At 45.6% G+C, this 72,089-nt stretch overlaps 2 protein-coding genes across 2 annotated transcripts; both read left to right on the forward strand.

Moving 5' to 3' along the window:
* Positions 1–218: 218 nt before the first annotated feature.
* On the forward strand, positions 219–3,275 carry LOC123161434 (adenine DNA glycosylase). Its single transcript, XM_044579268.1, has 7 exons — positions 219–747; positions 851–910; positions 1,351–1,467; positions 1,558–1,655; positions 2,056–2,600; positions 2,671–2,774; positions 2,858–3,275. Exons 1-7 carry the CDS (start codon positions 229–231, stop codon positions 2,948–2,950), a joined length of 1,536 nt encoding a protein of 511 aa, XP_044435203.1. The 5' UTR covers positions 219–228; the 3' UTR covers positions 2,951–3,275.
* A 22,768-nt stretch (positions 3,276–26,043) lies between these two features.
* On the forward strand, positions 26,044–35,605 carry LOC123156461 (aspartic proteinase 36). Its single transcript, XM_044574597.1, has 10 exons — positions 26,044–26,496; positions 26,617–26,746; positions 26,885–27,132; positions 27,204–27,428; positions 28,042–28,204; positions 28,291–28,361; positions 28,597–28,687; positions 34,886–34,958; positions 35,056–35,127; positions 35,268–35,605. The coding sequence occupies exons 1-10, from the start codon at positions 26,228–26,230 to the stop codon at positions 35,414–35,416; spliced, it is 1,491 nt and encodes a 496-aa protein (XP_044430532.1). The 5' UTR covers positions 26,044–26,227; the 3' UTR covers positions 35,417–35,605.
* The last annotated feature ends 36,484 nt before the right edge of the window (positions 35,606–72,089 follow it).

Raw genomic sequence — 72,089 nt, forward strand, 5'->3', positions numbered from 1 at the left:
TTCTGGAACCTCTTTTTCATCAAACACTACATCATCCAGATCCTCTTCCTTGAACCCCAGCTCTTGCAGGCAGGGAGGTTGATCGGCGGCAAGGACGACCAGAACTTGAAGAAGGCGGCTGATTGCCTCGGAGGAACAAAACCCTAACGTGAGGGAAACTCGCGTACTTTCAGTAAGTTTATTTGGTTAAAAGGGGGCTAGGGTGCCGGGCCGTGAAATTCGGCCCTGATGGCCAGATTTGCGCACAAGCGTCCTCTAAAAAAAGTTCAAAGATACTGGAGCGTACAAAGACTCTTCTTCTTCGCTCCCCACTCCTCTCCCAATCCCTACTGGCGCCAAGGCCCTCGACATTTCAAAATCGCGCTCCGCCGCGTCGAGTCCATGGCCAAGAGCCCCACGGCAACCACCAGCCGGCGGTCCACCAGAAAACCGCGGGCCCGCTCCGCTGCCGTGCCCCCCTCGGCGGACATCGAGGACCTGGCGCCGTCGGGTGTCCTGGCGGGGCCCACCTCGGCGGCGCCCGCGCTGAGCTCAGAGTTGCTTCGGTGGTATGACGCGCACCGGCGCGACCTTCCGTGGCGATTCTCCGCGGCGACGGGGCGCGAGGGCAGAGAGAAGAGGGCGTATGCGGTGTGGGTGTCGGAGGTGATGCTGCAGCAGACGAGGGTGCCCGTCGTCATCGATTACTACTCCCGGTGGATGGCGCGGTGGCCCACCGTGGAGACCCTCGCCGCCGCCACGCAGGAGGTAGAGAGAAACCTGCTCACCTCCTGTGTACGAAAGATTCGATCTTTGATGCATATTTTGCGGGTGGAGATCGAATGGTTGATTCGGGGTTTCCTTGTTGCAGGAGGTGAATGAGATGTGGGCCGGTCTTGGGTACTACCGGAGGGCACGGTTTCTTCTGGAGGTGAGATTTGGAGTCTGATACGCGTAGAACCCTAGGAAAGGGTGCCCAATGTAGCGCTGTTCGCTAGTTTCTGCAACCTTCACAGTGCCCATGACCTGTTTGACGTTTTGCTTGGGAGATCTTGGAAGTTGATTCGGTTTCTCGTTTTCCCTTCAAACGAGGGAGGTTCTAGTGCTAGCTCATGAGGGCTGTTGCATTAAGCTTATTGGCCAGTGCCAAGTTGTCAGCTCATTGGATAACGTTTTGGGTAGTTCAGGAGGAATATATTGTTGACATGGGTATTCAGTAATTGAGCCTTTTCCTTCTGATTTACTTTTCATCTTATAAATTATTCTTCAGTGGAATCATCAAAAAGGAAAAATCGTCAGTGCTTCTTGGTCATAGAACGTTGCAGCATAGTGGATTAAGGATATGACTAGTTTCTATTTATGGGAAAGTAGGGAGCAAAGCAGATTGCGGAAAAGGGGGAATTCCCTAGCACAGCATCAACACTTCGTCAGGTTCGCGGCATTGGGGATTACACAGCAGGCGCCATTGCCTCCATAGCCTTCAATGAGGTTGTGCAACCATATATCTCATCTTTAAATAAGCATCTTCGTGCTTTTTTTTGCATATTCAAATGATCTTGCTTCATTTCTGTACTATAGGTCACCCCGCTTGTGGATGGAAATGTTGTACGTGTTATCAGCAGACTCTTTGCAATTGCTGATAACCCAAAAGAATCGTCAACAATAAAGAGATTCTGGTAAGTAGCACGATCCTCTTTGATCCCTTGGAGAGCAATGGAAGTGTCAATCGTGGTAGTAATTTTTATGTTGTCTATTTGCAATGATGCTTAACATTTAGTGTGAAATAGCATCCGTATGGTAATTTATTTTCATTTTTATTTTTCGCACCAAACAAGTAGTCGGCATAGTACTGAGCTATACGCTCAATTAATATTACCAATTGCTGATGTATCAATTTATAAGCTTGTTTCATGGCTGCCAATCTCCACTGACTTAAGTGCAAGCTGTATCCTCTTTTGGTTCCATATTGATACTGATCCTGCTGCAACCATTTTCTCCCCCACCATATATCTAGTTTGGGGCTTGAATCCTTATACTGATACGGGAATACCTTTGGGCACTATTGCTGGATTATAGGGAGCTTGCTGGTCAACTGGTCGATCCATCAAGGCCAGGAGACTTCAACCAAGCAATGATGGAACTAGGAGCAACATTGTGCAGCAAGACCAAGCCTGATTGCTCCAAGTGCCCTGTCTCTAGCCACTGCCAAGCGCTTGCGCTTTCCCGTGAAAATCCATTGGTTGGAGTTACAGACTACCCACGGGTGGTCCCCAAAGCTAAACCGCGTCGTGATTTCGCTGCTGTTTGTGTTGTTCAAATTGCACAAGGCTTGAAGGAAGAGATGGCAGAAGGCAAATGTAATCTCTTTCTCTTGATAAAGAGGCCAGAAGAGGGGCTGCTTGCAGGGCTCTGGGAGTTCCCATCGGTTCTTGTAGACGAATGCAAGACCGATCCGCTAAACAGGAGAAAAGAGATGGATAGGTATTTGAAGCAGTTGGTTGACATAGATGTTGAACAGGAATCCAATCTGGTCCTCAGGGAGGATGTTGGTCAGCATGTTCACATTTTCTCCCACATTCGCTTGACGATGCATGTGGAGCTGATGGTTATCAAGATCAAAGGTGAGTCATGTGCTGCCCTCACTAGCAGTTGGCTTCTAATGTTGCAGCCTAATTAATTCTTCTATTGTAGGTGATGTGGGTCAAGTATGCAACAAGGGACAAGGTAGCACGAAACTGAAACTTGTCGATGAAAGTTCAATCGATTCCATGGGCTTGACATCGGGAATTCGGAAGGTAATTGCAGTTCAAATATCTGGAATGTCAAAAATTCCCGAGTTTGTTCAGAACTGTAAGTAACATGGATGCTTTTACTTCAGGTTTACAATATGGTGAAGGCTTTCAAGGAGAAAAAACTATTGGAGCAAAGCCAAATGCCCACGAAGAAAAGGAGCAGACGTCAAAAGCAGTAACATAACCGGTTAAATGACTTGTAAGATTATTTTGTATGTACTATCTGGGTTGCTGACTCAGCACATGAGCGAACTGTTGCTAGAAAGGCCGTTCAAATTTCCAGCATTCCTTCTGAAAACTTATTCCTTGAGTTTTTATGTTCTGCTGTTACCTCGAGGTAGATTCCTCTTCTGAAGAGTGTTTGTTTGGTCATGCAGCGGCCTTTTATACTACCCCTAATCATCAGATCCATTTGCAAGAAAAGTTCTAGGCATTATATTTTTCCAGGAGAATTGATGTATTTAGCATTGTTCCCAATTGTATCAGTTTATCACCACGGATAAATAGAGGAAGCTGGTACATGCAACCCTGTTTCTGTACTTTGTTGTCTGGCTTCGAAAAATGTGCTCCAACTGAAACACCACGAATCAACAGTTGACCTCTTTAGGATTGAGTCTCCAGACAGACAGTACCATTTCGGCAGCTCAGACCGTGCCGTGACCAGCACAACAAGGTTTGCACAGATCTTGATTCCGAATCGGCCTGTGTTAATGTTGACTGAGAGTTCTTTTTCTGAAAAGCACCCACTCTATTACATGTTCACCCGAAGTATAAAGCACTTCGAACATACACCAAATTACATCAAGCTTCATGGACCACCGAACGACCACTGATATCGTTAGAACGAGCCACCAACGCATTGTTGTCATCGCTCCCAGATCGGAACATGTATGGCCTTGTTGATGACAACAGGGAAGTCGTCGTGCGCATGCCCTTAAGAACCATCGCCCCGAAGCCGTAGGCATCACCGTTGAAACCTTGAATCGTTATGGAGAACTTGATATCAAATCTCGCCATCGTGCACACATAACAAGAAACCCTAACCTTGCCACTCATAGGAGCTGTCATGAATCTATGCGGGAGCTCCGTCTAATCCATCCCGATGGATGAACTCGAGGAGGATCGAAGCCCGGAAGACCAACTAGAAGATGAAGCGTCCCCATCCGCCCGGCCGCCGCTCCTGCATGGACTAAAACCCTAACCTATCTACTAACCGGAGCCAATGCACCACGATTCCCCTCTCTGCCACCTACCCTAGAGCAACAGGCAGAGAGAAGGCGACTCCATGGACTCGCTGGCGAAGATCGAGGGGAGGAAGGTTGCGCCCCAGTCGCCTTGCGAAAGGGGAAAGAAACAACTTCAAGCCTAACCAGAGTTGGTGGCAATGTTGACCGAGAGTTAATCCTTTCTCATCCGGGCGGGAATAATAAAACGGTTTGTCAAAACACTATGTTAATACTACAAATTAATACAATTTTGCCTAAATGGTATATGATCTAGTATAGACCCCACCCCCGAACAAGAGAAAAGCAACCACAAAACAAAAGAATCGCAGTCCCTGAACACAAATCTGTAAACTAAAAGAATATACCACCAAAAGGTAAATGGCAAATCAAGCATCTTCAATAGTTTTAAGACGGTTGTTGATAAATTTACAATGTAAACATTTTTTATGATGTGTCAAATAATGAACGAAGAGAAAGTGTAAGATTGTATGAACATGAACCAAGAACTTGTGCACAAGCTCCAATGTAAGAAGAAGAGCAAGCTTTAATTTTCTCTCACCCCGCTTCTTTTTACTCTGCGTGTAAGATTTGTTTGAATTCAAACATCATAAATTTTGACCAATTTTATAAAAAAAAATATCAAGATTCACAATACGAAATCAATATCATTAGATGCATCATAAAATTATTTTTCATTTTATATAACATAGTATTGTAGATGCTGATATTTTTTCATATAAATTTGGTCAAACTTTATCAAGTTTATTATGCGGAGTACAAAGAAACGGAGCGAGACTTAATTGATACATACAACTATTGAAGTAAATGTATGATACGCTCTTTCTTGATAATATCTCTATCTCAACTACTACAAATGCACCAGTTGCAATTCTTTTAAACCTATCAATATTAACGTACACAGGAGAGACACCACCCTCCGATCTAATCCACTTAACTAAATCTAACACTCCTATAACTCCGGTGGTTTCCACCAATCGAATGGCCAACATTCAATGTTCCGCCACAACCCCACATACGTCATGCCCCAATCACTTATGTTGCGCTTGGATGTACCCATTGAAGGCCTTGAATTGGATTTGACATTCCAAACTTTCATTTCAGCTGTTTGGATGGACACTATATTAGCAACACGTAATGGAAACAAATTTTCAGCCCGAATTGACCTGCACGCGAAGGCCTCGCCAACAATATGGAGGGCTCCCGCTTGGAATTGCCCTAAAATGGCCGGCTCCCGCAAAACATATTGATTCAACTTTCTTTCCCTCTCCCCGCAAATAGAAAAAGAAAGATAGAAAGGATGGTTGCGGCCACGAATCTGGACGGCCGCCATGCAGCTCGGCGACGGCTTGCAGGTGCACTCCCTCCCATTTGCTGCTCCTCCCACAGCATCTCCCTCATCGCCGGTCAGTCCTCCTCCCACTGACGCCACCCTACCTCGTCCCTAGTTGCTCCTCGCCCTCACATGTCGCCTCCTCTGGCAGCCTCCATGTATGCGCCAGCGATGATCGTCCCTTCCTCGTCCCTGGTCCATCTCCATCTGTCCTATCCCCTGAGCAACTCGTTTCTTCTCTGCTCGCATCCAGGAGACGCCATCCCCCCTTTTCCTTTCACTGCTCGATGCAGCAGACCACCAGCCACCAGCACCCCCTGAGGGAGTCCCGGATTAGGGGGTGTCCGGATAGCCGGACTACCATCATCGGCCGAACTATCATCGGACTATCATCATCATCGACCGGACTCCAAGACTATGAAGATACAAGATTGAAGACTTCGTCCCGTGTCCGGATGGGACTTTCCTTGGCATGGAAGGCAAGCTTGGCGATACAGATACGTAGATCTCCTACTATTGTAACCGACTCTATGTAACCCTAACCCTCTCCGGTGTCTATATAAACCGGATGGCTCTAGTCTGTAGGACCCAACGATAACAACAACCATTACAATCATACCATAGGCTAGCTTCTAGGGTTTAGCCTCCTTGATCTCGTGGTAGATCCACTCTTGTAAACATCCACAATATCAATATCAATCAAGCAGGACGTAGGGTTTTACCTCCATCAAGAGGGCCCGAACCTGGGTAAAACATCGTGTCCCTTGTCTCCTGTTACCATCCGCCTGGACGCACAGTCCGGGACCCCCTACCCGAGATCCGCCGGTTTTAACACCGACATTGGTGCTTTCATTGAGAGTTCCTCTGTGTCGTCACCGATAGGCTTGATGGCCTCTTCAATCGACAACGACGCAGTCCTGGGTGAGACTTTTCTCCCCGGACAGATCTTCGTATTCGGCGGCTTCGCACTGCGGGCCAACTCACTTGGCCATCTGGAGCAGATCGAAAGCTACGCCCCTAGCCGTCAGGTCGGGTTTGGAAGCCTAAACTTCACGGCCGATATCCGCGGGGACTTGATCTTCGATGGATCTGAGCCACAGCCGAGCGTGCCACGCTGTCACGATGGGCACGACCTAACTCTGCCGCCGGACAGCACCTTGGAGGCCGCACACGAATCCGCTCCGACAAATAGTCCGGAGCCGATCGCTCAGATCAAGGACGGATGGCTGGACACCGCCTCGGGAGCTGCAACTTCTACGGCGATGGAGCCGAACACTTACCTTGTCCCGCATAAAGCTCATGACTCCGAGGTGCCGGACTCTCTGCCGGACTCCGAACCTCCTGCGCCCCTGCCAGTCGAATCCGACTAGGCGCCGATCATGGAATTCACCGCTGCGGACATCTTTCAGCACTCACCCTTCGGCGATATCTTAAATTCGCTAAAGCATCTCTCGCTATCCGGAGAGCCCTGGCCGAACTACGGCCAGGATGGTTGGGACGCGGACGATGAAGAAATTCAGAGCCCACCCACCACCCACTTCGTAGCCACCGTCGACGATCTAACCGACGTACTCGACTACGACTCCGAAGACATCGACGGTATGGACGACGATGCCGGAGACTATAAAGAACCAGTGCCTACAGGACACTGGAAGACCACCTCGTCATACGACATATATATGGTGGACACCCCAAAAGATGGGGACGGCGAAGAAGCAACGGAGGCCGATTCCTTAAAGAAACAGCCCAAACGCCGACATCAGCGGCGCCGCTCTAAATCCCGCCACATCAAGAATAGAGATTCCGGCACAGGAGATAATAACACCCCAGAAAGTGCCGAAGACAACCCCCTCCAGCACGATCCAGCGCGGGAGGAGGCAGAAGCAAGCCCTCACGAGAGGGCGGCAGACGAAGAGGTCGAGGATGATAATTACTTACCTCCCTCCGGAGACGAGGCAAGCCTCGACGATGACGAATTCGTCGTGCCTGAGGATCCCGTCGAACAAGAGCGTTTCAGACGCAGGCTAATGGCCACAGCAAACAGCCTAAAGAAAAAGCAGCAACAGCTTCAAGCTGATCAAGACCTACTGGCCGACAGATGGACCGAGGTCCTCGCGGCTGAAGAGTATGAACTCGAACGCCCCTCCAGAAGTTACCCAAAACGCAAGTTGCTCCCCCGACTAGAGGAGGAAGCGTACAAACCTGCATCACTAGCGCACAATACGGCAGACCGACCACCTCGTGGCCGCGACAGAGAGGCGTGCAAGCCCTCCACCAAAACCGTACCCCGGCACCGCTCAAAAAGCATGAAGCCATGGGGGAATGCGCCGGACTTGCGGGATATATTGGAGGACAAGGCAAGACAATCCAGATCTATCTATGGATCACGTGGGCGCCCCAAGACCCACGACGAATACCGTCGCGCCGGATACTACTCCAGCCGGGCCGAACACAGCAGACAACGCTCTCTCGAGCTACGTCGCGATATTGCTCAATACAGAGGCGCCGCGCACCCACTATGCTTCACTGACGAAGTAATGGATCATCAAATCCCTGAAGGGTTTAAACCCGTTAATATCGAATCCTACGATGGCACAACAGACCCCGCGGTTTGGATTGAGGATTATCTCCTCCATATACATATGGCCCGCGGCCACGATCTTCACGCCATCAAATATCTCCCGCTCAAGCTTAAAGGACCAGCTCGGCATTGGCTTAACAGCCTGCCCGCAGAGTCAATTGGATGCTGGGAAGACTTGGAAGCCGCATTCCTCGACAACTTCCAGGGCACGTATGTGCGACCACCGGACGCAGATGACCTAAGCCACATAATCCAGCAGCCAGACAAATCGGCCAGGCAATTCTGGACACGGTTCTTAACAAAGAAAAATCAAATCGTCGACTGTCCGGATGCAGAGACCCTCGCTACCTTCAAACATAACATCCGCGACGAATGGCTGGCCCGGCACCTAGGACAGGAAAAGCCGAAATCCATGGCAGCCCTCACATCACTCATGACCCGCTTCTGTGCGGGAGAGGATAGCTGGCTAGCTCGCAACAACAACCTCAGCAAAAACGCTGGCAGTCCGGATACCAAGGACCGCAATGGCAGGTCGCGTCGAAACAAAAACAAACGCTGCATTAACAGCGACAGCAATGAGGATACGGCAGTCAACGCCGGATTCTGAGGCTCCAAGCCCGGTCAACGGAAGAAGCCATTCAAAAGAACCACTCCGGGCCCGCCCAATTTGGACCGAATACTCGACCGCTCCTGTCAAATACATGGAACCCCCGAAAAGCCAGCTAACCACACCAACAGAGGTTGTCGGGTATTCAAGCAGGCAGGCAAATTAATCGCCGAAAACAATGACAAGGGGCTACACAGCGATGACGAGGAAGAGACCCGGCCGCCGAACAATAGAGGACAAAAGGGATTCCCCCCTCAAGTTCAGACGGTAAACATGATATACGCAACACATATACCCAAGAGGGAGCGGAAGCGTGCACTAAAGGACGTATACGCGATGGAGCCAGTCGCCCCAAAATTCAACCCATGGTCCTCTTGCCCGATCACTTTCGATCGAAGAGACCATCCGACCAGTATCTGCCATGGCGGATTCGCCGCATTGGTTTTAGACCAAATCGTCGATGGATTTCACCTCACGAGAGTCCTGATGGACGGCGGCAGTAGCCTGAACCTGCTTTATCAGGATACAGTGCGAAAGATGGGCATAGACCCTTCAAGGATTAAACCTACAAAGACAACCTTCAAAGGCGTCATACCAGGTGTCGAGGCCAGTTGTACAGGCTCAGTTACACTGGAAGTGGTCTTCGGATCCCCGGATAATTTCCGAAGCGAGGAGTTAATCTTCGACATAGTCCCATTCCGCAGTGGCTATCACGCTCTGCTCGGACGAACCGCGTTCGCAAAATTCAACGCGATGCCGCATTATGCATACCTTAAGCTCAAGATGCCAGGCCCTCATGGAGTCATCACGGTCAATGGAAACACGGAACGCTCCCTCCGAACGGAGGAACATACAGCGACTCTCGCGGCAGAAGTATAGAGCAGCCTTTTAAGGCAGTTTTCGAGTCCGGCCGTTAAACGACCGGACACGGCCAAACGCGCCCGGAGCAACATCAACCAAGACCACCTGGCACATTTCGAGCACGCGTAGCAATGCGGCCTCAACCCCAGCCCTCGCACAATTGTAAGACAAACTCTCCGCGTACATAATTACGCCCTGGAGATACCATGGGCATAGGGGGAGAGGCACAGCCACAACAGACCCAGAGTGCGGTTCGACCACACCAGGGGCTCCCAAGTGTGTCGCTCTTTTTATCTTTTATTTCTCTCTTTTTTATACAGAACTCTGTCCGGCGGCGAACCTGCCGAACTCATGATGCAACAGCCAGGGAGGGACAAAGGCTGCGACGAACACTCAGGTGGTCTCCATTACGAGCATTAAATTTGTTAAATACACCATTCCGCGGCCTACCCCTGGAGGGAGACGCCTTTAATTCGTTCGATCCCTTGCTTTCCGCACTATTTGTATCATTCCGCACTCATAGCAAATCTTCTCGACTAAAATGCATCACTTTTTGCCCATAATTGCATTACCTTATATATATATATGTTCATTTACGACATGTTGCATCCGTACATTTTGGTACGGCCAAATACACCAGGGGCTTATGTTCCCTGCATTATGGTGTGATAGAGTCCGCACACTTTCACAAGTGCGGCACCACGAACTTATAGCATTATATGAATCGGCTCCGAATCATGTCTTGGGTCAATAGTTGGGTTTGCCCGGCTCCCATGTTTGGCACCTTACGTTCCGTTCTATCGGCTAAGGTAGCACTAGGAGAACCACTGTGATTGCGCCCCGGTTGAGCCGGGTTAACGCCTCAGTGGAGAAAGCTAAAACTGACTGTCATGATAAGGCGAGAGACTGGTCGCTGTTCGAGAGGTCTTTTCGGGTCCTTAAAGACCTACGCCGCTTCGAGCGAAGTACCGGATAATGTCCGACGAAGGCGTGGATAGCGCCCCGAATTCGGTCTTCCAAATACTAGGGGCTTCACCGAAATTTAAAATTATAGAATTCTATGGCTAAGTGAGAGTGTTCAAGCACTATAAGTCCGGTTGCCTTGTTCGTTGTGTTGAGCGCCTCCCTAGATGGACCCAAAAATGGGAACAAGAGTGCTCAAGTTTATCCCGAACACCCCAGCACTCGTGGCATGGGGGCTGAAGCCGACGACTTGCCATTTCTCAGATTTAATAAACGGCCGCACAGAAGGTAATATTTTAAATCAACAAGCGTTGCTTAGCGCATATGAACAAAGTTTTCAGCGCACAGGATAACACATTGCTAATTTACTCAATAATTACATCCCTGGGGCACTCATCCGCAATCTTGCGGGCACCCTTCAGGACAGTCTTATAGTACATCTCGGGCGTACGATATTCCTTGCCCGCTGGTGGCGCGTCGGTGATTAGCTTCTCCGCATCCAGCTTGCCCCAATGCACCTTTGCGCGGGCAAGGGCCCGACGAGCACCTTCAATACAGGCGGAGCGCTTGATAACCTCCACCCAGGGGCACGCATCCACCAACCGTCACACGAGGCCGAAGTAGCTCCCAGGCATGGCCTCTCCAGGCCACAGCCGGACTATGAGGCCCTTCATGGCCTACTCGGCCACCTTTGGGAGCTCGACCAGCTGCTTCAGCTGGTCGCTAGGGGGCACCGGATGGCCGGCCTCAGCATACTGGGACCAGAAGACCTTCTCCGTTGAGCTCCCCTCCTCGGCTCGGTAGAATGCGGCGATATCAAACACGCTGCAAGGCAGATCTGCAAATGCCCCTGGAGAGCTCCGAATTCGGGTAAGTAACACGTAATTTACATTCACATGCTTGCTTTGCATGGAAAATGCCTTACCCGCCGCTATCTTCCTCACCAACTCAATCTCCTGAAGGGACTTATGGGCATCGGCCTTGGCAGTTTTGGCACTTTCGAGAGCCGAGGCAAGCTCGGATTCTCGAGTCTTTGAGTCACGCTCCAAACTCTCATGCTTTTCCATGAGAGCCTGGAGCTCTTGCCGAACCACCGCCACCCGCGCCTCCTGCTTTTCTCGCTCTGCCCGTTCCGCGGCCGCATTGCGTTCGGCCGTGGACACGGCCTCCTTTAGGGTCGCCACCTCGTTCGTGGCCCCTGCAGTACCCATGTTATCCTTGTTATTTTTTGTTGCAGCCTAAATCCTTTTCTGTAAGGTACAAGTTCAAAGAGGTGTTACTCACCTTCTTTGTCCTGGAGCTGCTTCTTGGCGCGGCCGAGCTCTTGCTCGGACCGCTCGAGCTCCTGCTTCAAAGCACCGACCTCCGCAGTCAGTGCGGCAGAGGTCAGCAGCGCAGCCTGCAACCCATATTGACATAATTTTTTAGCAACCCTGCGTATATCTTCTTTTTTTCAGATCCTCAGTCCGGCTTTTCTTTCCGAACACCGAACCGAGCATCAGGGGCTACTGTCTATGCGGTATTACATTGCATATTTTTAACTTCTTACCTCAAAGCCTGATAGAAGGCTATTGCAGGCTTCGGTCAGCCCGCTCTTGGCAAGCTGTACCTTCTGAATCACCGCACTCATAATAGTGCGGTGTTCTTCCTCGATGGAAGCGCTCTGCAGCGCCTCCAACAAATTGTCCGGCGCCTCCGGTTGGACGGAAGCTGCTGGCGTCACGGTCTTGCCCTTCGTGCGAAGGGGCCGCCGGCCGGACTCCGGAACCACTGCGGGTTCTGATGTGGAGTCCGGGCAAAGTCCGGGAGGCCGCCTTGTGGCGCCTCCGGAGCCTCCCCCTGATGGGTCCCTTCTTGGGATCCCACCTCGGTGTCCTCGGTGTCGCGAGGGGTGGAGGCGGTCAGGATGGAGTCTACATCCGACGGAGCCAACGACCCGCTCGATGAAGCGGGGAGATCATCATTGGCCGGACTACAGGCAGCATGCGGCATCAGAATGACACTATGTGACGCAGAAAAAGAAATTATAAATCATTCAGGAATCCGGATACTTACGATCTCGCCGGAGGATTGGCCCTTGAAGGTCATTCTTCCTCGCCAACGTTGATGTTGGCAGAGCTGTCCGGGGGAATAGTCCTTCCCCTCTTGGACCCTTCGGCCTCCCCTATTGGGGAAGCCTTCCTCTTCCTCTCTCCCTCCTCTGGGAGAGAGTCCTCTTTCTCCTCCTCGTTTTCGGGGGAGGAGTCCGCCCCGGAGTCGTCGGACACCTGAAAACGGGAACTCTTTCGAGCACCCGTGGCATCCTTCTTGGCCTTCTTCTCCGGCACCACGTGCGGTGCCGGAACCAGCAGCCTCGCTAGATGGGCGTCTACTGGGTTTTCTGGCATAGGAGCCGGGCAGATAATCTGCTCCGCCTTCCTCATCCAGTCCTGTCAAAGGAAAAGGGGAAACTAAAACCCGCATAGAGTCAAACTATGAAAAGCAAGTGTCCCGTAAAGGGGTAGAATCACTTACCTCGTCGGCTTGACGCTGCGAGCGAAATCTGCGATCTTCAGTCGCGGATGCGGGGGCTTCGGCGCCCTTAAACAGCACCCTCCAGGCGCCTTCGTACGTCGTGTCGAAGAGCCCGCTCAGCGCCTGGTGCTGCTCCAGATTGAACTCCCACAGATTGAATGCCCGCTCCTGGCATGGGAGAATCCGGCGGACGAGCATGACTTGGACCATGTTAACCAGCCTGAGCTTCTTCACCAGCTTCTGGATACAGGCTTGGAGTCCCGTCAGCTCCTCCGAACTACCCCACAGCAAGCCCTTCTCTTTCCAGGAGGTGAGCAGCGTGGGGATACCAGATCTGAACTCGGGGGCCGCCGCCCACGTAGGGTCGCACGGCTCGGTGATATAGAACCACCCCGATTGCCACCCCTTGACGGATTCCACGAAGGCCCCTTCGAACCAAAGGACGTTGGGCATCTTGCCCAACACGGCGCCTCCGCACTCCGCTTGAGTGCCCTTCACTACCTTCGGCTTGACATTGAAGGTCTTGAGCCACAAGCCGAAGTGGGGCTGGATGCAGAGGAAGGCCTCGCACACGACGATAAACGCCGAGATGTTGAGGATGAAGTTCGGCGCCAGATCATGGAAATCCAGGACGTAGTAGAACATGAGCCCCCGGACAAAGGGGTGAAGTGGAAAGCCCAGTCCGCGGAGGAAGTGGGGAAGAAAAACGACCCTCTAATGGGGCCTGGGGGTGGGGATGAGCTGCCCCTCGTCGGGCAGCCAGTGCGCAATGTCGTCGGACAGGTAGTCGGCGCTGCGCAGTCTTTCGATGTGCTCCTCCGTAACGGAGGAGGTCATCCACTTGCCTCCCGCTCCAGACATGACTGGGGAAGGTTGAGACGAGATGTGCGGGCTTGGGCGCTGGAGCTCGAGTGCGCGGAGATGGATAAGCAAAGGAGGAAGAAGGCGTAGGTGAAAAGGTGAATCCTTATCCCTTATATGGGCGGGCGAAGTCTACGCGTCCCCCACCGGCCTGGTAAAACTTGCTTATCCCCCAAGCGTCACCATCAATGGCGCGGTTGGGTTACCCACGCCCGTATTGATGAGAATCCCGGATTAAGGGGGAACACGATCTCTGCTTCGACAAGACGTGCCAAGGAAACCGCTTCGCTAAATGCGCTGAGGTGGTAGAGTAAAAAAACGATTCAAGCAATGGCTTGGTAGTGGCGTGACGTCATGCCGCAAAAAAAACGTCAGCAGATTGAACTTGTGTATATATTATTCTCTCTACGGTGGAATGTGGAATTTATTTTGCAGAGCCGGACACTATCCTGGTGTTCACAATCTTCTATCATTCGGAGGAGGAACCCACCTTGCAATGCCAAGCAATATACGCGCCAGACTTATCGTCATTGAAGCCTGGTTCAGGGGCTACTGAGGGAGTCCCAGATTAGGGGGTGTCCAGATAGCCGGACTACCATCATCGGCCGAACTATCATCGGCCGGACTATCATCATCATCGACCGGACTCCAAGACTATGAAGATACAAGATTGAAGACTTCGTCCCGTGTCTGGATGAGACTTTCCTTGGCGTGGAAGGCAAGCTTGGAGATACGGATACGTAGATCTCCTACTATTGTAACCGACTCTATGTAACCCTAGCCCTCTCTGGTGTCTATATAAACCGGATGGCTCTAGTCCGTAGGACCCAACAACAACAACAACCATTACAATCATACCATAGGCTAGCTTCTAGGGTTTAGCCTCCTTGATCTCGTGGTAGATCCACTCTTGTAAACATCCACAATATCAATATCAATCAAGCAGGACGTAGGGTTTTACCTCCATCAAGAGGGCCCGAACCTGGGTAAAACATCGTGTCCCTTGTCTCCTGTTACCATCCGCCTAGACGCACAGTCCGGGACCCCCTACCCGAGATCTGCCGGTTTTGACACCGACACCCCCATTCCCTTTCCCTGCTCCCATAATGCAGGAGGACACAATCATATTGTTTGGAACTATCATATTTGAGTCCATGTATTGGTTGGAATGTCTATGAACTATCATAGATACATGTGTTAAGTCTATCATATTTGTTGTATCTATGAATATTTGACGCTGATATATTGTTTGGAACTATATATTTGAGTCTATGTACTATTTGTTTAGAAACAGTGTCATGTTATCGTAAGAGAATATTGTTGTTCTATGACCATTTTGTGTTTTTGTGATTTCTATACTATATATTCATTCAATTATAACCACATCTAAGAAAATTCCATTTTTGAGTCATGTAGAACAAGGTATAGTCTTCATGGTAATGTCCCTATGCAATTTCATAGTTTTTCATCCAAACACGATTTGGTATTGAAATCTCATAGGCATTTCAATTGCCAATTCAGTGAATAACCAAACATGTGAATTCTTATTCATGCCATTTCAATTTCTTCACTGAATTGGAGATTCAGTCCAATTTAATACGGAGCTATCCATGACCTTCCTCACACGATCCTCTCCTAATTAATAGCATACATAATATCATGCGAACGCTAGCAATTAACTACTTTTTCCGTTCCTAAATGTAAGTCTTTTTATCAAGTTTAATATGCGGGGTACAAAGAAACGGAGCGAGACTTCTAATTGATACATACAACTATTGAAGTAAATGTATGATACACTCTTTCTTGATAATATCTCTATCTCAACTACTAGAAATGCACCAGTTGAAATTCTTTTAAACATATCAATGTTAACGTACACAGGAGAGACACCGCCCTCGGATCTAGTCCACTTAACTAAATATAACACTCCTATTACTCCGGTGGTTTGCCACCAATCGAATGGCCAACATTCAACGTTTCGCCACACCCCCACGTACGTCATGCCCCAATCACTTACCTTGCGCTTGGATGTACCCATTGAAGGCCTTTAATTATATTTGGCATTCCAAACTTTCATTTCACCTCTTTGGATGGACACCGAATTAGCAGCACGTAATGGAAATAAATTTTCAGCCCGAATTGACCTACACGCGAAGGCCCCGCCAACAATACGGAGGACTCCCGCTTGGAATTTCCCTAAAATGGCCGGCTCCTGCAAAACATACTGATTCAACTTTCTCTCCCTCTCCCCGCAAACAGGAAAAGAAAGATAGAAAGGGCGGTTGCGACCATGAACCTGGACGGCCGCCACGAAGCTCAGCGGCGGCTTGCAGGTGCAATCCCTCCCATTTTCTGCCCCCTCCCCCAACATCTCCCTCATCGTCGGTCAATCCTCCTCCTAGTGACGCCATCTTACCTCATCCCAAGTTGCTCCTCGCCTCACATGTCGCCTCCTCTAGCTGCCTCCATGTATGTGCTAGCGATGATCGTCCCATCCTCATCCCTGGTCCATCTCCATCTATCCTATCCCCTAAGCATCTCATTTCTTCTCTGCTCGCATCCAGGAGACGCCATCCCCCTTTTCCTTTCACTGCTCGATGCAGCAGACCACCAGCCACCAGCGCCCACGTCCCCTTTCCCTGCACCCCCTAATGCAGTAGGACACCGTCATATTGTTTGGAACTATCATATTTGAGTCCATGTATTGGTTGGAATGTCTATGAACTGTCATAGATACATGTGTTAAGTCTATCATATTTGTTGTATCTATGAATATTTGAGGCTGAAATTTTGTTTGGGACTATATATTTGAGTCTATGTACTATTTGTTTAGAAACAGTGTCATGTTATCGTAAGAGAATATTGTTGTTGTGTGACCATTTTGTGTTGTTGCGATTTCTATTACTATATATTCATTCAATTATAACCACATCTAAGGAAATTTCATTTTTGAGTCATGTAGAACAAGGTATAGTCTTCATGGTAATGTTGTTATGCAATTTCATAGTTTGTCATCCAAACACGATTTGGTATTGAAATCTCATAGGCATTTCAATTGCTAATTCAGTGAATAACCAAACATGTGAATTCTTATTCATGCCATTTCAATTTTCACTCAATTGGAGATCCAGCCCAATTTAATACGGAGCTATCCATGACCTTCCTCACACGATCCTCTCCTAATTAATAGCATAATAATATCCATGTGAAAGCTAGCAATTAACTACTTCATCTGTTCCTAAATATAAGTCCTCTTATCAAGTTTAACATGCGGAGTACAAAGAAACAGAGCGAGACTTTTAATTGATACATTCAACTATTGAAGTAAATGTATGATACACTCTTCCTTGATAATATCTCTATCTCTACTACTACTACAAATGCACCAGTTGCAATTCTCTTAAACCTATTAATATTAATGTACACAGGAGAGACACCACCCTCCTATCTAATCCACTTAACTAAATCTAACACTCCTATTACTTCGGTGGTTTGCCACCAATCGAATGGCCAACATTCAATGTTCCGCCACAATCCCATGTACGTCATGCCCCAATCACTTACGTTGCGCTTGGATGTACCCATTGAAGGGCTTGAATTGGATTTGGCATTCCAAACTTTCATTTCACCTGTTTGGATGGACACTGAATTAGCAGCACGTAATGGAAACAAATTTTCAGCCCGAATTGACCTGCACGCGAAGGCCCCGCCAACAGTACGGAGGGCTCCCGCTTGGAATTGCCCTAAAATGGCCAGCTCCCGCAAAACATACTGTTTCGACTTTCTTTCCCTCTCCGCGCAAATAGGAAAAGAAATATAGAAAGGTCGGTTGCGGCCACGAATCTGGACGGCCGCCACGAAGCTCGGCGGCGGCTTGCAGGTGCACTCCCTCCCATTTGCTGCTCCTCCCACATCATCTCCCTCATCGCCGGTCAGTCCTCCTCCTAGTGACGCCACCCTACCTCATCCCAGTTGCTCCTCACCCTCACATGTTGCCTCCTCTGGTAGCCTCCATGTATGCGCCAGCGATGATCATCCCTTCCTCGTCCCTGGTCCATCTCCATCTGTCCTATCCCCTGAGTAGCTCGTTTCTTGTTTGCTCACATCCAGGAGACGTCATTCTCCTTTTCCTTTCACTGCTCGATGCAGTAGACCACCAGCCACCAGCACCCCCGTTCCCTTTCCCTGCTCCCCCCTAATGCAGCAGGACACCATCATATTGTTTGTAACTATCATATTTGAGTCCATGTATTGGTTGGAATGTCTATGAATTTTCATAGATACATGTGTAAAGTCTATCACATTTGTTTTATCTATGAATATTTGAGGCTGAAATATTTTTTGGAACTATATATTTGAGCCTATGTACTATTTGTTTAGAATAGTGTCATGTTATCGTAAGAGACTATTGTTGTTGCCTAACCATTTTGTGTTGTTATGATTTCTATTACTATATATTCATTCAATTATAACCACATCTGAGCAAATTCCATTTCTGAGTCATGTAGAACAAGGTATAGTCTTCATGGTAATGCTGCTATGCAATTTCATAGTTTGTCATCCAAACACGATTTGGTATTGAAATCTCATAGGCATTTCAATTGCCAATTCAGTGAATAACCAAACATGTGAATTATTATTCATGCCATTTCAATTTGTTCACTGAATTGGAGACCCAGTCCAATTTAATACATAGCTATCCATGACCTTCCTCACACGATCCTCTCCTAATGAATAGCATAATAATATCCATGTGAAAGCTAGCAATTAACTACTTCATCTGTTCCTAAATATAAGTCCTCTTATCAAGTTTAACATGCGGAGTACAAAGAAACAGAGCGAGACTTTTAATTGATACATTCAACTGTTGAAGTAAATGTATGATACACTCTTTCTTGATAATATCTCTATCTCTACTACTACTACAAATGCACCAGTTGCAATTCTTTTAAACCTATCAATATTAATGTACACAGGAGAGACACCACCCTCCGATCTAATCCACTTAACTAAACCTAACAATCCTATTACTTCGGTGGTTTGCCACCAATCGAATGGCCAACATTCAATGTTCCGCCACAATCCCACGTACGCCATGCCCCAATCACTTACGTTGCGCTTGGATGTACCCATTGAAGGGCTTGAATTGGATTTGGCATTCCAAACTTTCATTTCACCTGTTTGGATGGACACTGAATTAGCAGCATGTAATGGAAACAAATTTTCAGCCCGAATTGACCTGCACGCGAAGGCCCCGCCAACAATACGGAGGGCTCCCGCTTGGAATTGCCCTAAAATGGCCAGCTCCCGCAAAACATACTGTTTCGACTTTCTTTCCCTCTCCGCGCAAATAGGAAAAGAAATATAGAAAGGTCGGTTGCGGCCACGAATCTGGACGGCCGCCACGAAGCTCGGCGGTGGCTTGCAGGTGCACTCCCTCCCATTTGCTACTCCTCCCACATCATATCCCTCATCGCCGGCCAGTCCTCCTCCCAGTGACGCCACCCTACCTCATCCCAGTTGCTCTTCGCCCTCACATGTCGCCTCCTCTGGCAGCCTCCATGTATGCGCCAGCGACAATCGTCCCTTCCTCGTCCCTGGTCCATCTCCATCTGTCCTATCCCCTGAGCAGCTCGTTTCTTGTTTGCTCGCATCCAGGAGACGTCATTCCCCTTTTCCTTTCACTGCTCGATGCAGTAGACCACCAGCCACCAGCACCCCCGTTCCCCTTCCCTGCTCCCCCCTAATGTAGCAGGACACCATCATATTGTTTGTAACTATCATATTTGAGTCCATGTATTGGTTGGAATGTCTATGAATTTTCATAGATACATGTGTAAAGTCTATCACATTTGTTTTATCTATGAATATTTGAGGCTGAAATATTGTTTGGAACTATATATTTGATTCTATGTACTATTTGTTTAGAATAGTGTCATGTTATCGTAAGAGACTATTGTTGTTGTCTAACCATTTTGTGTTGTTACGATTTCTATTACTATATATTCATTCAATTATAACCACATCTGAGCAAATTCCATTTCTGAGTCATGTAGAACAAGGTATAGTCTTCATGGTAATGCTGCTATGCAATTTCATAGTTTGTCATCCAAACACGATTTGGTATTGAAATCTCATAGGCATTTCAATTGCCAATTCAGTGAATAACCAAACATGTGAACTATTATTCATGCCATTTCAATTTGTTCACTGAATTGGAGACCCAGTCCAATTTAATACATAGCTATCCATGACCTTCCTCACACGATCCTCTCCTAATGAATAGCATAATAATATCCATGTGAAAGCTAGCAATTAACTACTTCATCTGTTCCTAAATATAAGTCCTCTTATCAAGTTTAACATGCGGAGTACAAAGAAACAGAGCGAGACTTTTAATTGATACATTCAACTATTGAAGTAAATGTATGATACACTCTTTCTTGATAATATCTCTATCTCTGCTACTACTACAAATGCACCAGTTGCAATTCTTTTAAACCTATCAATATTAATGTACACAGGAGAGACACCACCCTCCGATCTAATCCACTTAACTAAACCTAACACTCCTATTACTCCGGTGGTTTGCCACCAATCGAATGGCCAACATTCAATGTTTTGCCACAACCCCAAGTACGTCATGTCCCAATCACTTACATTGCGCTTGGATGTACCCATTGAAGGGCTTGAATTGGATTGACATTCCAAACTTTCATTTCACCTGTTTGTTGGACACTGAATTAGCAGCACGTAATAGAAACAAATTTTCAACCCGAATTGACTTGCACGCGAAGGCCCCACAAACAATACGGAGGGCTCCCGCTTGGAATTGCCCTAAAATGGCTGGCTCCCACAAAACTTACTGATTCGACTTTCTTTCCCTCTCCCCGCAAACAGAAAAAGAAAGATTGAAAGGGCGGCTGCGGCCACGAATCTGGACGGCCGCCATGAAGCTTGGCGGCGGCTTGCAGGTGCACTCCCTCCCATTTGCTGCTCCTCCCGCAACATCTCCTGATGTTGTCCGCCCCCATCTCCCTCATCGCCAGCCATTCCTCCTCCCAGTGATGCCACCCTACCTCGTCCCCAGTTGCTCCTCGCCCTCACATGTCGCCTCCTCTGGCAGCCTCCATGTATACTGAAGGAAATATGCCCTAGAGGCAATAATAAAGTTATTATTTATTTCCTCATATCATGATAAATGTTTATTATTCATGTTAGAATTGTATTAACCGAAAACATAATACATGTGTGAATACATAGACAAACATAGTGTCACTAGTATGCCTCTACTTGATTAGCTCGTTAATCAAAGATGGTTAAGTTTCCTAACCATAGACATGAGTTGTCATTTGATTAACGGGATCACATCATTAGGAGAATGATGTGATTGACTTGGCCCATTCCGTTAGCTTAGCACTTGATTGTTTAGTATGTTGCTATTGCTTTCTTCATGACTTATACATGTTTCTATGACTATGAGATTATGCAACTCCCGTTTACCGGAGGAACACTTTGTGTGCTACCAAACGTCACAACGTAACTGGGTGATTATAAAGGTGCTCTACAGGTGTCTCCGAAGGTACTTGTTGAGTTGGCGTATTTCGAGATTAGGATTTGTCACTCTGATTGTCAGAGAGGTATCTCGGGCCCTCTCGGTAATGCACATCACTATAAGCCTTGCAAGCAATGTGACTAATGAGTTAGTTGCGGGATGATGCATTACATAACGAGTAAAGGGACTTGCCGGTAACGAGATTGAACTAGGTATTGAGATACCGACGATCGAATCTCGGGCAAGTAACATACCGATGACAAAGGGAACAACGTATGTTGTTATGCGGTTTGACCGATAAAGATCTTCGTAGAATATGTGGGAACCAATATGAGCATCCAGGTTCCGCTATTGGTTATTGACCGGAGACGTGTCTCGGTCATGTCTACATAGTTCTCGAACCCGTAGGGTCCGCATGCTTAAAGTTCGGTGACGATCGGTATTATGAGTTTTTGTGTTTTGATGTACCGAAGGTAGTTTGGAGTCTTGGATATAATCGCAGACATGATGAGGAGTCTTGAAATGGTCAAGACGTAAAGATCGATATATTGGACGACTATGTTCGACACCGGAAGTGTTTCGGGAGGTTTCGGACATTTACCGCAGTACTGGGGGGTTACCGGACCCCCCCACGGGGGGGGGAGTATATTGGTCCTAATGGGCCTTAGTGGGAGAAGAGGAGGGGCGACCAGGGCAACCGTGCGCCCCCTCCCCCTCTAGTCCGAATTGGACAATGAGGGTGGGGGGGGGGGGCTTTTTCCTTCTCCTCCTCTCTCCCTTCCTTCCCTTCTCCTACTCCTACAAGGAAAGGAGGAGTCCTACTCCCGGTGGGAGTAGGACTCCCACCTTGGCGCGCCCTCCTCCTGGCCGGCCGCCTCCCCCCTTGCTCCTTTATATACAGGGGCAGGGGGCACCTCTAGACACACAAGTTGATCTGTTGATCTATTCCAGCCGTGTGCGGTGCCCCCCTCCACCATATTCCACTTCGGTCATATCGTAGCAGTGCTTAGGCGAAGCCCTGCGTTGGTAGCAACAACATCACCGTCACCATGCCGTCGTGCTGACGGAACTCTCCGTGAAGCTCTGCTGGATCGGAGTTCGCGGGACGTCATCGAGCTGAACGTGTGCTGAACTCGGAGGTGCCGTACATTCGGTACTTGGATCGGTCGGATCGTGAAGACGTACGACTACATCAACCGCATTGTGCTAACGCTTTCGCTTTCGGTCTACGAGGGTACGTGGACTCACTCTCCCTGCTCGTTGCTATGCATCACCATGATCTTGCATGTGCGTAGGATTTTTTTTGAATACTACGTTCCCCAACATATGCGCCAACGACGATCGTCTCTTCCTTACCCCTGGTCCATCTCCATCTGTCCTATCCTAGTATCCCCTGAGCAACTCGTTTCTTCTCTGCTCGCATCCAGGAGACACCATCCCCCCTTTTCCTTTCACTGCACGATGCAGCAGACCACCAGGCACCAGCACCCCCGTTCCCTTTCCCTGCTCCCCCTAATGCAGCAGGACACAATCATATTGTTTGGAACTACCATATTTGAGTCCATGGAATGTCTATGAATTGTCATAGATACATGTGTTAAGTCTATCATATTTGTTGTATCTATGAATATTTGAGGCTGAAATATTGTTTGGAACTATATATTTGAGTCTAGTACTATTTGTTTAGAAATAGTGTCATGTTATCGTAAGAGAATATTGTTGTTATGTGACCATTTTGTGTTGTTGCGATTTCTATTACTATATATTCATTCAGTTATAACCAAATCCGAGCAAATTCCTATTTTGAGTCATGTAGAATAAGGTATAGTCTTCATGGTAATGCTGCTATGCAATTTCATAGTTTGTCAACCAAACACAATTTGGTATTGCAATCTCATAGGCATTTCAATTGCCAATTCAGTGAATAACCAAACATGTGAATTCTTATTCATGCCATTTCAATTTCTTCACTAAATTGGAGATCCAATCCAATTTAATATGGAGCTATCCATGACCTTCCTCACACGATTCTCTCCTAATTAATAGCATACATAATATTCATGCGAACACTAGCAATTAACTACTTCCTCCATTACTAAATATAAGTCTTTTTTATCAAGTTTAAAATGCGGAGTGCAAAGAAACAGAGCGAGACTTTAATTGATACATACAACTATTGAAGTAAATGTGTGATGCACTCTTTCTTGATAATATCTCTATCTCTACTACTAGAAATGCACCAGTTGCAATTCTTTTAAACCTATCAATATTAATGTACACAGGAGAGACACCACCCTCCGATCTAATCCACTTAACTAAATCTAACACTCCTATTACTCCGGTGGTTTCCCACCAATCGAATGGCCAACATTAAATGTTCCGCCACAACCCCACGTATGTCATGCCCCAACCACTTACCTTGCGCTTGGATGTACCCATTGAAGGGCTTGACTTGGATTTGGCATTCCAAACTTTCATTTCACCCGTTTGGATGGACACTGAATTTAGCAGCACGTAATGGAAACAAATTTTCAGCCTGAATGGACCTGCACGCGAAGGCCCCGCCAACAATACGGAGGGCTCCCGCTTGGAATTGCCCTAAAATGGCCGGCTCCCACAAAACATACTGATTCGACTTTCTTTCCCTCTCCCCGCAAACAGATAAAGAAAGATAGAAAGGGCGGTTGCGGCCACGAATCTGGACGGCCACCATGAAGCTCGGCGGCGGCTTGTAGGTGCACCCCCTCCCACTTGTTGCTCCTACCGCAGCATCTCCCGATGTGCCCGCTCCATCTCCCTCATCGCCAGTCAGTCCTCCTCCCAGTGACGCCACCCTACCTCGTCCCCAGTTGCTCCTCGCCCTAACATGTCGCCTCCTCTGGAAGCCTCCATGCATGCACCAGTGATGATCGTCTCTTCCTCGTCCCTGGTCCATCTCCATCTCTCATATCCCCTGAGCAGTTCGTTTCTTCTCTGCTGGCATCCAGGAGACGCCACCGCCCCTTTTCCTTACACTGCTCGATGCAGTAGACCACCAGCCACCAGCACGCCATTTCCCTTTCCCTGCTCCCCCTAATGCAGCAGGACACCATCATATTGTTTGGAACTATCATATTTGAGTCCATGTATTGGTTGGAATGTCTATGAACTATCATAGATACATATGTTAAGTCTATCATATTTGTTGTATCTATGAATATGAGGCTGAAATATTGTTTGGAACTATATATTTGAGTCTATATACTATTTGTTTAGAAATAGTGTCATGTTATCATAAGAGAATATTGTTGTTGTGTGACAATTTTGTGTTGTTGCGATTTCTATTAACTATATATTCATTCAATTATAACCACATCTAGCAAATTCCATTTTGAGTCATGTAGAACAAGGTATAGTCTTCATTGTAATGCTACTATGCAATTTCATAGTTTGTCATCCAAACACGATTTGGTATTGAAACCTCATAGGCATTTCAATTGCCAATTTAGTGTATAACCAAACATGTGAAGTCTTATTCATGCCATTTCAATTTCTTCATTGAATTGGAGATCCAGTCCAATTTAGTACGGAGCTATCCGTGACCTTCCTCACACGATCCTCTCCTAATTAATAGCATACATAATATCCATGCGAACGCTAGTAATTATCTACTTCCTCCGTTCATAAATATAAGTCTTTTTAGATATTTGAATATTGACTAGATATGGACCAAAATGAGTGAATCTATACTCTAAAATACGTCTATATACATTCGTATGTAGTCTTATTGAAATCTCTAGAAAGATTTATATTTAGAAACAGAGGAAGTATATCTTAGCTAATATAAACATGCAATTAATATCTTGTCAAATAGAATATTAGTAATTTAGTATGCAACAAAATTGATATATTGTCTAATATTAACGTGCATGATTTTATTTAGGGTAATGTTGCCAATTTATTCAGAGTCCGCAGCCCCGTGATCTGTTACCTCCGAGCCAATACACTCTGGAGGAACATGGAACAAAGTTTTACACAAAGAGTTACAACAACCATTCCTAGCTATGATATGTGCGACCTTATTTGCCGACCGTCCCACCCAAGCAACCTGAAATTCATGAAAAGACCCTAGCAACACTTTGATCTCTTCAACCAGTAGCCCATTACCTGAAAGATCATTTTGATCAGACACTGTTTTCCTTGCCGCCACTTGCGAGTCTGTCTGTATGATCACCTTTTGGACATTGAGGGAATATATTACCAACAAGCTTACCAACAAATTACTACTGTTTTTGAATAATTGTCAATAAATTATTGGAGATGCTTAAAAGCAAGCTTCCCTGATCCAGCAGTCTCGCTACACCAGATCTGGCATCGGCCCGCACGTAGAAGCACCCGGAAGGGCCCCAAAATCGCCAGAAAAGGAAAGCCAACGTTGGCCCTTGGCTGACAGACGTAAAGGAAGTACCGGCGCGGCCACGGACGCCGACCACCGGCGGCACCGAAGCAGTGAACCCAGGTCGGCCAAACCCACCGAGAAAGAAACAGAGAGAAAGGGCACGAACGAACGTGTACACGACCAAATAGGTCAATCGACCATTCCAAAAAAACAAAACAAAAAAAAGGTCAATCCGCACCCACCGCTGCCCGCACACACGTCGGACCAGCGGGGCCCACGGACGTAAGCGCGGGGCGAGCGAGCCACCGCAGCGCGCCGACTCCGGCCTGTGGCCTGAGATTTGCCGATTTTTAAATACGTGCACGCCATGTCCGATTTCGACGCCTCCATCCCATCGGTCGTCGCCTCGTTTCCTCCACCGGGGCCTCGCCTTCTTTCCGTCGGCTCCCCCCTTTCCCGCTGCCTTAACGCGGAAACTTCTGTCGCCAGTCTTCCTTCTCCGCGCTGCCGCTGTCGCTGGGGATCAGCTAAGCAAAGCTAGCGAAGCGAAGCCCGACGGATGGAGCCGCCCCGTGGCGCTTCCCGCGCTCCCCTGGCCCTCATCCTCCTCCTCCTCCTCGCGCTGACGGCGGCGCTCGCCCCCGGCCGCGCGGCCGCCACCGGCGTCTTCGAGGTGCGCCGCAAGTTCCCGCGCCACCACGGAGGCGGCGCCGGCGGGGGCAAGCACCTGGCGGACCTCCGGGAGCACGACGCTCGCCGCCACGGCCGCTCCCTCGCCGCCGCCGTCGACCTGCCCCTCGGCGGCAACGGCCTCCCCACCGAGACCGGGTAATAATCAGTCGATTCGCGCGCCCGCGCCGCTCCTTTCTACTCCTACTGTAGCGCGTAGCGTGCGTTTTCCCCTCTCGCTCTCCGGCGGGCGCGTCTGACCGGGAACGGGAAGTGCAGGCTCTACTTCACGCAGATTGGGATCGGCACGCCGGCCAAGAGCTACTACGTGCAGGTGGACACCGGCAGCGACATACTCTGGGTCAACTGCGTCTCCTGCGACACCTGCCCCCGCAAGAGCGGCCTCGGGGTACTCGACTCGCTCGCTCGCATCTCTTCCGTTTCCCCTGCAATTGCTCTGCTCTGCTCTGCGGATTCGATGCTTGCTCAGGCGTTAGCGTTCGATTTGGTTCCTGAATCCTGACGACCGGCTGTGTTGGGGCTGTAGATAGAGCTGACGCTGTACGACCCCAGTGGATCGTCGAGCGGCACCGGGGTCACGTGCGGCCAGGAGTTCTGCGTCGCTACTCACGGCGGCGTGCTCCCATCCTGCGTCCCCGCCGCGCCGTGTCAGTACAGCATCTCATACGGAGACGGAAGCTCCACCACTGGGTTCTTTGTCACGGACTTCTTGCAGTACAACCAGGTGTCCGGCAATAGCCAAACCACCTTGGCCAATACAAGCATCACGTTTGGGTACGCTCTCTAGGAAAGACTTTAATTCCTTCGGCAGTGAGCTGGCAGTTTAATTTATCATTCATTTGCAGGTGTGGTGCTAAGATTGGTGGAGATTTGGGGTCGTCAAGCCAGGCCCTTGACGGGATTCTTGGATTTGGTCAGTCAAATTCATCCATGCTGTCGCAGTTAGCGGCTGCAGGAAAAGTGAGGAAGGTCTTCGCACATTGCTTGGACACCATAAATGGTGGAGGAATTTTTGCTATTGGGGATGTCGTGCAGCCGAAAGTTAGCACAACGCCGTTGGTGCCCGGCATGTATGTCATCTTACCGTTCCATGTTTACTTCCTTCGGGTGTTTCTTCATGATTCCTTGGTGTGTGCTCTGCGCTGATGATGTGGTGCTAGTAGATGATATGAAACTACAGAGCTATGGACACAGACTTTAGAATCCATTGGACTTAATAGGAACTAGACCGAGTACATGAGGTGTGACTTTAGTGGTGTTGGAAGCGATCTGGTTTCAAAGATGCCACACCAGGAAAACCAAATGTGACTTAACCAAGAGATCTAGTTTCTAACATGCCACATCAGATATTTTGTTGACTCTCCATGTCTGACACTTCGACCTGTTCATGTGAAGTTATATTAAAATGTATTGATAATTGGGTCCTACTACTAACTCTATGTCAATTAATTGTTTCTGCAGCTATTTTGTTATATCTATCACAGTTCAGCCACAGGCATAGTTTAGTAATAAGAGCCTAGGACAAACCACCCATCTTTAGACATAATTTAGGAGACTAGTCAAGGACAACTATTCTTTTATCATGATATAATTTTAGGAAATATACATTGCTTGTACATCTACTTTTGCCATGTGAGTCACTGATTTTTTGTATTTGACACCCTATGAGAACTAACTTTGTAGGCCGCATTACAATGTCAACTTGGAAGCAATTGATGTTGGTGGTGTTAAGCTACAGCTTCCAACTAATATTTTTGATATAGAGGAAAGTAAAGGTACCATTATTGACAGTGGAACAACATTGGCGTATCTACCACAGGTGGTTTATAATGCTATAATGTCTAAGGTATGGAAGCTTCGACGAGAACCAATCCTTGCAGCGGAGGGCTTGTTGTCCTAATCATCACATCTTCTTCACTTGTTGGTTTATAGGTATTTGCTCGGTATGGAGATATGCCCTTAAAAAATGATCAAGATTTCCAATGTTTCAGATATTCTGGAAGGTATGCTCACTTCTCGATTGTGGCCCCTTATACACTCACTCTCCATGAAGTTCACTCTAGATGGTAGATATCGATAGTGGCCTTATTCACGACATGAAGGGATTATTTCCTCATTTGGTTCTTTTTTCTACTAAACAAGAGACTAGGCAAATGGATATCTTGATTCAAATAAAGATTGTTATTCTGATGTTTTTATCTTCCTATGTTTCTAATACTTGTGCTCAATCTTTTGCAGTGTAGACGATGGATTTCCTATAATCACCTTTCACTTTGAGGGCGGCCTTCCACTGAATATTCATCCACATGACTATCTTTTTCAAAATGGGGTAATAACTAATAAACCATTGTTCTGGAATGTTTCTACTTTCTAGGAAAATATATAACTAGCAGCATTACATCTACAATTTAAGCACACAACTCAATTGTTGTCATGCTTACTTATGTTCTCCATGATTTGTTTAGTCTTGTGTTTTTTAGAAAGTCTACTTAACAATTTGTTGAACTGCATCAACAAACTTTTCAACTGGCTCCAGAAAACACACACACGAAATTTAATGCCTGTGTTTGCTGGTATTCTTAAGGTGACATAAAAATTTATGTTTTGCTCCTTTTACTTCATTCCATGATTTCCTTGCTTTCTGACTGTATAAAATGTATGAGGGTTTCTATATTCTGAGTAATCAATACATATTCCTATTCCGTACCTCGGGTGTTAGTGATATGCTTGGAGTGTACTTGTGACTCATTATATTCCCTCGTGTCATATATGGTGTATGTCACAGACGCATAGTGAGTTACGTTTATGTAGTTCCATTTGACCCTGTGTTTTTATCTATCTTCAGTGTCACGTACTCATAATATTGTGCCATGCTTGCCTGTTGAACTGTCTTCATTTCAGAAGTATGTTCAATTAGTTTTAACTGTGGGATTTGTTCTTCTGGCCCTTCCCCGGACCTTGTGCAAGCAGGAGTTACGTGCACAGGGCTGCCCTTTTTTTTTGTGGGATTTGTTCTCCTAAAATGAAATGGCACAAAGTTGACCTTCTTTTTTGAGGAATAAAGTTTTCAACTTCTCTTCATGGCTCCATGAAGTTACTACTCCCTCTGATCCAAAATAAGTGTCATTGATTTAGTACAAAGTTGTACTAAATCAGCGACACTTATTTTTGGAAGGAGGGGGTACTAGACAGTGCCACTGCTAGCTGACTGTAACCGCAACTTGCTTCCAGAATTCAGATTTTCATAATTACATCTTTCTTGAGTAAAAACAGAACAAACAAGCTATCCCATGCCATTTCCTTTTTTGCTAGTCTTTGCTTAGCACATGAAGTAAACATTTAACAGCTGGCTCGTAGCAAGTCAAATACTGCCACCTGTTCTTCAACGCACGTCTGCCCTGTTTGTTTCCATAATTGTTTGATTTGGACTTTTGTCGGCTGTGATAGCTTAACTTTGGTTTGCCAGTCCCATAATAACACGGCTACGGGTTTGATGCCTCGAAATTCGCTCGGCTGTCTAAAATTACATGAGAGCCATGAAATTCTGGCTCGAAGTTTTTGCCTTCACCAAGTCTCTGGATATTTTCACCATGTCTTGCCAAGCTTCATGACCCTAGACTAGGATACCGAAGGAGCTCAAAGTGCTATGTAGAGATAGAACCATAGTTGGGGTCGTGAAGCCATAATTACCAAATGATGAGACAGCGGGTAGAGTGAGAAGATTGAAACCAGGAACGCGAACCACGACAACTTGGAGGAAGAGTGAGAAGAGTCACTGGCGGCGGCAAGGTCCTTCAATACACCATGGTTGAGAACCATGACGTTAAAAATATGCAGGAGACACGCTATCCTCGGTGGCAAGGTTCCTTCAAGACCGCCACCATGATGGGGAATCACGACGTTGAAGTATGCAGAAGACGTTGCACATGGAGGCAGAGTTCCTTCAAGGCGCCACCATGGTCGGGAACCATACCATTTGGATGACGTTGAAGATATGCAAGAGACGCGTCGTTCCTGGTGCAGGGTTCCTTCAAGGCATCGTTGAAGGTGTGCAGGAGACATATTGCCCTAGGAAAAAAAGTTCAAGAGCACAACCCACAACCATGGCTTGTAACCATAATGTCAAAGATATAGAAAAGACTCACGGTCACCGGGGGCGTAATTTCAAAATCGCCTCCAAGGTTAAGAGCCCTAAGGGCACTAACATCACGTCAAGCCACATGAGACAATGCAAGAAAGGATCAATGCCCCGAGACCACATCAGGTCATGATGGCCCTTTAAAGAAGAATTGCAACGTCGGGCAGCCCTCCATGGGAGGACCATGGCACTCAAACTGCCCCACGCGGCACAACACTATGGATGATCAGACGCACAAAATGTCCTAATGAAATGGCGAAGTCACCAGCTTGACTCAATAACGTTATAGCAAGAGGATCGCCATCAGTGACTCCATCTTGCCATCGTAGCTTGAAAAGGGAGGAAACACTGATGGCCCTATAATGCCCAAACCACGATCATCACCCCGTCGATGGCCTCAAAACCAAACAAAATTAGTCACACAAACTCTACATTTACATCCATTCGGGTTAGTGTGTTGCCCCTCTTTGGGATTGATGCAACAACTTGGACGGGCATTGCACAACCACTCGGATTGTCGACGGGCTATGGTATAAGGAGTCCACATCCTATTGATGCAAACGTCACTCATAGTGATCTAGATATGTGAGAATACGCACATACGCCTTCTGCCCATCACTACTACCTAGGCCAACCCGGAGATGGGAGTTTTGGCACCCATCCTCGCGGGCCCATCATGCATGTTGTTAGTTCATGACAAGTCCGTAAATCCGGAGTGCTACGGCCTAGCCACCTAGACAGAGCCAAGAACAAGGTGGGTCACCGGGAGTTGACGTATATCATTGTCGAGGATTAGAAGACTTCCAAACAACAACTAGAATGTGAGAGCCCTAACTCGTGAGCTCGAAAGCTAGAAGTCAGACCAAACATATGGATGCAAAGCACATCCTGCGCACACTACATCATTATTCTCAAAGTTGGATAGTAGAAGGTTCTTGAATATGAGGATACCTCGGAAAAGGAGGAGAGGGAGATCCTAGAATGGCATTCTTTTGATATCATATCACGCACACCCTCTCTTCCTCTCATGCATGAAGAGATGAGGGCAGATGGTAAATAGACATAGGAATCATTAGAGCCCTACAACGATATCACAAGGATACCCCTTCCACCATCCCACCTTTAAGATTAGAGAAGAGGCAAGGCATTGTATGTTAAAAGCCCAGGATCTCCCCCTGTAAAATTCCTGCCCTTGTAAATACATGGCCTCCCCTTAGTTGGAGGGGGGGGGGGCACTTAGCACTCTCTCTCTCACTTGGCACATGGAACAAGAAAGGAGTGGAGGAGGCACGAGACTCGGCGACCTAGGCTGGAACGAGGTAAAGCCCCGGCTAGCTAGGCGTAGCCCGGTTGAGGGCAAGGCAACGTGTGTGACATCTTGGCTTAATAAGAATGATAGACTACTCATGTGAACAAGTAATTCCTTCTTTTGTGGGAGCCCATTTGCAAGGAACCTCAAAGTTAAGCATGCTTGGCTTGGAGCAACTTGAGGATGGGTGACCGACTGAGAGGTTGATCTTGGGTGCACACGAGTGAGGATAAAGTGTGTAGGAAAGACTAGTGTTGGGTTTGTGGGCCAATCTAGATCCTGTCAGACGAAATGGTTGGAAACTGGTGGTTGTGGCCGGGGCGTTACAAATGGTATCAAAGCCGACCCTCATAGTTACACGAGCATGTGTGGGTCAGTGGCGCATACATGTACATGGCTCATGTGGCTTGTCGTGTGGCACATGACATGGGCACATGTGGATGCTGGCACTGGTGTGCTTAAATGAGTGCCAAGTAAGAGGGAACGTTCCTGTTAGGACGAGGACGTCGGTTCCTTTGAGTGGGGGTGTATGTGACATCGTGGCTTTATAGGAATAATAGACTACTCATATCAACAAGGAATTCCTTTTTCTAATAGCCCATTCGCAAGGAACCTCAAAGTTAAGCGTGTTTGGCTTGGAACAATTTGAGGATATGGGTGACCGACTGGGAAGTTGATCCCGGGTGTGCACGAGTGAGGACAAAGTGCGCAGGAAGGACTAGTATTGGTCTGTGGGGCCCCCATCTAGACCCCGCAAGGGCACAACGTCACAATAGGGATACTGTGGCCTGGAAGTGGGTGGGGCAATTGTTGCAAGCAATAGGCTTCTACCCCGAATGACATCACCAACGAGTACCCTCGGACGACATCGAGGACAAAGACCCGTCCATGAAGCTAGATCAAGGATGTAGATGGCGGTTTACCTCGGCTAGCTAGGCGCAACCCGGTCAAGGGCAAGGCAACGGCGCAGTATGGATACCGCGGCCCGGTGCCCTTGACGAGAGTGGGAGAATTGTCGCGAGCATTGGGCTTCTACCCTGAACGATGTCATCAACGAGGAGTCTCGGACGATATTGAGGATCAAGACCCGTCCATGGGGTTGAAAGCTAGATCAAGGATCCTGACGACGGTTTCCTAAAAGCGCCTGGTGTTGCTCGCACCTACAAGGGCCATTGCCCAATCGAGTCCTGCCCGCTGACCGGCTAGCGAGACCACCACCTGCCGCCCGAGTGGACACTGCGGTGGTCCCTTTACACTGCCCCACCCGCTAGCATCACCTTTTTGATGCTTTTGGTGAACTTGCTCATATTTAGGTGGAAACTCTTAAGACTTGAGAGAAGTTTGAAGACTCAAATTCGGCCATCTACACCAACCCTCGGACCACCACGTGGGTGGCCAGACCACACTGGGCGCCGTTGAAGAAAGGAGCGTTTTGACTGCTGAGGGCATCCTCTGGACAGACTAACCATGTGGCCCGGAATGCCTCCAAATATACTGTTCAGCCATACCCGACAACGGAAATTGTCTTTTGACTTTTAAAAGGCCCATCCAGAACGGGGAGTCCTTTGGATTCAACATCACTTGTGACAGGGTTTTGGAGTGGAGATATTTATTTCCTCATAATTGTTGTCATACCCCCATCTTTACTTGGCAGATTGAACAACTATTCGTTGAGCAAACATTTATTTGTTTATTTATCCCTATATCCTCCATTCCAGGGCCGCTTTGAACTTCCAGTCTACAAATGATGCTCCACGTAGTTAACCAATATTTCCATTTATGCTCTTCACTTTGCTAGAAAAACTTGGCTCTAGTAAATTTCATTCATTTGCGTACTCCCTTAGGTATCTTAAAAAGGACAACATACACATCAGTAGATTGGTCGGCACCGCATTGATCAGGAGTTGTCCTCCATAAGACAACAGCTTGCCCTTTCAACTACTGATTTTTTTTCTCAAACCTGTCTTCTGTCCCTTCCACTCATTGTTCAGGAGCTTACCCTAGTGAATAGGGATTTTGAGGTAATGGAACGGGAATTATCCCGACTCGCAACAGCTGCTTGTACTGGTCTCACCCTAATCGATATTGAATTTAGAAGTTCACTAAGATATTGTTTTAGTATCTATATTTCAGTCCCTCTGTTTGCATCACGACTCAGATTCTGGGATGACATGAACCCTAGTTGCAATATTATCCCGGAATTATTTCCAGAAGGCATCCTTTTGATTTCTAGCCGGTCCCAAGCCCGGGTGAAGGAGGAGGGTTGTGATAGGCTTGGCGAGCCAACGTAAAAATTAGCCAGTCCCATGGGTATGAAACCCATTTGAGCAAGAGTAGTACCAGGATGGGTGACCTCCTGGGAAGTCCTCGTGAAAGGGTTTCATATATAAGGGTTGTGATAGGCTTGGCGAGCCAACGTAAAAACTAGCCAGTCCATTGGGTATGAAACCCATTTGTGCGAGAGTAGTACTAGGATGGGTGACCTCCTGGGAAGTCCTCATGAAAGGGTTTCATATCTAGCCTACCCCAACTTGTTTGGGACAAAAGGCTTGGAAGAAGAAGAAGAAGAAGGTCGGGTACATTTTGGAGTTTAATTCGGTTTGTCAGGATTCTAAACAAATAGTTGCGCAACTCATCAACCCTTTTTCTATATATAAAGTTGCTACTTGTGATTGTTTCCTGTAAGATGATTTTAGCTGTATTATCAATGCTGTCTGCTTGGCTCCTATGGAAGCATTGAAATGACTTCACCTTCAACGGAGCTATGCAGCATGTCTGCCGGCTTGAATATCCAGAAGGAGCTTGTGCCTGGTGCTGAGCTGGTGCATTAGGGTTGCACGGTATGATCCCCGGAGAGTAGTTGGGTCGCATTGTACCTGGGTGTGTGGCCTCTCTTGGGAGCCATGGGTCTGTAGACCTCTCTTTCCTCTTTTAGTGCACTGGTCCGCAAGTCTTTTATGTATTGGGGCGATTTATATTTTCAATGCCACTTTAATTAAGTTAATATAATCATATTCAGTTAACAAAATTATTGCGACATTACATATTTTGTAGTGCTGAATAGATTTCCTGCTATGCAGGAGCTGTACTGCATGGGGTTCCAGACTGGTGGATTACAAACCAAGGATGGAAAAGATATGGTGCTTTTGGGAGGTATGTTGGTTTCACGACACTTATTTTGGAATGGAGGGAGTATTAAACTAGTAGTTTTGTCCAGACGCTGCATCTAATGTTTACCAACTTATTTCAGATCTAGCATTTTCAAACAGGCTGGTTCTTTATGATTTAGAAAATCAAGTTATTGGATGGACCGATTACAACTGTAAGTTTCTTGTGCTTTTCTGTAAAAATACGACGGTGTTCCTTTATGCACTCAGCCAGAGACCATCTCGCACTACGAGAATGTTTGTAGAAAGAATATTCTACAAAACTTCATGTGAAACCTGCTCATTTTGGTTTCAGGCTCCTCCAGCATTAAAATCAAGGATGACAAGACTGGATCAATATACACTGTGAACGCGCATGATATCTCATCTGGATGGAGATTTCAGTGGCACAAGTCCTTGTTTGTATTGCTAGTAACGGCGCTGTGCAGCTATACAATGTTCTAACATAACCGCAGACCCTCACAACTCTGTATGCTTGTAGCCATTTTGTTGTGTTTTGTTGTTAGTTCTTACAGAGAAAGGAAAGGATAGGGGTATATACACCTATGTTGTCTTAGGAAAATGAGGGGAAAGGAAAGGAAATATACTGATTGTCATGTCAAGAATATATATGGAAAATGTTTGTCCATGAAATTTTTGCTGATGGCGTCAACTGCATATGATGTTCTGTTGGTTAGTAGCCATATTTTCTGTCATCATTTGCATCAAGGTAGTCAACCTCTCGAGCACGGGTACATCCGTGCATATCAACCCAATTAAGTGTACCCTTCGTTTTGCTCCCATTAGTTTGATTTTAGAAATATTAGTATTTGGATGCCACAGAAAATGTTGAATTATAAATCCCAAACTCTATTCCAGTGAGTTAGAATATGACCAAACATATTTTTTACTATCAGCAAAGAATCAAGTGAAATTTGTCTGGACCCGCCAAAGTGCACGATATTGCTTCTCGATGCCTCGAGTCATATTCGATCGTTTCTGATAATGTCTTGAAATCACATGGCATAAGGTTGAAAATTTAAATACCGAAGTTCTACTGAGGGCATCTGTACAAGTAAAAGGGACCCACTTGCACGAACTGATTTGCTGATAAGGTCTTCTTCCGGGCATGCCGTTCTTCGGTGTCGACGAGGTTGGCGAGTATGTTTATAGCAGACCCCAGGCGATGGTGTCGGTATGCACTTTGATAGCGGCGTAGGTGACGCTTGATTGCTCGGCTGTGTGTCATGTGGTGTCGGCCTCTCTTGTACGTACTGTCTATGGTGCTTTGGACCTAGTCTAGCTAGGTATGACTTGTCGTTGTTCAGGTTTTTGCTTGGTTTACCTTCAATAAATTGAGTAGTCTTTCATTTCTTTTTTTACTAGCATTTTTGCTATGATTCCCTCCTTTCAGGTGTTTTTGTAATAGTCCTTTCTATGGATTTGACAGTTCTCCGGTCAGCATTCATTAAAAAAATAGCCACTTCTCCGTTCCATAGCGATTGCCCGTTGGAAAGCCCTTCTAGGGGTTACATGTGGATTAGTTGCCCCCGGGAGTCCTCCTATTCATCAGTGATATGCACGGAAGATAGCTTACAAACGCGCACCCCTTCCTCCCTTGCACGACCGGCCCATGTGCAGGCGCGTCGCCCCTGTTTTTTTAAACTCCAAAAAATGTTCGGAATTACAAGAATTTGAAAGAAATTTAAAAAAATAATTGAAAATTGTTCTAGAATTAAAAAAAATCATTTTTTGTGAATTTTAAAAATGCTCATCAATTTAGATAAATGTTCACCAATTAAAAAATATTCATGAATTTTAAAAATTGTTCCCAAATTTTAAAAATATTTGCTGTTTCAAAAAATGTCCGTGAATGTAAACATGTTGCCAAATTTGAAAAACGTTTTCAGATTTCAAAAAAATGTTCCCAGATTTCAGAAAATGTAATGAATTTGCAAAATGTACCTGAAATTTCACAAAATGCTCACATGATTAAAAAAATCAAATAAAAAAATGTTTGTGAATTTGAAAAATTGTTCACAATTTTGAAACAAATAATAAATTTCAAAATAAATTCCAAATTTTCAAAAAAGGTTTACGAGTTACGCCGATTAGGTAAAAAATTCACTAATTCGAAAAGGTCCACGAGTTTTAAAAGAAGTTTGCGGAATTGATAAACAAAAAAGGAACAGAAAAGAAATAGAAAAAACAAAAAATAGAATGAAAAAAACAAAAAAATGGTTCAAAAACCTACTCAAAACCGGTGGGAGAAAAACACAGCACGTCATGTTTTTTTTTGAAATAAAATGAAATTTTATTCATTAGAAATAACCAATACATGTTACTCAAAAAAATAAAAAGAAATGACCAATACACGTTTGTGAGGATGAGTACAATTTCATTGATAGGCTCCTCGAACCAATCTGAAGTTGAAGAAAATCTAGCTAATCTAGCAAGTTCAAGTGCTACTCTATTTGCCTCTCTATTACAATGTTCGAATCTAGTCATGATAAAATCACATGCGTAGTGGAAGCAGTCATCGAAAATTACCGCTGCCGCACCTGTTGACTGTCCTCCATCCTGCATGGTCTCAATCACCTCTAGATTATTTGAGTTGATGATTAGGCGATTGCACCCTGCCCTTTGCGCTAGTGTTAGTCCAAATTTGAGGGCCAAAGCTTCCGCCATCAGAACATCCGCGCAATGGTCAGTCTTTTCATTCCTCCTGCAATAAACCTACCTTTGTCGTCTCACAAAACCGCCCCCATCGTATCCTTCAGCATGTCATGGTCAAAAGAGGCGTCAACATTGAGTTTCACGAAACCCCTAGGGGGACAATGGCAACCCCCTTTTTTATGGATGCCTTTGAAGATGATGCATTTACAAAATTGTATGTGAGGGCTATGATCCCCATTGATATCTGAGTTGCATTCTGAGTTGTTTCCTTGTGCACTAATTTCTTTCTCTCGCACCATAGATACCAAGCTGAAATAGCTATCATTTCTCGTATATTTTGATGCCCATAATACGCAAATCTTGATCTGGAAGAATTAAAAGGTATTCCAGTATCGCCTCTCCAGCACGATCAACCTCACAAGCTCTATCAATAATCTCATCTATTCCTAGCCTCTTTCAAACCTCCTTTGCTTTAGTACATAGGAAAAGCATGTGCTTCGTGTCTTCTACACCCTAAGAGCAAGTAGGACAAAGGGGCGAGACCTTCATGTGTCTATTAGCAAGTGTTGCCCGGCATGGGAGAGTGCCATGTAACGTACGTCATATAAATTTTTTACTGCAGGAAACTTTGGTGTTGACCCTCTACTTGCGTGAACGCCCGTACCAGGCACCTGTGCAGGGTGTGCGCCCCACCGAATCAGAAGGTCCCAAAAATTGACATACTCAGTACAAATAGCAGGTATGAAAAAAAAAGAATAATCAAAGTAAGGGACACACTACTAGTACTAGTACTAGCTCTGTATTCTCTGCATCCTCAAAAAAAAAATATATCTGTATTCTCTGCCCTAAAAAAAACTCTGTATTATCTAAAAAAAACTACTAGTACAGCCTCTAATTGCCCATGGCTTTCTCTTGCTCGTCATCTTCCTCGGATCAGAGGCAGGAAGGCCTCTATACGAGCCGATGGATTTCTGTAATCCAACAGCCATAACTAGACACATGCAAAGCACGTGAAATCTCCATCGAAACATGGTAGTAGTAGCCCTCCGTTCCAAACTAGATGATCAAACTTTATATTAACTTTAGTACTCCCTTCGTTCGGAATTATTTATCGTAGGAGTGGATGTATCTAGACGTATTTTAGGTCTAGATACATCCATTTCTATCTATTTTTGCCACGACTAATTTCGGACGGAGGGAATACAAAGTTGGATCATCTATTTTAGAACGGAAGGGAGGAAGTACCCGGAAAACGAAACTCCGTGAAGCATCCCCATCCCATCGGATCGCTGCCCCCAGCCAAAAAGACAGCCCGGGCACGGGCCACCCCCGTCCGCATGCGGTGGCCACCCCCGTCCGCATGCGGTGAGGTCAACATGCAGAGTCCACCAACTCCAGGACAGGCAATCACACCCGACCGACACGGTGCGCCTCGCCAGCCAAGTACAAAGAGACACATCTCGCGCATGGACGGACATGGCACCCCCACCCCGTCACGTCGCAGCACGCAGGCAGCAGGCTCGCACGCCGCGCAGCGCAGCGCAGCGGTCAAAGCAGCGTCAAGCCTCGGAGAGGGCCGCCTCCGCACGCACCACACCGCAGCTGTGTGCGCGCCCCTGCCGAAGCAGAAGCATGGCGCTGAGACCGACACCACCCGCCGTCCCAGAAGAGAAGGCCTGGACAGGGAGACTCCTCGCAGCAGACACACAGAGAGCCGTACTCGGGAAAAGAGTGAGCGGAACGAGCAAAGCCGCAGCAGCAAGCAAACGCAGGCAAAAGAAAAGGCGGGGGTAAAATGGACGAAAATGACCTAGGGGCGAAACAAATTCACGGGCACGGCTCCCGTGACGTGCCGTTGGCACACTGGCATGTGGACTCAGGCCCACATGTCAGTGCCCCACGTCAGGAGAAAATATTTCAACCATTTAAAAGCATCTTCAGCCACCCCACCCAGGGTTTAGGGTTCCTAAATTCACATAATGAACTATCCGAGAAAGTAATCCAACCATTTAAGAGCATCTTCAGCCACCCCACCCCTCAATAGGGACTGAGATCAGGTGACGCTATAACTGGCGCCCCTATATCAGCCACCCAAATGAGATCTAACGGACAAGATTGAGTTAATGCCAAACAAATACTAGTACTCCCTCCTTCCATCTATATAGGGCATAATGCCTTTTTCATGGCTAACTTTGACCAAATATTAGAGCAATAATATATGACATGCAACTTACACAAAGCACACCGTTAAATTCTTGTGTGAAAGGAGCTTTCTATGATATAATTTTTACATTGTGCATGTCATGTACTATTAATCTTGTCAATAGTCAAATGCGGTCTTAAAAAACACATTAAGCCCTATATAGATGGAAGGAGAGAATAGTGTTCTTCTGAATAGTTAGCCGTTTTCAAGCATGCGACACAAAGTGAGAAGTTCACAGCTTTGCGCGCAACGACGAGTGAGTTTTAAGAGATATGCGTCATTGTAGTAGCTTGATACTCGTTTAGCCTGTGTACTACTGTCCTGTATCGTTTAGGGAGCATCTACAGAGATGCACAACTACAACTGGACACCTCGTACTAGAATTCTTAACTTCATACAAAAGCATGCAAAGAAAATAAAACATACAGTACATACTACGTAGATCACCTAAGCTACTCCTTGTTGAAGATGTCAACTATCTTCATGCCCGGCTCTGGGTACATGGATGGCAGCTGCAGCTCCGGCCTCCTCCTCTATCTCCGCATCGAGTTCGGTGAAGAGCGCGTCGGTTGCCGCCTGCTCTGCCGAAGGAACTGTTGGTTGGCCTCCACATAGGCCTCATCCTGGATGGTCTCCAGGATGGCTTGCCGCTTCGCCACTCCGCGGCCTGAGCGACGACAAACTCATTCTCTGCGTCCTCCATATTGAACCCCGGAGCAGGCTGCTCCGCCTCGTCCTCCTCCGGATCCGCCACCTCCATCGGGTTCGGCAGCTGCTCTCCTTCCTCCTCCTCCGGCTGTTGCATGCTCTTCCTCCTCCAGATCCATTGAGTCCGAAGGCAACCGGGCAGCGATGCGGGCGGCATGCCTCGCCCCGATCTCATCCCCGACCTGCCTCCGACGCTCTGGCGTGAGCATAACGTACGTGGTGATCTTCTGCCGGGACCATGGCAATGCCGGAGACCATGGAGAGAGCGGGGAGAGGAGGCGGATGGGTTCGAGTTGCGACACAGAGAGAGGGGCGGCGAATGGGTTATGGTTAGGGGATGCCAGTTGGCTTAAATGGCCGAATTTTGTCTCGGGCGGCGAGCCGGGGCGAAGTCACGCGGCGTTCACACCACGGCGATGGAGGAGACGTCCGTCGGACTGTCGGGTTTCCGGACGATCCCGCGTGGGACCCCATTGCCAGTACTATGTGGTGGACGTGCACGGGCGAGATCTGTTTGAGGCGCCCATCTAAGTCACATTTTTGTGACCGGACAGGCCGTTCGTGCATTTGAGCCTTACGTGGGGCACCCGACTCTAGATGCTCTTAGTTTTATCATGGATCCACGTTTCGAGGAGCAACAATGAGCGACAAGGTCCGCGCTATCATGGATCCACGTTTCGAGCATCAACAATCTACTGCAAGGTCGGCGCTTGCATCCGCGGCTTGCATCCGCACTGACGGACGAGCAACAACATGCCATTGCGCTCACCATAGCGCCCGTGGCTGCTGTGGTCAGGCGGCGGCCGAGGTCGTTCAACAGACGACATGAGGCGTGCAACTCTTAAGGGCTGATGAGTGATGAAGTTGCAAGCGCTAGTGCGTGGGCACAACGTGCGGAAGCAGGCGAACCTACTCTAAGTCCACACGGTATTTTTGGTTTAGCTCAATCCTGTCCGTTGAATCTCGTTTGAGTGGTTGATTTAAGGGCGTCAGTTATAGCGTGACTTGCAAGAGGCAAGGCACATGATCTCGGTCCCCCCAATAGGCCCCCGAGGGCGCCTTTTTTAGCGCCGGCGTCGAAAAAAGGTCCAGCCACGGTCCTAGATCCTCGTTTTTCGCCGGTTTGGACCAAAATTATAACCGGCGAACCCATGCCGAACCCAGCGCATCGGGGTCGCCTGGTGATGCTCTCCAACGTATCTCTAATTTTTACTTGTTCCATACTGTCATATTATCAATCTTAAATGTTTTATATTCATTTTATAGCAATTTATATCATTTTTGGGGACTAACCTATTGACATAGTGCCCAGTGTGAGTTGATGTTTTTTACTTGTTTTTACTTCGCAGAAATCCTTATCAGATGGAGTCCAAACGCAGTGAAACTTTTTGGAGATTTCTTTTGGACCAGAAGACAACTTGGGGGCCAAGAAGGACCAGAGGGGAGTCCCGTGGGGACCACAAGACACCAGGGCGCGCCGAGGAGCCCAAGCGCGCCCTGGTGGGTTATGGGGTCCACGGGGGGGAGGGGGGGGGGGGGGGTCTCCTGCACCGCCTCTTCGCACTATAAATTCACAACTTGGCCTATGCAGCCGATACCCCTCAAGTCTTGAAGCCTTATGCACCATGGATCATGTATGCAATCAAGCAACTTCTTGCAGTAGAGTTCTTCTGCTCCCATTTTCTGAAAGTTTTCATGCCGCCAATCCGCAACACACTCAGAATTGTGAAATATATTGGAAAAGGGAAGATGCCAATTGATGCCACTACCTCTGCTTCTATGCCAAACTCTGCTAGTGCCCCTCGAGTCAAGAAAGCAAGAGTTGAAATCCCTCATGGAGAAAGTCCTTCTCTCTATGAGATTTTTCTTTGCACTGAGCAAGCTCTGGAGAGCCATATCAAGCTCGGTGGGAAATAAAAGGTGGAGATGATGGCTGAGTTGAATTTACTTCATAATTATGCTCGGCAAGCTCTCTTATATGAGAAGGGACAGAAGAAGTACTCCTGGACATTGCTTCGCAAGCATTACTCTCACAAGCAACTCTCTGCAAAACGCATCGAAAAGGAATATGATTATCTTGAATTATTTGAAGTCTCGTGGATACGAAGACAAACACCAGTGCTCTCTCAGTGTTCTGCCACAACTAACCTGTTGTTTGTCGAACCTGATGATGTTCTTGAAGACACTGCTGGGACTTTCATTTACAAGCCAAAAGCACCTCATGCTACTACTTGATACGTCTCCATCGTATATACTTTTCCAAACTCTTTTGCCCTTGTTTTGGACTCTAATTTGCATGATCTGAACGGAACTAACCCGGACTGACGTTGTGTTCAGCAGAATTGTTGTGGTGATATTTTTGTGTAGAAATAAAAGTTCCCAGAATAACCTGAAACTTCACTAAGAATACTTTTGAAATCAATAAAAAATATTGGTGACATAATCAAATAGAGGGGACCCACCACCTGTCCACAAGGGTGGGGGGCGCGCCCTACCCCTTGGGTGCGCCCCCCTGGCTTGTGGGTCCCATGAAGCTCCACCGACCTCCACTCCAACTCCATATATTCACGTCCGGGGAGAAAAAAAATCAAAGAGAAGGATTCATCACGTTTTACGATACGGAGCCGCTGCCTCCTGTTCTTCATCGGGAGGGCAGATCTGGAGTCCGTTTTGGGCTCCGGAGAGGGGAAACCACCGCCGTCGTCATCATCAACCATCGTCCATCACCAATTTCATGATGATCATCGCCGTGTGTGAGTAATTCCATCATAGGCTGGCTGGACGGTGATGGGTTGGATAAGATTTATCATGTAATCGGGTTAGTTTTGTTTGGTTTGATCCCTAGTATCCACTATGTTCTAAGATTGATGTTGCTATGACTTTACTATGCTTAATGCTTGTCACTAGGGCCCGAGTGCCATGATTTCAGATCTGAACCTATTATGTTTTCATGAATATATTTGTGTTCTTGATCCTATCTTGCAAGTTATAGTCACCTACTACATGTTATGACATGGCAACCCCGGAGTGACAATAGCCGAGACACTTCCCAGTGATGACCGTAGTTTGAGGAGTTCATGTATTCACTAAGTGTTAATGCCTTGGTCCGGTTCTCTATTAAAAGGAGGCCTTAATATCCCTAAGTTTCCAATAGGACCCCGCTGCCATGGGAGGGTAGGACAAAATATGTCATGCAAGTTCTTTTCCATAAGCACGCATGACTATATTCGGAATAAATGCCTACATTATATTGATGAATTGGAGCTAGTTCTGTATCACTCTTGATAACCCATAAGTATATGAGATCAATTGTAGCCTCTTTCGATAAGTAAGAGTGTCGAACCCAACGAGGAGCAAAAGGTAGAACAAATATTCCTTCAAGTTCTATTGACCACCGATACAACTCTACGCACGCTTAACGTTCACTTTACCTAAAACAAGTATGAAACTAGAAGGACTTTGTAGGTGTTGTTGGATAGGTTTGCAAGAATATAAAGAGCACGTAAATAAAAACTAGGGGCTGCTTAGATAAAGAAGCAATAAAGTTAGTATAGAGAGTGTGGAAAAGTGGTGGTAGGAGTTGTGAAATTGTCCCTAAGCAATTGACTATTTTACTAGACCGATAACAAGTTTTATGTGGGAGAGGCCACTGCTAGCATGCCATTCCTGACTTGGAATTCTATGCATTTATGATTGGAACTATTAGCAAGCATCCGCAACTACTAACGTTCATTAAGGTAAAACCCAACCATAGCATTAAGATATATTGGCCCCCTTCAATCCTGTATGCATCAATTTCCATGCTAGATTGAAGCTTTTGTCACTCTTGCGCTCCAATACATAGTCCTATAGAAATACAACTAACCCTATGGTGTGATCCACGCACGCGCTCATATGATGGGCACCAAAGGGCAGTAACATGATCACAAGCAAATTAAACCAATCATAGCAATTCACCAATTACCGATAGGACAACGAAAATCTACACAAACATCATAGGATGGCAACACATCATTGGATAATAATATGAAGCATAAAGCACCATGTTCAAGTAGAGGGTACAGTGGGTTGCGAGACAGTGGACCACTGTAGATAGATGGGGGAAGGTGATGGAGATGTTGGTGAAGATGACGGAGGTGTTGGTGTAGATCACGGCGATGATGATGGCCCCAACAGCGTTCCGACGCCACCGGGAGAGAGGGGGAGAGAGCCCCCCTTCTTCTTCTTCTTCCTTGACCTTCTCCCTAGATGGGAGAAGGGTTTCCCCTCTGGTCCATGGTCTCCATGGCGTGTGAGGGGCGAGAGCCCCTCCGAGATTGGATCCATCTCTCTGTCTCTCTCTGTTTTTGCATTCTAGATTCTGGCCTTTCACCGTTTCTTATATTCCCGGAGATACGTAACTCCGATTGCGTTGAATTTTGGACACGGTCTCTATCTGGATACTAGCTTTCTTGAGGCGAAAGAAGGGCACCAACTGCCTTATGGGGTGGCCACGAGGGCCCAGGGCGCCTGACCCCCTGGGGTGCACCCCGTGCCTCGTGGCCCCCTCGGGCATAGTCTCGCGTTGATTCTTCTTCCCAAAAATCATAAATATTCCAAAAAAAATCTCTGTCAGTTTTTATCCCGTTTGGACTCCGTTTGATATGGGTTTTCCGCAAAACAAAAAACATGCAACAAACAGGAACTGGCACTGGGCACTGGATCAATATGTTAGTCCCAAAAATAGTATAACAAGTTGCCAAAATTATATGAAGTTGTATAATATTGGCATGTAACAATAAAAAATTATAGATACGACGGAGACGTATCAGCATCCCCAAGCTTAATTCCTGCTCGTCCTTGAGTAGGTAAATGATAAAAAAGATAATTTTTGATGTGGAATGCTACCTAGCATAATCTTGATCATGTAATCTAATCATGGCATGAATATTAAGACACGAGTGATTCAAAGCAATAGTCTATCGTTTGACATAAAAACAATAATACTTCAAGCATACTAATAAAGCAATTATGTCTTATCAAAATAACATAGGCAAAGAAAGCTTATCCCTACAAAATCATATAGTTTGGCCATGCTTCATTTTTGTCACATAAAATTTTCCCATCATGCACAACACCGGTTTCAGCCAAGCAATTGGTTCATACTTTTTAACGCGCTTCAGCCTTTTCAACCCTCACGCAATACATGAGTGTAAGCCATGTATATAGCACTACAGGCGGAATAGAGTATGATGGTGGAGGTTGTGTGGAGAAGACAAAAAGGGAGAAAGTCTCACATCGATGCAGCTAATCAACGGGCTATGGAGATGCCCATCAATTGATGTTAATGCGAGGAATAGGGATTGCCATGCAACGGATGCACTGGAGCTATAAGTTTATGAAAGCTCAAACTGAAACTAAGTGGGTGTGCATCCAACTTGCTTGCTCATGAAGACCTCGGGCATTTGAGGAAGCCCATCACCGGAATATACAAGCCAAGTTCTATAATAAAAATTCCCACTAGTATATGAAAGTGATAACTCAAGAGACTCTCTATATGAAGAACATGGTGCTATTTTGAAGCACAAGTGTGGTAAAAGGATAGTAACATTGCCCCTTCTCTCTTTTTCTCTCATTTTTTATATTTTATATTTTCTCTTTTTTTGGGTGGGCTTCTTTGGCCTCTTTTTTTATTTGGGCTTCTTTGGCCTCTTTTATTTTTCATAAAGTCTGGAGTCTCATCCCGATTTGTGGGGGAATCATAGTCTCCATCATCCTTTCCTCACTGGGGCAATGCTCTAATAATGATGATCATCACACTTTATTTACTTACAACTCAGTATTACAACTCAATACTAGAACAAAAATATGACTCTATATGAATGCCTCCGGCGCTATACCGGGATGTGCAATGATCTAGCATAGCAATGACATCAAAAAATGGACAAGCCATGAAAACATCATGCTAGCTATCTTACGATCATGCAAAGCAATATGACAATGAATGATCAAGTCATGTATATGATGATGATGAAAGTAGCATGACAATATATCTCGGAATGGCTATGGAAATGCCATGATAGGTAGGTATGGTGGCTGTTTTGAGGAAGATATAAGGAGGCTTATGTGTGATAGAGCGTATCGTATCACGGGGTTTGGATGCACCGGCGAAGTTTGCACCAACTCTCGAGGTGAGAAAGAGCAATGCACGGTACCGGAGAGGCTAGCAAATTGCGAAAAGGTAAGAGTGCGTATAATCCATGGACTCACATTAGTCATAAAGAACTCATATACTTATTGCAAAAGTTTATTAGCCCTCGAAGCAAATTACTACTATGCATTCTCCTATGGGAAGGGTTGGTAGGAGTTAACCATCGCGCGATCCCGACCTCCACTCATAAGGAAGGCAATCAAAGAACACCCCATGCTTCAAATTTGTCACACAACGGTTACCATACATGCATGCTACGGGACTTGCAAACCTCAACACAAGTATTTCTCAATTTCACAATTACTCCACTAGCACGACTCTAATATCACCACCTTTATATCGCAAAACTATTGCAAGGAATCAAACATATCATATTCAGTGATCTACAAGTTTTATGTAGGATTTTATGACTAACCATGTGAATGACCAATTCCTGTCATCTCTCTAAATATATATAAGTGAAGCAAGAGAGTTTAATTCTTTCTAAAAAAGATATGCCCACGCTCTAACAAATATAAGTGAAGCAAAAGAGCATTCTACAAATGGCGGTTTTCTATGTGAAGAGAAACAGGCAATCCAAACTTCAAATGATATAAGTGAAGCACATGAAGCATTCTATAAAGCCATACTCAAAAGATTTAAGTGAAGTGCAAAGAGCATTCTATAAATTAACCATGGACTATCTCATACCAGCATGATGCATATAAGAAAAGTGAAAACTAAATGCAAAAGACGCTCCAAAATTTGCACATATCGCATGAACGAAACGAATCCGAAAACATACCGATACTTGTTGAAGAAAGAGGGGATGCCTTCCGGGGCATCCCCAAGCTTAGACTCTTGAGTCTCCTTGGACATTTACTTGGTGTGCCTTGGGCATCCCCAAGCTTGAGCTCATGCCTCTCCTCCTTTTCCTCAAATCGAGACCTCCTCGATCTTCGAACACTTCATCCACACAAAACTTCAACAGAAAACTTGGTAAGATCCGTTAGTATAATAAAGCAAATCACTACTCTAATTACTGTTACAAACCAATTAATATTTTGTTTTTGCATTGTAGCTACTGTAATATAACTTTTACATTGCCTAATCCACTGATAGAAATTGATAGTTTCATCAAAACAAGCAAACTATGCATCAAAAACAGAATCTGTCTTAAACAGGGCAGTCTGTAGTAATCGGAACATTCACCATACTTCTGGTACCCCAAAAATCCTGCCAAAATTAGCAAGAATAAATAATTTGTATAGAAAGACAGTGAAAAAAGTTTCAGAACCGTTTGACGTTCCAGTAAAACATGTAAAATCGCGCACTACAGCCAAAGGTTTTGTCCTGCACCGCACAAACCAACAAGCATTGTAAACATCCTAAAGGCAAACCTTGGCACATTATTTTTATAATACAATGGAATTGCACAAGGGGATAATTATTTTTATTGGAAAGTTTATGTAATCAAGATTCACAAAGTTTCCGTGAGCATGAACAAAGTTCAAGGAGCTCCCCCACTTCAACAATGCTTGTCTCTCTCACTTTCACTTTCCTTTTTGAAAAGTTTTGGGTTCCCCTCTTAATTTTTTTGTTTTTAAACTTTATAAAATCACTCAATAGAAATAAATGACTCTCTAAAACTTCTGGGTTGTCTCCCTGGCAGCGCTTTCTTTAAAGCCATTAAGCTAGGCCTAAAGTGCTCAAGTAATGAATCCACCCGGATCCCAAGGTATATCAAAGCCAATTTCAATTAACAATGATTTGTGATTTAGTAGTGAGCAAAAAGTAACATATATCATGAAACAAAAAAGTCTAACTCTCTTCCTATGCATCGGCATGTCATAAAAGAACAATTCATGCACACCAAGTAAAGGCCAATGCATAGTAGAAGTAGTTTCTTGCAATTCTATCGTGTTGGAAACATAAAGATGTGGAGAAAGATGCGGAGATGTAGTTCCTCTCTCATAATAATTGCAAGTTGGAGCAGCAAGCACATGCATATTATATCTATCAAAATCATCATGTGCAACAGTAAAATGTAACACATCAACATAATCCTTAATAAGAGCAAACTTCTCCGACATAGTGTAGTTTGGAGAATACAAAAAGATAATAGGACTATTATGTGTGGGTGCAATAGAAACAACTTCATGTTTAACATAATGAACTATAGCAAATTCATCTCCATAAGCATCATTCATATTGGCATCTAGGCCACAAGCATAGCAAGCATCAAGTTCATCAAAAAGGGATATTTCAAACGAATCAAAGGGATCATAGTAATTATCATAGCAATCATCCTTTGGTAAGCACGAAGGGAAATTAAACAATGTATGAGTTAAAGAGTTACTCTCATTAGAAGGTGGGCACGGGTAGCTAATCGACTCTTCCTCCTTTTGTTCTTCGCTCTCCTCATCATCTTTTTCATCCAACGAGCTCACAGTTTCATCAATTTCTTCTTCCATAGACTCCTGCAAAAAATTTGTCTCTTCTTGGACAGCAGAGACTCTCTCAATAAAATCATCAATATCGGAATTTAATTCACAATTCTCATAGCAATATTTAAGTATAGCAAAATTTTCAGGTCTGTAAACAACATCATCAAGATTTTCACACTCTTTAAACAAAGATTCAATTTCATACGCACCCATAAAAGCAAAAAATTCTTCTATTTGTTCCACATCATAGTAATCATATATACCATTAGCATAAGAAGCCAAGGTTTTATAATCATTGAATTTGCATGAAAAGGGAAGGTGTGGAGCCTTCATCCTAGAGCAACAAGTATAATCTTATCTCAAGCATAGTTCATGAGCATACCAATGCAACATATGAATTTGATCCCATAATAGTTTCCCTTTTTGAGTCAAGCAATAATCCCTAAATTATTCACGTTGATCCAATGTGTCTCCCATTACATAATTGAATGGGGTTTTCTCAGGATTATTAAAGTAGTGCATAATATTTTTCACATAACCAACATCGGGGGTTTTAGGAGGTTCCCCATCTCCATGAGTAGCAACTACACCTAATTGTTTTGGTATTCCGTGTTCCATATCCATAACTAAAGATAGAGAACAACTTAGAACAGCAAATAAAAATTACTTAGTGACAAAGCAAACAAGCACACACGAGAATATTCACCCCACGCTATAACTCCCCGGCAACAGCGCCAGAAAAAGGTCTTGATAACCCACAAGTATAGGGGATCTATTGTAGCCTCTTTCGATAAGTAAGAGTGTCAAACCCAACGAGGAGCTAAAGGTAGAACAAATATTCCCTCAAGTTCTATCGACCACCGATACAACTCTACGCATGCTTAACGTTCGCTTTACCTAAAACAAGTATGAAACTAGAAGGACTTTGTAGGTTTTGTTGGATAGGTTTTCAAGAATATAAAGAGCACATAAATAAAAACTAGGGGCTTTTTGAGATAAAGAAGCAATAAAGTTAGTATAGTGAGTGTGGAAAAGTGGTGGTAGGAGTTGTGAAATTGTCCCTAAGCAATCGACTACTTTACTAGACCGATAGCAAGTTTTATGTGGCAGAGGCCACTGTTAGCATGTCATCCCTGACTTGGAATTCTATGCACTTATGATTGGAACTATTAGCAAGCATCCGCAACTACTAACATTCATTAAGGTAAAACCCAACCATAGCATTAAGATATATTGGTCCCCCTTCAATCCCGTATGCATCAATTTCTATGCTAGGTTGAAGCTTCTGTCACTCTTGCCCTCCAATACCATAGTCCTATCAACATTCAACTAACCCTATGGTGTGATCCACGCGCTCGCTCATATGATGGAAACCAAAGGACAACAACATAACCACAAGCAAATTAAACCAATCATAGCAATTCACCAATTACCGATAGGACAACAAAAATCTACTCAGACATCATAGGATGGCAAAACATCATTGGATAATAATATGAAGCATAAAGCACCATGTTCAAGTAGAGGGTACTGTTGGAAATATGCCCTAGAGGCAATAATAAAAGGACTATTATTATATTTCCTTGTTCATGATAATTGTCTTTTATTCATGCTCTAATTGTATTATCCGGAAATCGTAATACACGTGTGAATACATAGACCACAATACGTCCCTAGTAAGCCTCTAGTTGACTAGCTCGTTGGTCAACAAATAGTCATGGTTTCCTGACTATGGACATTAGATGTCGTTGACAACGGGATCACATCATTAGGAGAATGATGTGATGGACAAGACCCAGTCCTAAGCATAGCACAAAGATCGTGTAGTTCGTTTTGTTAGAGCTTTTCCAATGTCAAGTATCTCTTCCTTAGACCATGAGATCGTGTAACTCCCGGATACCGTAGGAGTGCTTTGGGTGTACCGAACGTCACAACGTAACTGGGTGACTATAAAGGTGCACTACAGGTATCTCCGAAAGTGTCTGTTGGGTTAACACGGATCGATACTGGGATTTGTCACTCCGTGTTAAGGAGAGGTATCACTGGGCCCACTCGGTAGTGCATCATCATAATGAGCTCAAGGTGACCAATTGTCTGGTCACGGGATCATGCATTACGGTACGAGTAAAGTGACTTGCCGGTAACGAGACTGAACGAGGTATTAGGATACCGACGATCGAGTCTCGGGCAAGTAACATACCGTCTGACAAAGGGAACAGTATACGGGGTTGCTTGAACCCTCGACATCGTGGTTCATCCGATGAGATCATCGAGGAGTATGTGGGAGCCAACATGGGTATCCAGATCCCGCTGTTGGTTATTGACCGGAGAGCCGTCTCGGTCATGTCTGCATGTCTCCCGAACCCGTAGGGTCTACACACTTAAGGTTCGGTGACGCTAGGGTTGTATGAATATGAGTATGCAGCAAACCGAATGTTGTTCGGAGTCCCGGATGAGATCCCGGACGTCACGAGGAGTTCCGGAATGGTCCGGAGGTAAAGAAATCTATATAGGAAGTGCTGTTTCGGCCATCGAGAAAGTTTCGGGGTCACCCGGTATTGTACCGGGACCACCGGAAGGGTCCCGGGGGTCCACCGGGTGGGGCCACCTATCCCGGAGGGCCCCGTGGGCTGAAGTGGGAGGGGAACCAGCCCCTAGTGGGCTGGTGCGCCCCCCCTTGGGCCCCCCTGCGCCTAGGGTTGGAAACCCTAGGTGGGGGGGGCACCACTTGCCTTGGGGGGCACTCCACCCCCCTTGGCCGCCGCCCCCCCTTGGGAGATTGATCTCCCAGGGTCGGTGCCCTCCTGGGGCCTATATAAAGGAGGGCAAGGGGGAGGGCAGCCGCACCCTTGTGTTTTGGTGCCTCCCCCCTGCTACACCTCGTCCTTCTCCCGCAGCAGCTTGGCGAAGCCCTGCCGGAGTTCTGCTGCATCCACCACCATGCCGTCGTGCTGCTGGATCGTGATCAACCTCTCCTTCCCCCTTGCTAGATCAAGACGGAGGAGACGTCACGCTGACTGTACGTGTGTTGAACGCGGAGGTGCCATCCGTTCGGCGCTAGGATCTCCGGTGATAGGATTACGACGAGAACGACTACCTCAACCCCGTTCTTTTGAACGCTTCCGCTCGCGATCTACAAAGTGGTATGTAGATGCATCTCCCCTTTAACTCGTTGCTTAGATGAACTCATAGATGGATCTTGGTGAAACCGTAAGAAATTTTTTATTTTCTGCAACGTTCCCCAACAGTGGCATCATGAGCTAGGTCTATGCGTAGTTCTCTATTGCATGAGTAGAACACAATTTTGTTGTGGGCGTAGATCTTGTCAAATTTTTTGCCGCTACTAGTCTTTTCTTGCTTCAGTGGTATTGTGGGATGAAGCGGCCCGGACCGACCTTACACGTACGCTTACGTGAGATAGGTTCCACCGACTGACATGCACTAGTTGCATAAGGTGGCTAGCGGGTGTCTGTCTCTCCCACTTTAGTTGGAGCGGATTCGATGCAAAGGGTCCTTATGAAGGGTAAATAGAAGTTGACAAAATCACGTTGTGGTTATTCGTAGGTAAGAAAACGTTCTTGCTAGAACCCAATTGCAGCCACGTAAAAGATGCAACAACAATTAGAGGACGTCTAACTTGTTTTTGCAGCAATTGTCATGTGATGTGATATGGCCAGAAGTTGTGATGAATGATGAATGATATATTGTGATGTATGAGATCATGTTCTTGTAATAGGAATCACGACTTGCATGTCGATGAGTATGACAACCGGCGGGAGCCATAGGAGTTGTCTTTATTTTTGTATGACCTGCGTGTCATTGAAGAACGCCATGTAAATTTCTTTACTTTATTGCTAAACGCGTTAGCCATAGAAGTAGAAGTAGTCGTTGGCGCGACAACTTCATGAAGACACAATGATGGAGATCATGATGATGGAGATCATGGTATCATGCCGGTGACGAAGATGATCATGGAGCCCCGAAGATGGAGATCGAAGGAGCTATATGATATTGGCCATATCATGTCACTACTATATAATTGCATGTGATGTTTATTATGTTTTATGCATCTTGTTTACTTAGAACGGCGGTAGTAAATAAGATGATCCCTTATAATAATTTCAAGAAAGTGTTCCCCCTAACTGTGCACCGTTGCTAAAGTTCGTCGTTTCGAAGCACCACGTGATGATCAGGTGTGATAGATCCTTACGTTCACATACAACGGGTGTAAGACAGATTTACACATGCAGAACACTTAGGGTTAACTTGACGAGCCTAGCATGTACAGACATGGCCTCGGAACACAGAGACCGAAAAGTCGAACATGAGTCGTATGGAAGATACGATCAACATGGAGATGTTCACCGATGATGACTAGTCCGTCTCACGTGATGATCGGACACAGCCTAGTCGACTCGGATCGTGTAACACTTCGATGACTAGAGGGATGTCTAATCTGAGTGGGAGTTCATTAAATAATTTGATTAGATGAACTTAATTATGATGAACTTAGTCTAAAACTTTTGCAAAATATGTCTTGTAGATCAAATGGCCAACGCTCATGTCAACATGAACTTCAACGCGTTCCTAGAGAAAACCAAGCTGAAAGATGATGGCAGCAACTATTCGGACTGGGTCCGGAACCTGAGGATCATCCTCATAGCAGCCAAGAAAGATTATGTCCTAGATGCACCGCTAGGTGAAGCACCCATCCTAGAGAACCAAGACGTTATGAACACTTGGCAATCACGTGCTGATGATTACTCCCTCGTTCAGTGCGGCATGCTTTACAGCTTAGAACCGGGTCTCCAAAAGCGTTTTGAGAAACACGGAGCATATGAAATGTTCGAGGAGCTGAAAATGGTTTTCCAAGCTCATGCCCGGGTCGAGAGATATGAAGTCTCCGACAAGTTTTATAGTTGTAAGATGGAGGAAAACAGTTCTATCAGTGAGCACATACTCAAAATGTCTGGGTTGCACAACCGCCTGTCCCAGTTGGAGATCAACCTCCCGGACGAGGCGGTCATTGACAGAATCCTTCAGTCGCTCCCACCAAGCTATAAGAGCTTTGTGCTGAACTACAATATGCAGGGGATGGTGAAGACCATTCCTGAAGTATTCTCAATGCTGAAGTCAGCAAAGGTTGAAATCAAGAAAGAACATCAAGTGTTGATGGTCAATAAGACCACTAAGTTCAAGAAGGGCAAGGGAAAGAAGAACTTCAAGAAGGACGACAAATATGTTGCCGCGCCCAATAAGCTAGTTGCCGGGAAGAAGTCAAATAATGGACCCAAGCCTAAGACTGAGTGCTTTTATTGCAAGGGGAAGGGTCACTGGAAGCAGAACTGCCCCAAATACTTAGCGGACAAGAAGGCCGGCAACACTAAAGGTATATTTGATATACATGTAATTGATGTGTACCTTACCAGTACTCGTAGTAACTCCTGGGTATTTGATACCGGTGCCGTTGCTCACATTTGTAACTCACAGCAGGAGCTGCGGAATAAGCGGAGACTGGCGAAGGACGAGGTGACGATGCGCGTCGGGAATGGTTCCAAGGTCGATGTGATCGCCGTCGGCACGCTACCTCTACATTTACCTACGGGATTAGTTTTACACCTCAATAATTGTTATTTAGTGCCAAGTTTGAGCATGAACATTGTATCTGGATCTCGTTTGATACGAGATGGCTACTCATTTAAATCCGAGAATAATGGTTGTTCTATTTATATGAGAGATATGTTTTATGGTCATGCCCCGATGGTCAATGGTTTATTCTTAATGAATCTCGAATGTAATGTTACACATATTCATAGTGTGAATACCAAAAGATGTAAAGTAGATAACGATAGTCCCACATACTTGTGGCACTGCCGCCTTGGTCACATTGGTGTCAAGCGCATGAAGAAGCTCCATGCTGATGGACTTTTAGAGTCTCTAGATTATGAATCATTTGACACATGCGAACCATGCCTCATGGGCAAAATGACCAAGACCCCGTTCTCCAGAACAATGGAGCAAGCGACCAACTTATTGGAAATCATACATACTGATGTGTGTGGTCCAATGAGCGTTGAGGCTCGCGGAGGATATCGTTATGTTCTCACTCTCACCGATGACTTGAGTAGATATGGGTATGTCTACTTGATGAAACACAAGTCTGAGACCTTTGAAAAGTTCAAGGAATTTCAGAATGAAGTAGAGAATCAACGTGACCGAAAGATAAAGTTCTTACGATCGGATCGTGGAGGAGAATATTTAAGTCACGAATTTGGTACACACTTAAGAAAATGTGGAATCGTTTCACAACTCACGCCGCCTGGAACACCTCAGCGTAACGGTGTGTCCGAACGTCGTAATCGCACTCTATTGGATATGGTGTGATCTATGATGTCTCTTACCGATTTACCGCTATCATTTTGGGGATACGCTCTAGAGACAGCTACATTCACTTTAAATAGGGCACCGTCTAAATCCGTTGAGACGACACCGTATGAATTATGGTTTGGGAAGAAACCTAAGCTGTCGTCTCTGAAAGTTTGGGGATGCGATGCTTATGTCAAGAAACTTAAACCTGAAAAGCTCGAACCCAAGTCGGAAAAATGCGTCTTCATAGGATACCCTAAGGAAACCATTGGGTATACCTTCTACTTAAGATCTGAAGGCAAGATATTTGTTGCCAAGAACGGATCCTTTCTGGAAAAAGAGTTTCTCTCGAAAGGAGTAAGTGGGAGGAAAGTAGAACTCGATGAAGTACTACCTCTTGAACCGGAAGGTAGTGCAGCTCAGGAAAACGTTCCTGTGGTGCCTACATCGAATGGAGAGGAAATTAATGATGATGATCAAGGTACTTCCGATCAAGTTGCTACTGAGCTTCGTAGGTCCACAAGGACACGTTCCACACCAGAGTGGTGTGGCAACCCTGTCCTGGAAATCATGTTGTTAGACAACGGTGAACCTTCTAACTATGAAGAAGCGATGGCGGGCCCAGATTCCAACAAATGGCTAGAAGCCATGAAATCCGAGATAGAATCCATGTATGAAAACAAAGTATGGACTTTGACTGACTTGCCCGATGATCGGCGAGCGATAGAAAATAAATGGATCTTTAAGAAGAAGACGGACGCGGATGGTAATATAACCATCTATAAAGCTCGACTTGTCGCTAAGGGTTATCGGCAAGTTCAAGGGATTGACTACGATGAGACTTTCTCTCCAGTAGTGAAGCTTAAGTCCGTCCGAATCATGTTAGCAATTGCCGCATACTATGATTATGAGATATGGCAGATAGACGTCAAAACGGCATTCCTTAACGGGCATCTTAAGGAAGAACTGTATATGATGCAGCCGGAGGGTTTTGTCGATCCTAAGAATGCTAACAAAGTATGCAAGCTCCAGCGATCCATTTATGGGCTGGTGCAAGCATCTTAGAGTTGGAACATTCGCTTTGATGAGATGATCAAAGCATTTGGGTTTATGCAGACTTATGGAGAAGCCTGCGTTTACAAGAAAGTGAGTGGGAGCTCTGTAGCATTTCTCATATTATATGTAGATGACATACTTTTGATGGGAAATGATATAGAATTCTTGGACAGCATTAAGGCCTACTTGAATAAGTGTTTTTCAATGAAGGACCTTGGAGAAGCTGCTTACATATTAGGCATCAAGATCTATATGGATAGATCGAGACGCCTCATAGGTCTTTCACAAAGCACATACCTTGATAAGATTTTGAAGAAGTTCAAAATGGATCAGTCCAAGAAAGGGTTCTTGCCTGTACTGCAAGGTGTGAGATTGAGCTCGGCTCAATGCCCGACCACGGCAAAAGATAAAGAAGAGATGAGCGTCATCCCCTATGCCTCAGCCATAGGATCTATTATGTATGCCATGCTGTGTACCAGACCTGATGTAAACCTTGCCGTGAGTTTGGTAGGAAGGTACCAAAGTAATCCCAACAAGGAACACTGGACAGCGGTCAAGAATATCCTGAAGTACCTGAAAAGGACAAAGGACATGTTTCTCATTTATGGAGGTGACGAAGAGCTCGTCGTAAAGGGTTACGTCGACACTAGCTTCGACACAGATCTGGATGACTCTAAGTCACAAACCGGATACGTGTATATGTTGAATGGTGGAGCAGTAAGCTGGTGCAGCTGCAAGCAGAGCGTCATGGCGGGATCTACATGTGAAGCGGAGTACATGGCAGCCTCGGAGGCAGCGCATGAAGCAATATGGGTGAAGGAGTTCATCACCGACCTAGGAGTCATATCCAATGCGTCGGGGCCGATCAAACTCTTCTGTGACAACACTAGAGCTATTGCCCTTGCCAAGGAGCCCAGGTTTCACAAGAAGACCAGGCACATCAAGCGTCGCTTCAACTCCATCCGTGAAAATGTTCAAGATGGAGACATTGAAATTTGCAAAGTGCATACGGATCTGAATGTCGCAGATCCGTTGACTAAACCTCTTCCACGAGCAAAACATGATCAGCACCAGAACTCTATGGGTGTTCGATTCATCACAATGTAACTAGATTATTGACTCTAGTGCAAGTGGGAGACTGTTGGAAATATGCCCTAGAGGCAATAATAAAAGGACTATTATTGTATTTCCTTGTTCATGATAATTGTCTTTTATTCATGCTATAATTGTATTATCTGGAAATCGTAATACACGTGTGAATACATAGTCCACAATACGTCCCTAGTAAGCCTCTAGTTAACTAGCTCGTTGGTCAACAGATAGTCATGGTTTCCTGACTATGGACATTAGATGTCGTTGACAACGGGATCACATCATTAGGAGAATGATGTGATGGACAAGACCCAATCCTAAGCATAGCACAAAGATCGTGTAGTTCGTTTTGTTAGAGCTTTTCCAATGTCAAGTATCTCTTCCTTAGACCATGAGATCGTGTAACTCCCGGATACCGTAGGAGTGCTTTGGGTGTACCAAACGTCACAACGTAACTGGGTGACTATAAAGGTGCACTACAGGTATCTCCGAAAGTGTCTGTTTGGTTGACACGGATCGAGACTGGGATTTGTCACTCCGTGTTACGGAGAGGTATCACTGGGCCCACTCGGTAGTGCATCATCATAATGAGCTCAAGCTGACCAAGTGTCTGGTCACGGGATCATGCATTACGGTACGAGTAAAGTGACTTGCCGGTAACGAGACTGAACGAGGTATTGGGATACCGACAATCGAGTCTCGGGCAAGTAACATACCGTCTGACAAAGGGAATAGTATACGGGGTTGCTTGAACTCTCGACATCGTGGTTCATCCGATGAGATCATCGAGGAGTATGTGGGAGCCAATATGGGTATCCAGATCCCGCTGTTGGTTACTGACCGGAGAGCCGTCTCGGTCATGTCTGCATGTCTCCTGAACCTGTAGGGTCTACACACTTAAGGTTCAGTGACGCTAGGGTTGTATGAATATGAGTATGTAGCAAACCGAATGTTGTTCGGAGTCCTGGATGAGATCCCGGACGTCATGAGGAGTTCCGGAATGGTCCGGAGGTAAAGAAAACTATATATGAAGTGCTGTTTCGGCCATCGGGAAAGTTTCGGGGTCACCCGGTATTGTACCGGGACCACCGGAAGGGTCCCGGGGGTCCACCGGGTGGGTCCACCTATCCCGGAGGGCCCAGTGGGCTGAAGTGGGAGGGGAACCAGCCCCTAGTGGGCTGGTGCGCCCCCCTTGGGCCCCCCTTGCGCCTAGGGTTGGAAACCCTAGGTGGGGGGCACCACTTGCCTTGGGGGGCACTCCACCGCCCTTGGCCGGCGCCCCCCCCCCCTTGGGAGATTGATCTCCCAGGGCCGGCGCCCCCCTGGGGCCTATATAAAGGAGGACAAGGGGGAGGGCAGCCGCACCCTTGTGTTTTGGCGCCTCCCCCCTGCTACACCTCGTCCTTCTCCCGCAGCAGCTTGGCGAAGCCCTGCCGGAGTTCTGCTGGATCCACCACCACGCTGTCGTGCTGCTGGATCGTCATCAACCTCTCCTTCCCCCTTGCTGGATCAAGACGGAGGAGATGTCACGCTGACTATACGTGTGTTGAACGCTGAGGTGCCGTCCGTTCGGCGCTAGGATCACCGGTGATAGGATCACGACGAGAACGACTACCTCAACCCCGTTCTTTTGAATGCTTCCGCTCGCAATCTACAAAGTGGTATGTAGATGCATCTCCCCTTTCACTCGTTGCTTAGATGAACTCATAGATGGATCTTGGTGAAACCGTAGGAAATTTTTTATTTTCTGCAACGTTCCCCAACAGGTACAACGGGTTGCGGGAGAGTGGACCATTGTAGATAGATGGGGGAAGGTGATGGAGATGTTGGTGAAGATGACAGAGGTGTTGGTGTAGATCACGGTGATGATGATGGCCCCGGCGGGGTTCCGGCGCCACCGGGAGAGAGGGGGAGAGAGCCCCCTTCTTCTTCTTCTTCCTTGACCTTCTCCCTAGATGGGAGAAGGGTTTCCCTCTGGTCCATGGTCTCCATGGCATGGGAGGGGAGAGAGCCCCTCAGAGATTGGACCTGTCTCTCTGTCTCTCTCTGTTTCTGCATTCCAGATTCTGGCCTTTCACCGTTTCTTATATTCCCGAATATCCGTAACTCCAATTAGGCTGAATTTTGGACACGATCTCTATCCGGATATTAGCTTTCTTGCGGCAAAAGAAGGTCACCAACCTCCTTACGGGGTGGACACAAGGGCCCAGGGCGCGCCCCCTGCCTCGTGGCCCCCTCGGGCATCGTCTCGCATTGATTCTTCTTCCCAAAAATCATAAATATTCCAAAAAAATCTCCATCAGTTTTTATCCCGTTTGGACTCTGTTTGGTATGGGTTTTCTGCAAAACAAAAAACACGCAACAAACAGGAACTGGCACTGAGCACTGGTTCAATAGGTTAGTCCCAAAAATAGTATAAAAATTTGCCAAAGTATATGAATGTCGGTGGGAACAACACCTATGGGATCAACGGAATCCCTACTGTGGTCGGGGTTGTGAGAAGAGCGGGTCTAAGATCCAGCATAAAGGTCGTTTGCCCAGGTTCGGGCCGCGGGGATTGCGTTATACCCTAGTCCTGCTTTGGTGTGTATGTCAGTGTTCTTGAGCTAGCTATCGTGCGCGACTTGCTCAAAGAGCCAAATCCCCCTCCAGTACGCCTCGGGCCTCCTTTTATAGTTGAAGGAGGTGCCACAGTTGCACACATGAGGTGGAAAGGGTACAGTGTACAAGCTTATCGCTTGTTATTACGGGACAAGACACATTAAATGTGCCCCTGAGGTGTCCCCTCGCTTTATTGCCGCCTCGCCCTGCTTCGACACGCGTCCAGGCCAGCGAGGCGGGCAGCGCCATGTAGGCTGGTGACGTCTACTACACAACCTTCTTCTTGTAGACGTTGTTGGGCCTGCAAGTGCACATGTTTGTAGGACAGTAGCAAATTTCCCTCAAGTGGATGACCTAAAGTTTATCAATCCGTAGGAGGCGTAGGATGAAGATGGTCTCTCTCAAACAACCCTGCAAGCGAATAACAAAGAGTCTCTTGTGTCCCCAACACACCCAATACAATGGTAAATTGTATAGGTGCACTAGTTCGGCGAAGAGATGGTGATACAAGTGCAAAATAGATAGTAGATAAAGGTTTTTGTAATCTGAAATTATAAAAACAGCAAGGTAACTAATGATAAAAGTGAGCGTAAACGGTGTTACAATGGTAGGAAACAAGGCCTAGGGTTCATACTTTCACTAGCGCAAGTTCTCTCAACAATAATAACATAGATAGATCATATAACAATCCCTCAACATGAAACAAAGAGTCACTCCAAAGACACTAATAGCGGAGAACAAACGAAGAGATTATGGTAGGGTACGAAACCACCTCAAAGTTATTCTCTCGGATCAATCTATTCAAGAGTTTGTACTAGAATAACACCTTAAGAAACAAATCAACAAAAACCCTAATGTCACCTAGATACTCCATTGTCACCTCAAGTATCCGTGGGCATGATTATACGATATGCATCACACAATCTCAGATTCATCCAACCAACACAAAGTACTTCAAAGAGTGCCCAAAAGTTTCTACCGAAGAGTCAAGAAAACGTGTGCCAACCCCTTTGCATAGGTTCATGGGCAAAACCCGCAAGTTGGTCACCAAAACATACATCAAGTGGCACGTGATATCCCATTGTCACCACAGATAAACACGGCAAGATATACATCAAGTGTTCTCAAATAAAGACTCAATCTGATAAGATAACTTCAAGAGGGAAACTCAATTCATCACAAGAGAGTAGAGGAGGAGAAACATCATAAGATCCAACTATAATAGCAAAGGTCGGGATACATCAAGATCGTGCCATAGAGGGAACACGAGAGAGAACACGAGAGAGAGAGAGAGAGAGATCAAACACATAGCTACTGGTACATAGCCTCAGCCTCGAGGGTGAACTACTCCCTCCTCGTCATGGAGAGCGCCGGGATGATGAAGATGGCCACCGGTGATGGGTTCCCCCTCTGGCAGGGTGCCGAAACGGGCTCTCGTGAGGTTTTTTGTGGCTACAGAGGCTTGCGGTGGCGGAACTCCCGATCTATCTTGATATTCGATGGTTTTAGGGTACATAGGCTTATATAGGCGAAAGAAGTCGGTCGGGGTATGCTCGAGGGGCCCACAAGACAGGGGGCGCGCCCAATAGGGGGGCACCCTCCTATCTCGTGGCCTCCTCGAGGCTCTTCTGACGTGAACTCCAAGTCTCCTGGGTGATATTCTTCCCAAAAATGACGATGCCGAAGGTTTCGTTCCGTTTGGACTCCGTTTGATATTCCTTTTCTTCGAAATACTGAAACAGGCAATAAAACAACAATATGGGCTGGGCCTCTGGTTAATAGGTTAGTCCCAAAAGTAATATAAAAGTGTATAATAAAGCCCATAATCATTCAAAACAAATAATAATATAGCATGAATGCTTCATAAATTATAGATACGTTGGAGACATATCAGCATCCCCAAGCTTAATTCGTACTCGTCCTCGAGTAGGTAGATGATAAAGAAAGAATTTATGAAGTGTGAGTGATAGAAGTGCACAAGTTTGATCAATGATAACTTCAATCACCTTTACTAGCATCATTATATGTCATAACAGTAGTTCATCTCATAAAACTTCTCACAAATAAGTAACAAGCAATTCACATGTTAAAGCATAGACCATAAACTTTCTTGAAAACTAGCAAACTTCATTCTTAGTCATCAAACAATTGCAATTCATCTTATTTTCAGGAATAGCAAACTCCACATACTCAATTATCATATTATCTTCTACAATTGCTAACACTCACACAATACTTGTGGTTATGAAGTTTTAATCAGAGACAGAGAAAGATAGGGGCTTATAATGTTGCCTCCAAACGTATTCACCTTTGGGTGATGTCAATAATAATAGTTCATGCTAACGTACATCCAATTGGATATATACATCAGGATCACCCCAACACAAAGTGCTTGCCAAAGGATAAAATGAAAAAGGGAAAGGTGAAGATCACCTTGACCCTTGCATAAAGTAAAAGACATAAAGTAAAAGATAGGCCCTTCACAGAGGGAAGCAGAGGTTGTCATGCACTTTTAGGGTTGGATACACAAAATCTTAATGCGAAAGAACGTCACTTTATATTGCCCCTTGTATATGGACCTTTATTATGCAGTCCGTCACTTTTATTGCTTCCATAACAAGATCGTACAGAGCTTATTTTCTCCGCACTAATAAGTCATGCATAATTAGAGAGCAAGTTTTATTGCTTGCACCGATGACAACTTACTTGAAGGATCTTACTCAATCCATAGGTAGGTATGGTGGACTCTCATGGCAAAAACTGGGTTTAAGGATATTTGGAAGCACAAGTAGTATCTCTACTTAGTGCTAGGAATTTTTGGCTAGCATGAGGGGGAAAGGCAAGCTCAACATGTTTGAATGATCCATGCCAATATACTTTAACTGAGATGTGAGAAAACATAACCCATTACGTTGTCTTCCTTGTCTAACATCAAATCTTTAGCATGTCATACTTAATGAGTGCTCACAATTATAAAAGATGTCTAGATAATATATTTATATGTGAAATCTCTCTTCCTTCAATATTCTTTCATGAATTGTTCAAATGACTAATACAATGCTTGCTAACCGTCAATGAATTTACAACCCCTACTTCTTAGATGTGAAGTCAATACTCCCCATGGGATAAGCAAATGAGACATATATAATTTCAGATTTATGACATTCAGCTCATTCAACAATTTACTCATAGGATATAAGTGAAGCACACGAGTAAACGAAAAACTACTCCAAAAAGATATAAGTGAATATCGATGAGTAGCTAAATAATTATGTAACTATGTGAAGACTCTCTCATTTAAGAATTTTAGATCTTGGTACCTTATTCAAACAGCAAGCAAAACAAAATAAAATGACATTGCAAGGATAGCACAACTCAAGTGAAGAAGCAAAAACTTAGGCTCAACCGATACTAACCGATAGTTGTTGAAGAAGAAAGATGGGATGCCTACCGGGGCATCCCCAAGCTTAGATGCTTGAGACTTCTTGAAATATTATCTTGGGGTGCCTTGGGCATCCCCAAGCTTGAACTTTTGTGTCTCCTTTGTAAGTGCATCTAGTGCCACCCCTAGTTGGTTTTGGAGTATTGACGACAAAGTTGGTTGAGGGACTAATGCGTTTCTGAGAATTGCAGGATAACACAGGTAGTGTCCCTCATTGATTCGGTTTACCTACCGGAGATGACCCCTAAAAATGTATGAAGACATTGAAGACAATGGTGGTGTGTGAAGATATTCACACTGAAGTCTATGACATAAGAAGACATTGAGTGAAGACTATGGAGCGCGAAGACTGTGTGGTTTCGTTGTTTCCTTTTCTTCTTTGTTGAGTCATAGGAACCACCGTACAGTTAAGTGGGGCCCAAGTAAACTAAGTCAGAGTGACTGAAGTGATGCTCACCCCAAATCCTATGTCTTCGAGCGAAGACAATGAGAGCAAATCTTATCCAGAGTTGGATGAGTCAGCTTTGCTTGTAGCCCAAGTAAAGTTGCCGTGTGTGTTTGAAATCTGACCGTTGGAACACGTGTCAGTTCCTTAGTGACCCAGGGTCATTTCGGACAAATCAGGTCGGGTTGCCTAGTGGCTATAAATAGCCCACCCCCTACACCATAAATTGGTGGCTGCTCAGAGTTAGTATACGGCTTTTGTCGTTCTGTCTGTGTGACCTGAAGACTTATTACACTTGAGGACTGTGTATCCTCCAGCCGGTTAGGCATCGCGTTCTGAGCATCCAAGAGTCATTGTGGATTGCCGGGTGAATGAAGTCTGTGAAGGTTTGGAAGTCTACCTTGAAGACTTACCAGAGTGATTGGGCGAGGACTAAGTGACCTTAGCTCAAGGGGAATAAGGTGAAGACACGGTCTTCTGAGTTGAATCTCAGCCTCCCTAACCAGACGTACAGTTGTCAGAGCAACTGGAACTGGTCCAACAAATCCTGTGTCTTCAACAAGCAACTGGTTCTATCTCTTCCCTCTTTTACTTGAGTTTGTCTTCGTGAAGTCATTGCTTATCGTCTTATCTGATTGACTTCATTGCTTGACTACTATTGTTGATTGGCTTCATACTATCTTCCGTCCTAATCCTACTACCTAGCTGCTATTAATCTTCGAACGTTAATGCTATTGCATAGTTGATTATGGCTTGCTTGTTGTAGTTTATCTTCCGCTGCATATCAATTAGGTTGTTTCCATTGTTTGTCTTCGAAACTTCCATGTTTTGAAGACTTTCATAAAAATCGCCTATTCACCCCCCTCTAGTCGATAACTAGCACTTTCAATTGGTACCAGAGCATAGATGCTCCCTTGTTCTGTGTGATTCGGTTTAACCACCTGGAGTTTAGCTATTTCGACTGCAGGGATAATCAAAGTCTCCGTTGCTTGCCCCGTGTTCGATGGAACTGAATATCCCTACTGGAAGAATAAGATGCGCATGCATCTTGAAGCCATTGATGTCGACCTCTGGTATGTTGTCAAGAATGGCGTTCCCAAAACTGGTGAAGGTGTCACCCCTACTGATGTTAAGAAGTTCATTCAACTGGACTCGACTGCAAAGAACATCATCTGTGGTCATCTAACCAAAGGACAGTATGGCCGTGTGAGTGCTCTGGAACGTCAAAGCTAGTCTGGGACTGGCTGTCCAAGGTCAATGAAGGCGTCTCTACACAGAGAGACCATAGGATCAGTGTTCTTCACAATCTCTTCAATCGCTTCAAGAGAAACGACAATGAAAATGTCCAGCTCACGTTTGATCGCCTCACCGACATCACAAATGAGCTTCACGCTCTCGGCGCCACTGAAATCACCAAGCATGAAATTCTCAAGACACTGCTGAGATCACTTGACACCTCCTTTGACACCCTTGCCCTCATGATACAAGAATGTCCTGACTTCAAGACACTCAATCCGTCTGATATACTTGAGAGGCTCAACACACATGAGTTCCAGCTTTCTAAGAAAAGAGATATCTATGGCCCCAACTATGGCCGAACTCGTGCTTTGAAGGCAAAAGTTGTTTCCTCATCTGAAGAAGAAGAATCTGACTGCGGTTCTGACGATCCTGAAGACATTGGAAGGGAGCTTGCTATGCTTGTGAAGAAGTTCCAGAAATTCACCAAGAAGAAGGGCTTCAGAAAGTCTTCACGATCCAGTTCAAGAAATGATGAAGCTTCCACTCAAGACAACAAGAAGAGAACATGTCACAAGTGTAAGAAGCCTGGGCACTACATCTCTGAGTGTCCTCAGTGGGACAAGAAGAAGAAGAAGAAGAAGAGCAAGGAATATGACTCCGATGACAACAAGAAGAAGAAATCTTCAAAGTCTTCTTCCAAGTCCTCATCAAGGTCTTCATCTCACAAGAAGAGCTCATCTGGCAAGGCTCGTGCTTTTGTTGGCAAGGAAATGGATTCAGAGGAGGAGTCTGCGTCTGAGGAGGCAGAGGTGGAATCTGAAGCTGAGTCCGACTCTGGCGTTGCAAGTCTGGCTCTGGCCACAGCCTACGTCGTAAAGTCCATCTTCAACACTGAAGACAATGACTCCCACACCAACGCTGATGATGACAAGGATGATCTTGCTCCCACCTACTGCTTCATGGCACGCGGTGCCAAGGTAAAATAGTGCGATGCTTACTTTCAAACATCAAGTGAAGATGACTCTGATTGTGAATCTAAACCTAGCTACAAAACACTTGCTAAAATTGCTACTGAACAACAAAGGGCTATGGAACATACTCAAAAACCGTTAGACAAAAGCGATGACCTATTGGACGCGGAAATGACACGTTCACAGTCCTTAGTTGAAGACATAAAAAATCTTCATGCTAAGTATCAAGAACTTGAAAGTCTTCATGAGACGCTCTCAACCACTTATGAAAAGCTCTCCTATGATTATCTTCAAAGGAAGCAAGAGCTTGAGAAACTGAAAGTGACTCATGAAGATCTTCAAAAAGAGAATGAGTCATTTCGCGCTCAACAGATCAGTCCCACTCAGGATGAATTTGAACCACCATGCTTAAAATGCATTGAGCGTGATAATGCTACCTCTATTGCTGAATGTTCCACTGCTGCTACTGTTGCTCTGTCTTCAACTATTGATGTGGTAACTAACCCCTCTTCTGAGGATACCACTACTATTGCTGATGAAAATGCTAGGTTGAAGACATTGCTTGAAACAGGGATGTATAAAAGTCTGAAAGGGCATCAGACACTTTGTGATGTCCTCAAAAAGCAGATTCTGAACCGAAACCCTAGGAAAGAGGGTGTTGGGTTCGAGAGGAAAATGAATGCTGATGGTTCCTACTGGAAGCCTGAGCAGTATCCCAAAACCACATGGGTTGGTGCAAAGGAACCTTCAGTGGATCCATCTACCTTATCTGGATTTACCTGTGCTAATCCTATTATCATTGACGAATCCTTTGATGCAAACTATAAACTATTCAAAAATCAGAATGGCGAAGTGTTTGCCAGGTATATTGGTACTAACTGCAGGAATTGACCTCCTATGAAGAAGATCTGGGTACCCAAAAGCTGCCTTGAGAATCTTCCAGTGAATGTCATCATGACACCACCAAGGAAGAAGACAAACCCCAGACCAAAGGCATCATATGGTCCAATGGCTGCTTACGAACACAGGACTCACTTGAGTCACCCTAACGCCAATGTTTTGCAGGGAAATCATACTCAGACTCATGAATATGAGCGTGTGTCTTCAAATCGCTATGTTCATAGAACTAAGAACTTTTCTGCTTATTCACATGAGTATGATTCATCTCCTGCAAGGCTATTTGCTAGGGCTTCAAAGCCGAAATTCTCAGATGCTGCACTTAGACTCATTGCTTCTAAGCCACCCCTAAAAATGTGGGTGGTGAAGAAGAATTAACTCTCTTTTGCAGAATGTGGTCTCTAGCCAGCAATCAATGGCGTCCAATATAATTGTTGGGGACCTAAAACATAAAGGGACGCATGATAAAATGAGTTACTATGTATTCCACATATGAATCACTTACCTGTCATACTGTGTGCTAACTTTCATCTATGCTGTGATAATCCATGTATGCAACAACTGCTTATGCTTCACAACATACCTTGTGAAGCCTATCCTCCTAACTGCACTGTAGGGCATGTCACCAAAAGCTTCAGAATGGATTATTGACAGCGGATGCACTAATCATATGACTGGTGATCAAATTCTTCTCATGGACTCAACCTTACGTCCATCCGACAAGAGTCAAATCACATTTGCTGACACTGGTAAAGGCAAAGTATTGGGTCTAGGTAGAGTTGCAATCTCAAAGGATCAACACATGGATAAAGTGATGCTTGTTGAATCCCTTGGATTCAACTTAATGTCTGTCTCAATGCTTTGTGACTTAAACATGATTGTGATATTTGGAAAATATCGTTGCCTTGTACTAATGGAATCTGACAAATCTCTAGTCTTTGAAGGGTATAGGAAAGGTGATCTATATATGGTAGATTTCTCAGCAGGTCCAAAACTTGCTGTATGTCTTCTTGCTAAAGCTTCAGAATGCTGGCTATGGCATCGAAGGCTGGGGCATGCTGGCATGAGGAACTTGCACACTCTCATCAAGAAGAAGCAAGTCATAGGCATCGAAGGTGTCAAGTTCAAGAAAGATCATCTGTGTGGTGCCTGCGAAGCTGGAAAGATGACAAGGGCCAAGCATCCTTCAAAGACAATCATGACAACATCTCAACCCTTCGAGCTGCTACACATGGACTTATTTGGACCTACCCACTACTCCACCCTCACAACAACGGCGTGTCTCTATGGCTTCGTCATTGTTGATGACTACTCAAGATACACATGGGTGCACATAATTCTCTACAAGACTGAAGTACAAGATGTCTTTAGACGATTCGCAAATCGAGCAATGAACAACTATGGCGTCAAGATCAAGCATATCAGAAGTGATAATGGCACTGAATTCAAGAACACCGGCCTTGATCTTTATCTGGATACAATGGGAATCACTCATGAATTTTCTGCTCCATACACACCACAGCAAAATGGCATTGTTGAGCGCAAAAATAGAACTCTTATTGAGATGGCTCGCACAATGCTCGATGAGTACAAGACACCAAGAAAGTTCTGGCCTGAAGCCATTGATACAGCTTGTCACATCATTAACCGTGTCTACATCCACAAGCTTCTGGGCAAAACATCCTATGAGCTCCTCACTGGCAAGAAGCCAAATGTCAGCTACTTCAGAGTCTTTGGTGCTAGATGTTGGATCAAGGATCCCCATCACAAGTCAAAATTTGAACCCAAAGCTCACGAAGGCTTCATGCTTGGCTATGGAAAGGATTTGCACTCTTACAGAGTCTTCAACCTCTTCCACTACAAAATCGTTGAAACAGTGGATGTGCGATTTGATGAAACCAATGGTTCACAAAGAGAAATTCTGCCAAGTACACTTAACGAAGCTCCTTCCTGTGAATCTATCAAGTTGATGGGAACTGGTGAGATCATGCGCTCTGAAGCACAGCCTGAAGAGGAACTTATCATCTCTGCACCAAACCAACCTGAAGACAATGCTCAGACCGAAGACAATACTTCCAATGATGACAATGATCAGCATGAGCAAGGTCTTCGTCCAATTCATCCTCGTGTTGCAAATGAAGTACAAATTGAGAAGATAATTGACAGCATCAATGCGCCTGGTCCGCCTACTCGCTCAAGAGCAACACAGTTAGCAAATTTCTGTGGGCATTTCTCATTTGTGTCAATATCAGAACCCAAGAAAGTTGCTGAAGCTTTTATGGAACCTGAATGGATTCAAGCCATGCAAGAAGAACTTCAACAGTTCAAGCTGAATAATGTTTGGGAACTTGTCAAGCGACCTGACCCTCGCAAGCATAACATTATTGGAACAAAGTGGATATATCGAAACAAGCAAGATGAGCATGGTCAAGTCATCAGAAACAAAGCACGTCTTGTGGCTCAAGGATATACTCAAGTTGAAGGAATTGACTTCGATGAAACATTTGCTCCTATTGCTAGGCTTGAAGCCATTCGCATACTGCTAGCCTATGCAAATCATCACAACATCTTGCTATATCAAATGGATGTAAAGAGTGCATTTCTCAATGGCAAGATTGAAGAAGAAGTATATGTTGCACAACCACCTGGCTTTGAAGATCCAAAACATCCTGATATGGTGTACAAACTCATCAAAGCACTGTATGGCCTCAAACAAGCTCCTCGCGCCTGGTATGATACAATCAAAGACTTCCTGAAGAGCAAAGGCTTCAAACCTGGATCCCTTGATCCCACACTCTTCACGAAGACATATGATGGTGAACTGTTTGTGTGCCAAATATATGTTGATGACATAATCTTCGGCTGCACCAACCAGAAGTACAATGATGAGTTTGGGTACATGATGCAAGAGCAATATCAAATGTCCATGATGGGAGAGCTGAAGTTTTTCCTTGGTCTTCAAATTCGTCAACAAAGAAATGGCATCTTCATATCTCAAGAAAAATATCTCAAAGATTGCCTAAAGAAGTTCGGCATGCAAGATTGCAAAGGTTACTCGACGCCAATGCCAGCCAAACATCATCTTGGTCCCGACGACAATGGTAAAGAGTTCGATCAAAAGGTATATCGCTCCATGATTGGTTGTTTACTTTACCTGTGTGCATCTAGGCCAGATATTATGCTTAGTGTTTGCATGTGTGCTCGATTCCAAGCGGCACCAAAGGAATCGCATCACTTAGCTGTGAAGCGAATTCTTAGATATTTGGCTTACACCCCAACACTCGGATTATGGTATCCAAAGGGCTCAAGGTTTGATCTGGTTGGATTCTCGGATGCTGATTATGCTGGTGACAAGGTGGATCACAAGTCAACATTAGGCACATGTCATTTTCTTGGTCGATCACTTGTCTGTTGGTCTTCAAAGAAGCAGAACTATGTGTCACTCTCAACTGCTGAATCTGAATACATTGCTGCTGGATCTTATTGTGCTCAGCTTCTATGGATGAAGCAAACTCTCAAGGACTATGGCCTCGATCTGAAGCAAGTCCCTCTCTTCTGCGACAACGAAAGTGCCATCAAGATTGCCAACAATCCAGTCCAGCACTCGAAGACAAAGCACATTGAAATACGTCATCACTTTCTCAGAGATCATGTTATGAAGAAAGATATAGATATCATGCACGTCAACACTGAAGAGCAACTGGCAGATATCTTCACAAAGCCCTTGGATGAGAAAAGGTTTTGCAAGTTACGGTGTGAGCTAAATATCTTGGAATCCTCGAATGTCCTGTGATCAGGCACACATCCTAACACTTATGCATGTTGATGACTTAGATGTGCAACACACAAAGTAATGTATATCTTCAATCAATGAAGATTTACACTCTGAGTGTGAATACATTAACATGGAATTTGACTTCAGAGCACCACGATAATTGTGCGCCGTGTCTGGGTCTAATACTTCCTATACGGTGGGTAACGCCACCACCAAATTTCTCTGTTTGAAGTGTTTCACTCATGGCGTTATTTTGCAAAGACTTCACATTTGGTTTGTCGTCAGTTTCAATTTATCTTCATGATTTACTGCGCTATGATGATTTGATGGCATATATATATATATACTAGCATTCTGTCCTCTACAGCATTCACTTATAGCTATATCTTCAAGCTGAATCTTTTGAACTAAGTGAATGTGATTGGACCCTAATCTCTCTATGCTTCCTATCTCAAACTCTATATGTCCAAATCATATGCATTCTATTGAAACTGTCGAATGTCTTCTCTGCGTCCTAGTCAGCAGAAGACAAAGAGACAAACATTAAATCTGTTTTAAATGACTTATCTTTATTGTTGAAATCTGGAGAAGCCGGAACAACTCTCCGACATGCCTGGCGGGCGTGGGAACATGGGACAATTCTAAGTATGTTGCATGCTTGCCACGTACCCCTCAGATGTGAACCGCCAGGGGCACCAGCGTAATTGCGCTGTGTCTCTCACCTACTTATAAATACTTGTCCCCTGCGGTAAAGAAATCCTTCTTCCACCTCTCCACCTCCGTCAAAACCCTAGCGCCACCGCTAGCTCGCGACGACACCGGCGACGAAGCGCTTAACTGCCACGACTTCTCCGATGCCGTCCTCACGCCGGCCGCAGACATCGTCCTCTCCGCCGTCGCCGTAGGTGTCCTCCGTCGCCAAGTTAGGGCACGGTGGACTGAACTGCTCGGTCTCTCATTCTTCCCATCTAGCAGTTTGTCGTGCGTTAATTATAACTCTATTTTTACCACCTTTTTGATCTTCATAGATTCATCCTACTTACCGAAAGTG

The sequence above is a fragment of the Triticum aestivum genome, chromosome 7B (genome assembly GCF_018294505.1).
Source record: "Triticum aestivum cultivar Chinese Spring chromosome 7B, IWGSC CS RefSeq v2.1, whole genome shotgun sequence".
In the NCBI taxonomy this organism is placed as follows: domain Eukaryota; kingdom Viridiplantae; phylum Streptophyta; class Magnoliopsida; order Poales; family Poaceae; genus Triticum; species Triticum aestivum.

Excerpts from the sequence above, each read along its gene's own strand:
- LOC123161434 (XM_044579268.1), top strand. The coding sequence starts at position 229 with ATGGCCAGATTTGCGCACAAGCGTCCTCTAAAAAAAGTTCAAAGATAC. Across the intron at positions 748-850 it reads TCGCCGCCGCCACGCAGGAG|GAGGTGAATGAGATGTGGGC; the intron begins GTAGAGAGAAAC and ends TCCTTGTTGCAG. Across the intron at positions 911-1,350 it reads GGGCACGGTTTCTTCTGGAG|GGAGCAAAGCAGATTGCGGA; the intron begins GTGAGATTTGGA and ends ATGGGAAAGTAG.
- LOC123156461 (XM_044574597.1), top strand. The coding sequence starts at position 26,228 with ATGGAGCCGCCCCGTGGCGCTTCCCGCGCTCCCCTGGCCCTCATCCTC. Across the intron at positions 28,362-28,596 it reads TGTTTCAGATATTCTGGAAG|TGTAGACGATGGATTTCCTA; the intron begins GTATGCTCACTT and ends AATCTTTTGCAG. Across the intron at positions 34,959-35,055 it reads AGATATGGTGCTTTTGGGAG|ATCTAGCATTTTCAAACAGG; the intron begins GTATGTTGGTTT and ends AACTTATTTCAG.